The sequence below is a fragment of the Heteronotia binoei genome, chromosome 6, assembly GCF_032191835.1.
Source record: "Heteronotia binoei isolate CCM8104 ecotype False Entrance Well chromosome 6, APGP_CSIRO_Hbin_v1, whole genome shotgun sequence".
In the NCBI taxonomy this organism is placed as follows: Eukaryota; Metazoa; Chordata; class Lepidosauria; order Squamata; family Gekkonidae; genus Heteronotia; species Heteronotia binoei.
Genome location: NC_083228.1, coordinates 146,225,752 through 146,296,470, shown reverse-complemented (window position 1 = coordinate 146,296,470; position 70,719 = coordinate 146,225,752). Strand labels below are relative to the sequence as shown.

Below are 70,719 nucleotides of genomic sequence, written 5' to 3'. Positions count from 1 at the left end.
AGATAGAACAGTGAGCTTTTCATGATTTTCTGTTGCTGAGGTGTAGAAACTGCACTGTTTAGTGGTGTCTCCGTTTTACATCCTTCATAAATCTTTCTATGTTTTAGAAGTTTTAGGAAAAGAGAAATCAGAATCTTGCCCCTTCCAGAGTCTTTCTGAGGATCTCTATTCTGGGCCAGCCTGAGCTCAGCATGAAATCCTCAGTGGAGGAGGACTCCTCAGGAGAAGGGGAGTCACGCATGGCTGGCTCTGAGTCCGCAGAAGCAGGAAACAGGCTGATGAGCTGCAGGCTGATGAAGACTCACCACCACCAGCTGACCCAGAGCCACCACCCAGCCCTGATGCAGCAGCTGAGGCTGAAGTAATTAAGAGAGGCTGAGGGACTTGGGAATCTTCAGTCTGCAGGAGAGGAGGTTGAGGGGGGACATGATTGCTCTCGTGAAGTATTTCAAGGGCTGTCATTTAGAGCAAGGTGGGGAGCTGTTCATGTTGGCAGCAGAGGAAAGGACTTGTAATAACAGGTTTAAATGAAGAGAGGGAACGTACATGCTGGATATTAGGGGAACTTTTTAACAGCAAGAGTTGTTCAACAGTGGAATTGGTGGAAGCCTGCATGTTGTGGAAGCAACAAGTCATCCTCTTAGATTTTGTGACCACAACACCTGACCTTTTCTGTGTTTGATCTTGGACTTTGACTTCAGCTTTGTGACTCTCAAGCTTGTGCAGGACCCTTGGACCTCCAGGCTACACACTCTGGTTTACCCCTTCTGGTAACGACCCTTCGGCTTGTGCACTTTTGGTTTGTGGACTTCTGAGACTAATTTCTGGAATCTGTGTGAGCACCTGAACATGTCTGGCTTGCTGGCTCTCATCCCCATCCTTGCCTCTGGCCAGGACACCATCTCTGGTTAGGGGTGATGGCCACAATACTGGCCTCAGTTGCCCCTGGCAAGTATCTGGAGAGGCCTCAAAATGATGCATTGCTGTGCAATAGTTTGATTCATGCATCGGCCCATGTGGAGCAATTCACACCTTTGGCAGCTGTGGAAGATCCTCCTTACCCAGAGAGATTACGCTCAGATAGTTCTCCTGCATGACTTCTCTGTAGAGAGTTTTCTGGCCCGGATCCAGCAGGTCCCATTCTGCTGGGGTGAAACAAACAGACACCTCCTCAAAGGAAAAGGGGCACTGGAAGAAAAAGCAGATTCCCTCATCAGGGATGATGCCAGGCAGAGACTGCTCATTGGAAGGGAGCAGTCTGGGATGGAACGGGATGTATGTCTTGGCTTAGGTCAAAGTAGTGGTATTCAGAGCCTCTCTCACCTGGACCACTGTAGAAACAAAACAAAAACAGCCCTGAGAAAGGAGGGAGAACCCAGGCTGTCCCCTGTCAGTTTATATGACAGTTTCTAACACATGCTAGGAAAGTGAAACTGATCTGCCAGGTAGATCATCTAAGTGACAGGAGGTGGCTGGTTGCCAGAGGTTGCATCAGCCTGAAGCACAGTCAGCATGACTCAGCAGGAAGCTGATTGGTTACCTGGCTGGACATTATGTATAAAGGTGCAAAGACACTTTGCTATGTGTGGGTTAAGGAAGTTGGAGAGCAGCGGAGCATTCTGTCAGATTGGAGAGTGAGAGGTGTGTAAATAAACTGTATATAGTGGTTTTACAACTACTGTGTGCAACCTTCATTCTTGCGTCACTAAAGACCACCCTCTTAAGCTCTAGGCGCATCAACATCCCCTGCTCATTTCCCCTACCTGGACTGGAGGTAAAGCAACTGTTTCCACACCTCTGGAATGACTCAACAGCGTCTCTCCACAGCCTGTTAGGAAGAAAAAGGAGGAAGGGTGTTTGTTGTGACTTCCTCTTCCAGTTGCTTGTTTGTTCCTCGCTTCACACACTCCCTTCCCAGGAGTTGAAAACCTTGCCTTGTGTACACTCCATACATCCTTTTACTAAATTCTGGGAGAGGCAGAAGAGAAGTACCCATGAGCCTCAGGGGGTGAGAAAAGCTGCCAACATATTCCAGGCTTCTGTGAGACCTGAAATGTTCCCTGTGAACTCTGAAGTTCCAAAGGTCACAGCATCCCTGCTGGATCAGACCAAATGACCAGGAATCCCCTTCTCCTGCCAGCTGGCAGTGGGCCCTTCAGCCTAGACTGGGTGTGGAAAAAGTGGGGGGTGGTAATGACATGACTTTACTTGAGCGCTTCTGGAGAATCCAGGGTAGCATCCGTGCCAAGCTTCATCCCAAGGCCCTCCCCGAATCTCCTGGGATGCCAGGCCACATCTGGTCACCCCTCCTGCAGCACCTGATTTCCTACAGTGGCCTGCCAGGTGCCCCTATAAGAGAGGGCCCACAAGCTAAATTTCTGCATGGTTATTTGGCGCTTATTAAATGGTTTTCAGTGCTCAGTGCTGCCCCAGAAGGCAGAGGCTCCCCGTATTCTCCCGGATGAATAGCTCTGCCCAGTTTTGTCTAACTTTACTTCTCTTTTTTTGAGCCACCCTGAGTTCCTCCTATGGAAGGAAGGTGAGATATGAATGTTCTAATTAATGGGAGGAACTGCACTCTATAATTCTTTCTAATCCCCTTTCAGAAGAATGACATTCAGTGGACATTCAGTGATATGTGCAGAAGTACTGAATTCTTTTCCAGACCTGAACTCTCAACCCATCACATTCATGGGGTGCCCCAATTGTAAACAGGCAGAATGAGACCTTACCACAAGAGAGGGCATCTTGGGCACCCTCCTGGGCCTGCGCCCTCTGCCCTTCCTCCAAGGAACCTCGCTCTGCCTCAGGGAATGGAGCTTCTCTCTCCAAGGATGGTCCCCACATCTGAAAGAGCAGCGAGTGAGAAGGGGAAGAGATGGAACGGAGAAGAGACCAAGCAACGGATCCTGCCCCACTCCCAGACTCTGCACTCTTCCATCAGCAGACCCAGTGAGTTGTCTGGAGAGAGCAGAAATTCTCTAGTAGAGGAGGCAGCTGAAGGAGGCTGTTAAATCTCCCATTTGAATGATTAACACTTGGACAAATATCTCTCAGGGAAACTTTAGAATTAACTCCAATATCCTTGCTTGAAGTGGACACAGCTGGAGGAAACCCCCTCACCTGCTCTGCCTGCCTCTTCTCCTCGGCCTGACTCAGGAGGAAGCCTTCGGCCAAGGCCACCGCCTGGGAACTGGTCTCCGGCCCACATTCCCTGACCCAGCGCTGCATTTCCTGGGGCAGGAGGGCTAGGAACCTCTCCAGGATCAGCAGCTCCACCATCTGCTTCTTGGAGTTCCTCTCTGGCTTCAGCCAGTGGCTGCAGAGTCGATGGAGCAGGCTGCAAACCTCTCGGGGCCCATCAGCCTCACGGTACTGGAAATGCTTGAAGTGTTGGCCATGCACCTCTGAGATCTCCGTGACCTGAGAAGGTGTCTCTGGCACAGGGCTTTCCCAGCCTTCACCACCACCCCCAGCTTGGGTGGGAGGGGGGCCTTTGCTTGCAGCTCCTTCTGGGTCCTGCTCTTCCATCTCCCTCCCCTTCACTTGGGTCACCTCCGACTGGACAGAGATGCCTTGAGTCACTTAACTGTAAAGAGATACAGAGACAGTCACATGTCACAAGGAAAGCGAATGAGAATTGCCCTGGTAGATCAGAAGTAAAGTGCTTCTTGCGGTTTGTAGACCTGGTTGAATATAATTTTGTTATATGACATACCAAGCTATTTTAGATCTGCCTGCTTTGTTCTTTAGAATAGTTAAATGTCTCAGTTGGGCTCTTTAAGGATGTTACAAGCCTAGACTCTCATTCCATGGGTTCAGTCTACCCAGTCTACTGGATAGAGATGCCTTTAGTCACCTGACTGTAAAGAGATACAGAGACAGTCACATGTCACAAAAAAGCGAATGAGAATTGCCCTGGTGGATCAGAACTAAAGTGCTTCTTGTGGTTTATAAACATGGTTTAAAATAATTTTGTTGTAGGACATAGCAAGCTATTTTAGAGATGCTTCCTGAGTTCTCTGGGAAAGTTAATGGTCTCTGTTTGGCTGCTAAAGGGCGTTACAAGCTTAGCCTCTCAGTACATGGGTTCAGTCTGTCCAAGGGGCTAATTCTTAAGTTAAACTGAGGCCCCTAAAGGACCAGGGGGACTGGTGACCCCTTAACTGTTGTCTGTATCTCTGCAATAGACCTGAGGTCCTAGGCGAGAGCACCTCTTTCAAAAGCCATGGGGGTCCCCCTTTGAACTGCGGGGTTCACCTGTTAGATCTCCAGCAAACATGTCTTTTGGGGAGGCTGAAAACCAGCTCCTCATGGCTCTTGTCACAACTAGAAGGAGACTCTCAAGGCAGTTGCAGGGGCTACTCACGTAACCACAGGGGCTCAGTTAATTACTCTCAACATTCCACAGTTACGAAGGTACATTTACATATCCATCTCCAATTCTGATATTTACTTCTCTATGATTCTCCCCAGAATTAAATCCAAACAAATGGTGACCAGGTAAACTGAGCTTGCTATCCCTGTTTGGTCCTTGCATCTCTTAAGCATCTTCATTACGTTGTATGCTAGTTTGCTTGTCAGTGGGAAAGGGCCCAAACCAGAGTGACCACTCTGGTTTGGGGTTCAACCCAGGCTGGGCCCAGAATATCCCCCTCTTCATCCTCCCAACCCTCCCCCACCCGCCCACACACCAGGGGGGTCCTGACAGGTGACCCCTCAAGCCTGAAGTGTCAGAAGGACCCAGGCCCATTAAGGCTTCCGTGGAGGAGGGGGGGATCGAACCCGGCTCCCCCAGATAAGAGTCCCTGCATTAACCGCACGACACCCCACTGGCTCTCAGCTGGTCCCGGGCAGTTCAGGTGTGCGGGGAAAGGGGGCGGGGGGGGGGTGCAGCAGAAGACGTGCGGGAGGAAGGGGATGGAGTCTGGGGAATGGCCGGGGGGCCCTCGACGCTCTTGGCCGCAGCAGCATCCAGGGGGCTCCAGGCGCGCCTCCCCCCCCCGTCTCCCTTGGGTGCTGCAAGGCCCCCTTCCCTACCTGGCCGCCTCGCCTTCCCCTCCTCCGGCCCTCGGAGCTGCTGCAGCCTTTGCAACCGGAGGAGGGTCGCAGGAGTCCCGGCTGCTGCTCTCTCCTTCGGCCCCTCCTGCCCCACCGGCGCAGCACCCCAACCCCAGCAGCAGAGCTTGCGCGTCTTCCGTTCCGGCGCTCCCTTTGCAAAGGCCGGGCCCGGGCATGCACGCCTTCCTCCCCTCCCCTTCCTGGATATGAAAGGGGCTCCAGCACCCCCTGGCTCCGGCCTCTGCTCTGCCGGGATTGCAGCTCTCCCGGACGCCTCTCCGTGGGGCGGGACCGCTTTGGGTTGCAGAAGGAAAAAAAATATCCTGCCCCTTTTGCAGGGAGAACTCAGCCTTGCAGCCTTCCTGCCTCGTTGCAGACGCCTGGGAGGGGCCTCCGTGCACCGGGGGCAGAAGGAAGGAGGGTTCTTCTCTTGCAAACGAGGGGGGAGGGTCAGTCTTTGAAATGGGGGGGGGGCATGAGCCCTCTGGGATGCCCCCCCCCCAGCATCACTTCCGTGTCTAGAATCCTAGGCAGGCAGCCCGGCAGCTGTTTTCCCCTTGCATTCTGAGAGCTGCCTTCCACTAAATCAGAGACCCTCCCCCTCCCCCCCGCCGTCCATCCATGCCAGTGTCCACTCAACCTGGCAGGGCCCCCCCAGGACCTCGCGAGTCTTTCACATCACTTCCTCCCCCCAGTCTGGACAGGAGACCTTCTGCACGCCAAGCGGATGCTCTGCCTGGCAGCCACAGCCCCTCCCTCTCCTAATCCCAGGTTTCCTTTCAGCCTGCAGACGGTGCTAGTCCTCAGTGCTCTCAGGCAGCCGCCCAGCCCTGGGGCCCATCACAGCCAGTGTTGTCTGCTCAGACCGGCAGTGGCTCTGCAGGGTCTCAGGCCGAGGTCTTTTGCATCACCCACTGCCTGGTCCTTTTAACTGGAGATCCCAGGGATTGAACCAGGCATGCTCTGCTACCACTGAGCCATGAGCCTCTGGGCCGTGGAAGGAGGAAGGGGCGCTCTGCCTTATGCTGAAGGACCATTCATCTCTCAAGTGCCCATCGTTGTGACTGGCAGCTGCTCTCTTGCATGCACCTGGCCTTTTAAACTGGCGACTGGACTGGGGCTCTTCTGCGGGCAAATCAGATTCTCTGTTGCTGAGCACCCCCCACTCCAGGTTGGGATTTTCTCCCCTTCCCCCAAAGTGATTCCTGTCTATAAGATTGACAAGGCCACCTCATTACTTGACAGAATGGGCCAGAGGGCAACAGGAGCTGACCTCCTGCGTCCTTCACAGGGAAGTCTTTGTGTCTCGGGCTTCCTGGTCTCCCCACTGCCGTTTGGAGCACCGTCTCCTTTCCTCGAAGCCAGGAAGTGGACTGGAAACGTCTCAGCTGATGTGGTGAACAGGATTGGCAAGGGCGGATTTTTATTTTAAAAATTCCTCTCCATGAGTGAGTGTGGGAACATAGACTGGCCTACTTCACAGGGTTGTTCTGGTTGTTTTTTCCGCCAAGCCTCCCAGTGGAGCTCTGATGCTTACAAGCCCAAGCTGCATTGGAGGGGGGGGGCTCTCTTTACCCTTACAGTGGAGCGACAGTCCCTTCCATCATCAGGTAATTGGCCTCAGTAATTCATGCATGGTCTAATCTTTAAGAAAACTCATGTCCAGTGGCAGCTTTCCTTAAATCTGGTTGGGGGCCGCAAAGAGGGCTGCCTGGTCCTAATTTTGCAAACAAACAGGAAATAAGGCTGTACAATCACAAATAAAACACTTTGTGATGTTATAAATTCATAACACTTCAGAGCTAAAATATATTATTTCAGTTCAAATCAAAATTGAATCAATGGGCATAAAATATGCAGAAATTGGATGATCCTTAAGTGTTTCTGCCAGTTCACAGATATAGCTGAATTCAAGGATGTGATGCACCCATAGCCAAAACTGAAGATGTGACGACACGCACCCTCGGTTGATACTTTTGCATGTTTCAAGAGAATCTCTCTTCTTCTGGTCACGGAACAGGAAGGGGCGCTCTGCCTTATGCTGAAGGACCATTCATCTCTCTTGAGTGCCCATCGTTCTGACTGTCAGCCGCTCTCCTGCATGCACCTGGCCTTTTAAACTGGCGACTGGACTGGGGCTCTTCTGCAGGCAAATAAGAGTCTCTGTTGCTGAGCCCCCCCCCCCCCCCGTGGGTTTTCTCTCCCACCCCCAAAGTGATCCCTGTTTACAAGGCTGCCTCATTACTTGACTGAAGGGGCCAGAGGGCAACAGGAGCTGACCTCCTGCGTCCTTTGCAGGGAAGTCTTTGTGTCTGGGGCTTCCTGGTCTCCCCACTGCAGTTCAAAGCAGCATCTCCTTTCCTCCAAGGCAGGAAGTGGGCTTGGAAAGTCTCAGCTGATGTGGTGAACAGGATCCGCAAGGACAGAAAGTTTTTATTTTAAAAAATCCTCTCCATAACTGGGTGTTAAAAATGAAGACTGGCCTACTTCACAGGGTTGTTCTGGTTGTTTTCCCCCCCAAGCCTCCCAGTGGAGCACTGAGATTGACAAGCACAGGTTGCATGGGCGCGGGGGGGGGGGCGCTCTCTTTACCCTTACAGTGGAGTGGCAGTCACTTGAGTCGTAAGGAAATAGGGCTCAGGTAATTCACGTGTGGTCCAATATTTATGGAAGCTGGGAAGGCCCATGTCTCAGGGGCAGCTTTCCTCTAATTCGGGTTTGGGGGCAGAAAAGAGGGCTGCCTGGTCCTAATTTTGTAAACAAAAAGGAATGGAGGCTGAAAAAGCACAAACAAAGCACTGTGCAGTGTTATAAATTCACAACATGGCGCTGAACACTTCAGTGCTGGAATATATTATTTCACTTCAAATCAAAATTGAATCAGAATGTGCTGAATATACATAAATGGGATGGTTTTAGCCACGGCCATCCTATCCAGTCCATACCAATTTTCACCTGAAATTCTTACAGTTCTACCATGATGCTCAACATCCAACTGGAGTAATCCTTGTGTGTTTCTGCCAGTTCGCACATAGAGTGGAATTCAGCAATGTGATGTACTCATTGTCAAAACTGAAAATGTGACAACATGGACCTGAGGTTGACACTTCTGCATGTTTCAAGAGAATCTTTCATCTTCTGGTCACCTTAGTTGATGCAAAACGTAGGCTATGCCAGACAGACCCGATTGGCAAACGGTCCTTCCCTGTCAGCGAGGCCTCAGTGGGTGGCCTCTGATACAGAGACAGTCATATGTCACAAAAAAGCAAATGAGAATTGACCTGGTAGATCAAAAGTAAAGTGCTTCTTGTGCTTTGTAGACCTGGTTTAATATAATTTTGTTATATGACATACCAAGCTGTTTTTGATCTGCCTGCTTTGTTCTTTGGAATAGTTAACTGTCTCAGTTGGGCTGTTTAAGGATTTTACAAGCCTAGACTCTCATTCCATAAGTTCAGTCTGTCCAAGGGGCTGATTCTTAAGTTAAGCTGAGGCCCCAAAAGCACCAGAGGGACTGGGGAGCCCCCTAATCGTTGTCTGCATCTCTTCAATAGACCTGAAGGGTTAGGCAAAAGCACCTCTTTCAAAAGCCATGGGGGTCCCCCTTTGAACTGCGGGGTTCACCTGTTAGATCTCCAGCAAACATTTCTTTTGGGGAGGCTGAAAACCAGCTCCTCATAGCTCTTGTCACAACTAGAAGGAGACTCTCAAGGCAGTTGCAGGGGCTACTCCCGTAACCACAGGGGCTCAGTTAATTACTCTCAACATTCCACAATTAAAAAGACACATTTACATATCCATCTCCAATTCTGATATTTACTTCTCTATGATTCTCCCCAGAATTAAATCCAAACAAATGGTGACCAGGTAAACTGAGCTTGCTATCCCTGTTCAGTCCTTGCATCTCTTAAGCATCTTCATTGTATGCTAGTTTGCTGGCCAGCGACCACTCTAGTTTGGGGTTCAACCCAGGCAGGGCCCAGAATAGCCCCCTCTTCACCTTTCCCCCCACCCACCCACACACCAGGGGGGGGCCTGACAGGTGACCCCTCAACACTGAAGTGTCAGAAGGACCCAGGCCCATTAAGGCTTCCGTGGAGGAGGGGGGGATCGAACCGGCTCTCCCAGATAAGAGTCCCTGCATTAACCGCAGGACGCCCCACTGGCTCTCAGCTGGTCCCGGGCAGTTCAGGTGTGCGGGGAAAGGGGGCGGGGAGGGGGGGTGCAGCAGAAACGTGCGGGAGGAAGAGGATGGAGTCTGGGGAATGGCCGGGGGGCCCTCGACGCTCTTGGTTGCAGCAGCATCCAGGGGGCTCCAGGCGCGCCTCCCCCCCCCCCCGTCTCCCTTGGGTGCTGCAAGGCCCCCTTCCCCACCTGGCCGCCTCGCCTTCCCCTCCTCCGGCCCTCGGAGCTGCTGCTGCTTTTGCAACCGGGGGAGGGTCGCAGGAGGCCCGGCTGCTGCTCTCTCCTTCGGCCTCTCCTGCCCCACCGGCGCAGCACCCCCCCGCCCCCGGCAGCAGAGCTTGCACGTCTTCCGTTCCGGGGGCCCCTTTGCAAAGGCCGGGCCCGGGTATGCAAGCCTTCTTCCCCTTCAGTTCCTGGATTCCGGCTAGGGAAGGGGCTCCAGCGCCCCCTGGGTCTGGCCTCTGTTCTGCCGGGGCTGCAGCTCTCCCAGAAGCCTCTCCGTGGGGCTGGACCGCTTTGGGTTGCAGAAGGAAAAAAAATATCCTGCCCCTTTTGCAGGGAGAGCTCAGCCTTGCAGCCTTCCTGCCTCTTTCCAGACGCCTGGGAGGGGCCTCCTTGCACCAGGGAGAGAAGGAAGGAGGGTTCTTCTCTTGCAAACGAGGGGGGAGGGTCAGTCTTTGAAATGGTGGAGGGGGAGGGGGAATGAGCCCTCTGGGATGCCCCGGCAAGCATCACTTCTGTGGCCAGAATCCTAGGCAGGCAGCCGGGCAGCTGTTTCCCCTTTGCATTCTGGGAACTGCCTTGCACCAAATCAGAGCCCCCCCCCCCCCTCCATCCAGGTCAGTATTGTCCACTCAGACTGGCAGGCCTCTGCGGAACCTCAGGAGTCCTTCACATCACTCCCTCCCCCGGTCTTTGGACAGGAGACCTTCTGCACGCCAAGCAGATGCTCTGGCCCTGAGCCACAGCCCCCGCTCCCTAATCCCAGCTTTCCTTTCAGCCTACAGACGGTGCTAGTCCTCAGTGCTCTCAGGCAGCCGCCCAGCCCTGGGGCCCATCACAGCCAGTGTTGTCTGCTCAGACCGGCAGCGGCTCTGCAGGGTCTCAGGCTGAGGTCTTTCACATCACCCACTGCCTGGTCTGTTTAACTGGAGGTGCCAGGGATTGAACCAGGGACCTTCTGCATGCAGAGCAGATGCTCTTCCACTGAGCCATGAACCTCTGGGCCGTGGAAAGAGGAAGGGGTGCTCTGCGTTATGCTGAAGGACCATTCATCTCTCTAAAATGCCCATCATTCTGATTGGCAGCCGCTCTCTTGCATTTACCTGACCTTTTAAACTGGCCACTGGACTGGGGCTCTTCTGCAGGCAAATCAGAGTCTCTGTTGATGAGCCCCGCCCCCTCCGTTGGATTTTTTTCCCCCCAAGCTCAAAGCAATTCCTATTTATAAGATTAACCAGGCCGCCTCCTCCTTACTCGACCAAAACGGCCAGAGGGCAACAGGAGCTGATCTCCTGCCTCCTTTGCAGGGACGTCTTTCTGTCTTCCTGGTCTCCTCTCTGCAGTTCAAGGCCCCGTCTCCTTTCCTCCAAGGCAGGAAGTGGGCCGGGAAAGTCACAACTGATGTGGTGAACAGGATTGGCAAGGACAAAGTTTTTATTTTAAAATCCTCTCCATAAGTGGGTGTCGAACGTGCAGATTGGCCTACTTCACAGGGTTGTTCTGGTTGTTTTCCCCCCCAAGCCTCCCAGTGGGGCACTGATGGTTACAAGCACAGTCTGCATGGACGGGGGGGGGGGCTCTCTTTCCCCTTACAGTGGAGTGGCAGTCACTTGAGTCGTAAGGAAATAGGGCTCAGGTAATTCACGTGTGGTCCAATCTTTATGGAAGCTGGGAAGGCCCATGTCTCAGGAGCAGCTTTCCTCTAATTTGGGTTGGGGGGCAGAAAAGAGGGCTGCCTGGTCCTAATCTTGTAAACAAAAAGGAATGAAGGCTGAAAAAGCACAAACAAAGCACTGTGCAGTGTTATAAATTCACAACATGGCGCTGAACACCTCAGTGCTGGAATATATTATTTCACTTCAAATCCAAATTGAATCAGTATGTGCTGCATACACATAAATGGGATGGTTTTAGCCACGGCCACCCTATCCAGTCCATACCAATTTTCACCTGAAATTCTTACAGTTCTACCATGATGCTCAACATCCAACTGGAGTAATCCTTGTGTGTTTCTGCCAGTTCGCACATAGAGTGGAACTCAACAATGTGATGTACTCATTGTCAAAACTGAAAATGTGACAACATGGACCTGAGGTTAACACTTTTCCATGTTTCAAGAGAATCTCTCTTCTTCTGGTCACCTTAGTTGATGCAGAACTTAGGTTATGTCAGACAGACCCGATTGGCAAACCGTCCTTTCCTGCCAACGAGGCCTCAGTGGGTGGGGCACAGGTGTGAGGGGAACGGCAGGGGCTTCCCTCAGATGGGCACTCCCCCCCCCCCTGGAGCCTTCCAGCCCCACACACCCCTCCTCCCCCCTTCAGCAGGAAAGGGCCACAAGCAGCTGCAAGCAACCACCAAACCAGGGAGAGCCCCAAATGGCCCCCTCCTCACCTTCCCAAGGACCCCACACACCCCAGGAAGGGCACTGACAGGTGACCGATGAAGCTTCTGAGGCAAATTAAAGCTTCTATTTAAACAAGGTGGGAAGAAACCAAGAGAGGAGGGAAAACAACCGCTCGGGAGGAGCCCTTTTAGCAGACTGAGCAGGGAGACATTATCTCCATGGCAACCCTGGACAGGCCTCCTCCCCGGGCACTGCTTCGCTACCTGCAGCCCAGGCTCCCAGGAGGCAACGGGCTGCCCTGGCTTGGGGGGACAACATGCCTTGAACCAGCCTGCATGCAAGCCAACCAGGTAGGGTTGCCAACTCTGGGTTAGGGGATTCCTGGAGATTTCAGGGGTGGAGCTTGGGGAGGACAGGGGTTTTTTGGAGGGAGGAAGTGTTCAATAATGGGTTCAGTGGGAAAGAATGAGGGCTCCCAGAGTAGCCACTTTTACTCAGTCATTCAGCATAACTATATCCAAGTAAAACTGGCTTGCAAGCCCCAGCTGTGGCCTGATTACATACAGTGAGACCCCACCCTGCTCCCACCCACAGGAAGCCCCCTCTAGGTGGCCCCAGGCAGCCTGGCCAACCCTGGTTCTCGCAGATGGAGACGCTCACGAAGTCCCTAATGCTTCAGGCAAGGACATAAGACCACCTCAAAGTTCTGGGATGGATGGAGGCTCACCCGCTGAAACTTCATCCCCCGCTCACGGTTACTGGCTTTCCTCCCTGGTTTTGGTGTTATGTGTGTTTATATGTTTCTACTACTGATAATTTACTAATAATCACAAAATTAATAGTAATAATAGTAAGTTTTATTTATATCCCGCCCTCCCCGCCGGGATATGTATACACATATTTTATGTGTGTATACATATCCCGGTGGGGAGGGCAGGAAATAAATATTTTATGTGTATACATCACCTCGAATGTAGTTTTAATGCTGAACTGCTTTAACGGTTTGATGTTTGCCACCTTGGAGATATTACTGGGGTGGAAAGATGGCCAAGAAGGGTTGCCATTGCTAAGAATTCTGAAGCCTTGCTCTCACTGCCAATTGTATAATGGCATTGTAAAGCTTGTAGAAGCTTGAAGTGAAACAGGGCATCAAGTACAACCTTCTCACGTTCCATATATGTCTTGCTGCACTGAACTACTTCAGCATCTACTGAGAAGAAGAATTGGAGCTCGGGGCTCTGTTTAAGAACCAACCTTTGCCATAGCCTGGGCTTTTCATTTGAAAATTTGGCATTAATTTGTCGGTTATGAGACTTTTTGATACGGGCATGGTCAGTGTTCTATTTTTGTGATCAATTTCACCTTATTTTGAAATTTTGTTCTATATTTATAAAGCATTTATAAGTTTTGTATTATTATTGAGGCTGGCTTTTCGCGGAGTTATATTTGCCTTTTTCCTGCACCACCTGGAGGTTGGCAGCACTGTCTATATGGGAGGGGAGTCTTGTGTAAGCTGTCCCTTCTGTACCTCATTGTCTGCTCCCTTTTCTAACTTCTCCAGGTTCATCTGAGTAGGGCCTCCACTAGGTGCCACCCTGCCAATGGGCAAAATCAGCAGCTTACCTCACACGTGCCTTCTCTGTTGTGGCCCAGCCTTCTGTAATGGCCTGCCTGGGGAAGATGGGAAGGCTCCCACTCACCTGGCCTTCTGCAAATTAGGCACATCTGGATCATTTCCCACCCTTCTTGTTCATCATGTGGGATGAAGGACCCACTTGCAGGGTTGCCTAGCCTGGGGCAGCTTTTCCTCCCTGCCTTTCCACTTTCTCCATCCAGGCACCCCCCACCCCCAGACAATCTGGCTTCTCAAGGCCCCGTCCTCCAGCTCTCCTGCAAGCAAAGCCAGATCCCACAAGGAGGACGTTGTAGGACTTCAGTGTTTCTCACCTTCTTTCTGTATTCTCCCTAGAAAATGCACACTGTCTTGTCTGCTTCTTAAGCTTTTACTAGCTCTTGTGCACAGAAGCAATAAAAGAACTATTTCCATGACTATTTATTTTCAAATGAAGGAAGAGATTCAAGGTGCCTTTTAAGCGCCAACCTGGCCCAGACAATCAGCTCTCCTGTTCCAGAGGTATACAATTTTGCTGTGGTTGCTCAGACACCTGGTCAGCCAAAAGAAAGCCAGGCAGGAAATCAAAGGGAGTGAAAAATTAGCCCAGAGAAGACAGGGACCATTCAAGCAATGCTTTTTAAAAAATTAAATCTAATCCAATACAAAGGAAGCATAGGGAAAATAAGTAATAAAAATATAAATCTAAATACAAAGATCCAATTTATACAATTCAATGCATAAACAATTTACCAAAACAGTACATAATATGCTAGATATTAAGAACTGAGAGATAGCCTATAATTCATTCTATTCGGAAAAAGAAATTTTCCCAAAGAATTCCAAATCTGCGGCCCAAAGTAAATCCTAATCTATAACCAAATCAGGATCATTTTTGAAGAATGCTTCAGGAGGTTTGCTCCTCTGCCAGGGCTTTTGAATGACAGGCCTCTTGGAAAGGACTAACAGATGTGAGTCCAAATAATCAACAAGAAGGAGCATTCCATGAATAACATGAAAGGATTAGGGTTGTAGAACCAATCAGAAATCTAAAATCACAGCTGAAACATAGGCTTGGTCTTAAGATGACACATTAAATATGATACAAGATTTGCTTCATAGGATCCTAGGTTCACTTTCCTAAACATAGTAGCACAGACCACAGTCCCTAATGTTTCCTCCAAGTTAACTTTGTGAGTCATTTTAGACAGTTGGAGTCTCCTGCCCGGGTAGAAAAGCTCTCTTGATCCACTCAGTTTTGAAAAGTTTCTTGACCTCCTCGGGCAGGCCATTCTGCAACAGGTGTATGGGCAGTTGCTGATTTTGCCCATTTGCAGGCTGGCACCTGCGGAAGACCTCACCCTAGGGTTGCCAAGTCCAATTCAAGAAATATCTGGGGACTTTGGGGGTGGAGCCAGGAGACACTGGGGCCGGAGCCAGGAACAAGGGTGTGACAAGCAGAATTGAACTCCAAGAGAGTTCTGGCCATCACATTTAAAGGGACAGCACACCTTTTTAAATGTCTTCCTTCCATAGGAAATAATGAAGAATAGGGGCACCTTCTTTTGGGGCTCATAGAATTGGACCCCCTGGTCCAATCGTTTTGAAACTTGGGGGGTACTTTGGGAAGAGGCACTAGATACTATATTGAAAATTTGGTGCCTCTACCTCAAAAAACAACTCCCCCAGAGCCCCCGAAACCTCCAGAACAATTCCCCATTATACCCTATGAGAATCGATCACATAGGAAATAATGAAGACGTTTCCCTCTCCCCCCCCCCTTTCTGGCCAGTCTGAAGCAGCGGATCAGCCTCTCAACTCACCATTTGCTGCCAGCTTCTTCACAGAAACACACACAGACACACCATCCTAAATGGAAGCCTTTCAAGTCAAGCCTCTGGAGGTGCAAAAGCACATGGTCCTTTGCAGGCGGGCTCCCTCTCTCCCCCCCTCCCCCGCCAGCCAGCTGATTGGGACCGGAAGCAGCCTGGGAAAACTGAAGAAAGGCTGCTGCGATCGCTGGGTGGGAAGGGCAGGGCAAGGAAAAGTTGCTGAGATCGGGGCTGGGTGGGAAGGGCCGCCATTCCCCCCCGCTTTCCAGAGTTTTGCCTAGCGGGAGAAGAAGGCTTCAAATCGGGAGTCACCAGGCAAAGCGGGGGATTTGGGAAGGCTACCTCACCCAGAGGAGCGGAGCTGTTGTGGGGGCACAGAGGGGGAGAGGCAGTCTGGCGATTACAAGTGTCCGAGGCCAGAAAGGGCTTTCTGGTAATAGCCAACACTTTATTTTGGGCCCAATAACAGTGGAGAGGCTGTACATAGGGAATCCTAGATATGCCCCATATAAGCTCCCATAATACCTGAGCTGTGAGATTTTACCCCAGCTGGAGTTTCTGAATTCACAAAGTCTGATTTACTAGCAAGAAATAATAATCTCTTTAATGAGCTCTGACTTCTCCTTAGCAGTCCTCTGATTCATAAAGTAACGCTTAATCTAGGGTTGCCAACTGCCTGGAGGTAAAAAGTGGTGTCCCTTTAACAGCATGTGGGACAGTGGGATGTGTTTGAGGTCTCCATGTCGATGCGCGTAGAGAGACCAAGAGGGTGATGCTTAGCGACGCAAGAATGAAGGCTGTACACAGTAGCTGTAAAACCACTATATACATTTATTTATACCAACTCACTCTCCTGACTGACAAAACGCTCCGCTGCACTCCAACTCCTTTATCCCACAATCACCACTGTTACTCTGTACATTTATACATGGGACAGCCAATCAGCAACTTGCTGTGTCATGCTGACTCTGCTTGGCTGATGCAATCCTTCTGGCAGCCAGCCACCAGCTGTCAAGTAGATCATCTACTGCCTCTAGATCTACTTTCTGTTTTGCAGCACATGCTATAAGCTGTCTGTTAACACATAATAGTGACACCCCTCCTCAGGTTATAGCGGTGCTGCCATCCATCCATTACACCATTGTTTATACATATTGATTATTTCTTCACCAATATATTGATTACATAGCTTTCCATATATACATTACAGTTCAGTTCAGTTACTTCCATTCTCCTGAACACACACACATTTTTCTTCGCTTGCCAATTAACTTGCAAGCACATTGTTATCAGTTGACACTCTGCCCAGACTGACCATATCTCCTCAGTTGGCTCTCTGCCCAGACTGAGCACTTGCCTTATCTTTTTTTTTTGGCTTGTTTCCCAGACTTGTTCGAAATAGTACCGTGGAGTTTCATGTAGATGGACATTTACATTTCTTCCAGACTTTTTACTGAACACAGCTTTTACACATAGCATGACATTTACAGTTTTGAAATTGTTACATCTCAGCTCAGTTTTTACAAACAATCATTTTCAGTTACAGCTTAATACATACATTCAAACAGTAAGTTTGTTTAACATCACAGCATTGTTTTCAGCACCTATTCATTGTACATTGCACCCTTTAATTCAGTTATTGCTTACAGCCTCTCCTTCAGGCTTTGCTCATGTATCTCCTTCCTCTCCAAGACCCATCTCATTCAACAGTTCCAGCACACTGGGATATGTTTTAGGATGGTTATCGTATACATAAGTATATCCTCCTTCTTCCTTAGTGAAGGAAGTATCCACATGTACCTCTGGTGCACTTACACAGCCCCTTGGCTGTTCATTTGGCAAACTATTTCCCTTGCCCAGATAATTCACATCAGTGTCAGCACCATACCTTTTTGGCGGCACACCCTTATTTTCCCTTGCAGAGACTCTGACCCCAACCGGCTCCCTTTTTACAGCCTCAGAAGTCTCTTGCTGTTGACTGCTGCCTGCTCTGCTGTCACTGTCTTCCTCCTGCTTCAGTGAGCTTTCTGGCTTTTGCCCCTCCTCACTTTCTAGAGACAGTTGCAGTTTATTATCTCCAGGCATTTCATTTGCATGAATCTTAGACCAGTTTTCATCCTCGCAGAACGAGGCAGACCTACTCAGCCTTATCAAATCATTATTGTCCACAAACCTCCAGGATTTCATGCCATTTTGGTACCCTATAAACACAAGCTTTCTGGCTTTGGGACCTCCCTTTCTTCTCTTATCCAGAGGGATGTTCACCCAAGCCTTTAAGCCAAATATTCTGAAGTGATCTAGGGATGGCTTTCTCCCATACAGGACCCTGTAGGGTATATCGTTTATAGCCTCTGTCCATAAACGGTTAGAAATATAACAGGACACCTTTAAGGCTTCCCCCCAGTATGCCTGCCTGAGACCACTATCTTGCAACAAAGCATGGCAAATACTTTGGAGTACACCCCCTCTCCGTTCCACAATCCCATTTTCCCATGGAGAGGAAACATTGGCCACCCTGTGCTCTATGCCTTCTTGCCTCAAATAGTTGGCAAACTCTTTATTCAGGAACTCACCCCCCTGGTCAGTCTGGATTGAGGCAATCTTAGCATTTAACTGTTTCTGCACTCTCTTTGCCCAGTACTTGAAGGTGGCACAGACATCACTTTTGTGTTTAATAGCATATACCCATGCAAACCTGCTGTGGTCATCAACCAAAATTAAGCCAAACCTATTTTTAGAAACACTGGGTGCATACGGCCCCACCAGGTCGGCATGTATTAATTGGAGTGGTCTCTCCGACACACGTACACTCTTTCTGGTCGATGGAACTGCCCTTGATTTGGCTTCTTTACAAACATTGCAATCTAAAAAGGCATTGCATTTGTCAACCTTCACTCCCTCTAATATTTCTAGAGTTTTGTTTATTGTATTGTAGCTGGCGTGACCCAGCCTTCTATGCAGCCTGTGGATGCACCTGTTGTGTGGCTGCCTATTCCACACAGTATGAGCTTTCTCCACATTTTGCATGAGCTCATACACATTGGCTCTTAGAGTGCCTTTAGCCAGCTGTTTACCCTGTTTCAAAATTGCACAGCCCTGCTTATCAAATACTACGGTAAACCCAGCTTTTGCCAGAACAGAGACACTTAACAAGTTAGTTTCTAGCTCTGGCACACATAGCACATTTTCAAACCTGTGTTTGAGTCCCGGAAAATAGATTGCACCTTGGCAAAGAACACTAGATTGTCTCCCATCAGCTAAGCTGACAGTCTTCTGCTCAGCTGGCTTGCAGTCTTGAAGCTCTTCTTCACAGCAGCAGAATATCTGAGTAGCCCCAGAATCCACAATCCAAGGCTGACTCTGCAGTCCCGGACCAGTTCTTACTAGAGTCACCTGGGGAGTCCTTGAAGACTGCTGCCAGCACTTTCTCTGCTGTTGCTGAGGACAAAATCTTTGTAAATGTCCGAGCTGATTACACCGATAGCAGCGCCTCCTCCGCACCTGTAAGGCTTTTTCCTCCTCCTCGGCTTGCCAGCTGGAACCAGCCCCGACAGACCTCGGCTTCTCTTCTTCCTTGGCTCGAGTCTGCTCTCTCTTGATTTCCAGCTGCCTCTGCTCTTCAGCCAGGAGTTTGCCGGTCACATAAGGCAAAGTTAGCTTGTCAGCACCCTGCCCTTCAAATGCTAACACCAGCATGTCATATCTCTCATCCAGAGAGCTCAATAAGATGTACACCTTATCTTCGTCAGCCACGGCCTTCCCTCTTGCTTCAAGGTCTTGGAAACAATTAGACATACCGTCGAGGTGGTCCCTCATCGACTCCCCGGCCAGCATACGTTTCCTGTAGAGCCTCCTCCATAGGGATATCAGCGTGCCTGCTGACTTCTGCATATACACAGCCTTGAGAGCTTCCCAAGCCTCCTTTGCTTTCTGGTGCCCACAGACATGCACCAGCTGGTCGTCTGCAACACTTAGGATGATGTTGGCTAGAGCTTTTTGATCCTTGACGGCCTCTGCCGCTGTGGGATTAGCTGGAGGAGCTGACACACAGTCCCAAAGCCCCTCTTTCTTCAGGAAATGCTCTAACCTCAGCGACCAGGTGTTGTAGTTGGTAGTGGTGAGCTTATCCACCAGCACTGTAGCTGCTGCTGTAGCCATCCTGCTCAGACTCCTCTCAGCCACTGCTGGTCTCACCTCCTAGGCAGCCTCTGGAGCAAGTCAGCGTCCTTCCTCTACCACCTCTCTCTCAGGTCTCAGGTTCTAGGCGCAGCGGAAGCGTGCTGGGCCCATAACCCTGTCGATGCGCGTAGAGAGACCAAGAGGGTGATGCTTAGCGACGCAAGAATGAAGGCTGTACACAGTAGCTGTAAAACCACTATATACATTTATTTACACCAACTCACTCTCCTGACTGACAAAACGCTCCGCTGCACTCCAACTCCTTTATCCCACAATCACCACTGTTACTCTGTACATTTATACATGGGACAGCCAATCAGCAACTTGCTGTGTCATGCTGACTCTGCTTGGCTGATGCAATCCTTCTGGCAGCCAGCCACCAGTTGTCAAGTAGATCATCTACTGCCTCTAGATCTACTTTCTGTTTTGCAGCACATGCTATAAGCTGTCTGTTAACACATAATAGTGACACTCCAGACATGGCTAAATCTCCTGCCATAGTCTGACCATTTTTAACATTTCGTCCTGTTTAGCGTAATATTTCTGTGTACATTCAAGCTTTCTGGAAAAGCTCTTTTGATAGGCTAAGTCGTTACAGTTTCTCCTTGAGTGGATTCTTAAGATGCTGTTGACGATATCCATGCCAAGTGAATTCCTTTGCATTCAAAGAAGTTTTCCCCATGTGGGTTCTCTGGTGCAGCTGCAGAGAGCCACTCCAACTGAATCTCTTTCCACAATCTGAGCTTGTAAAAGATTTCTCCCTGTGTGGATTCTTTGATACAGTTCAAGATAGCCACTCCAGCTTAATTACTTTCCACAGTCTCAGCATTCAAAAGGTTTCTCCCGTGTGGGTCCTCTGATGCCGTTGAAAATTGCAACTCAGACTGAATCTCTTCCCACACTCTGAGCATTCAAAAGGTTTCTCCCCTGTGTGCGTTCTCTGATGCTGTTTTAGAGTGCCTCTGTCACTAATTTTTTTTCCTACAATCTGAACATTTAAAAGATTTCTCCCCTGTGTGGGTCCTCTGATGCCGTTGAAAATGGCCACTCCGACTGAATCTCTTTCCACACTCTGAGCATTCAAAAGGTTTCTCCCCTGTATGGGTTCTCTGATGCTTTTGAAGATCACCACTGTGACTGAATCTCTTTCCACACTCTGAGCATTCAAAAGGTTTCTCCCGTGTGGGTTCTCTGATGCAGTTGAAGATGGTAACTCTGACTGAATCTTTTCCCACACTCTGAGCATTCAAAAGGTTTCTCCCCTGTGTGAGTTCTCTGATGCCGTTGAAGATGGCCGCTCCGACTGAATCTCTTTCCACACTCTGAGCATTCAAAAGGTTTCTCCCCTGTGTGGGTTCTCTGATGCAGTTGAAGATGGTAACTCTGACTGAATCTTTTCCCACACTCTGAGCATTCAAAAGGTTTCTCCCCTGTGTGGGTTCTCTGATGCAGTTTTAGAGTACTACTGTAACTGAATCTCTTCCCACACTCTGAGCATTCAAAAGGTTTCTCCCCTGTGTGGGTTCTCTGATGCTTTTGAAGATTACCACTGTGACTGAATCTCTTTCCACACTCTGAGCATTCAAAAGGTTTCTCCCCTGTGTGGGTTCTCTGATGCAGTTGAAGATGGTCACTCTGACTGAATCTTTTCCCATGGTTTGAACGTTCAAAAGGTTTCTCCCCTGTGTGCGTTCTCTGATGTTGTTTTAGAGTGCCTCTGTCACTAATTTTTTTTCCACACTCTGAGCATTCAAAAGGTTTCTCCCCTGTGTGGGTTCTCTGATGCAGTTTTAGAGTACTACTGCAACTGAATCTCTTCCCACACTCTGAGCATTCAAAAGGTTTCTCCCCTGTGTGGGTTCTCTGATGCTTTTGAAGATTACCACTGTGACTGAATCTCTTTCCACACTCTGAGCATTCAAAAGGTTTCTCCCCTGTGTGGGTTCTCTGATGCAGTTTTAGAGTACTACTGCAACTGAATCTCTTCCCACACTCTGAGCATTCAAAAGGTTTCTCCCCTGTGTGGGTTCTCTGATGCAGTCTTAGAGCACTACTGTGAGTGAATCTCTTTCCACACTCTGAGCATTCAAAAGGTTTCTCCCCTGTATGCGTTCTCTGATGCAGTTGAAGAAGGCTACGCCGACTAAATCTCTTTCCACACTCTGAGCATTCAAAAGGTTTCTCCCCTGTATGCGTTCTCTGATGCAGTTGAAGAAGGCTACGCCGACTGAATCTCTTTCCACACTCTGAGCATTCAAAAGGTTTCTCCCCTGTGTGCGTTCTCTGATGCAGTTGAAGAACGCTACGCTGACTCAATCTCTTTCCACACTCTGAGCATTCAAAAGGGTTCTCCCCTGTGTGGGTTCTCTGATGCAGTCTTAGAGCACTACTGTGAGTGAATCTCTTTCCACACTCTAAGCATTTAAAAGGTTTCTCCCCTGTGTGAGTTCTGTGATGCTGTTGAAGATAGCTACTGCGACTGAATCTTTTCCCACACTCTGAGCATTCAAAAGGTTTCTCCCCTGTGTGGGTTCTCTGATGCAGATTTAGAGTACTACTGCGACCGAATCTCTTTCCACACTCTGAGCATTCAAAAGGTTTCTCCCCTGTGTGAGTTCTCCGATGTTGTTGAAGACAGCCACTCTGACTGAATCTCTTTCCACACTCTGAGCATTCAAAAGGATTCTCCCCTGTGTAGGTTCTCTGATGCTTTTGAAGATCGCCACTGTGACTGAATCTCTTTCCACACTCTGAGCATTCAAAAGGTTTCTCCCCTGTGTGAGTTCTCCGATGCTGTTGAAGACAGCTACTCTGACTGAATCTCTTCCCACACCCTGAGCATTCAAAAGGTTTCTCCCCTGTGTGGGTTCTCTGATGCTTTTTAAGATCACTACTGTGACTGAATCTCTTTCCACACTCTGAGCATTCAAAAGGTTTCTCCCCTGTATGGGTTCTCTGATGCAGTTTTAGAGTACTACTGTCCGTGAATCTCTTCCCACACTCTGAGCATTCAAAAGGTTTCTCCCCTGTGTGGATTCTCTGATGCTTTTGAAGATCACCACTGTGACTGAATCTCTTCCCACACTCTGAGCATTCAAAAGGTTTCTCCCCTGTGTGAGTTCTCTGATGCCGTTGAAGATGGCTACTCCGACTGAATCTCTTTCCACACTCTGAGCATTCAAAAGGTTTCTCCCCTGTGTGAGTTCTCTGATGCTCTTGAAGATGGCCACTGTTACTGAATCTCTTCCCACACTCTGAGCATTCAAAAGGTTTCTCCCCTGTGTGAGTTCTCTGATGCTGTTGAAGATGGCTACTCCGACTGAATCTCTTTCCACAGTCCAAACATTCAAAAGGTTTCTCCCTTGTTTGGGTTCTCTGATGCAGTTTTAGAGTGCTACTGTGACTGAATCTTTTTCCATGGTTTGAACATTCAAAATGTTTCTTTCCTCTTTGTACTCTTTGGTGCACAAGGAGCTGTGATCTATTTCTGAAGTACTTGCTACGCTGAGTGGATGTACATGTCTTAACTATTCTCTTTTTTGGAAAATGTACATTAAACCTTTTTCCTTCTCTCTTCTCATCCATACTGCTGCTTTTCTTTCTGTTAGGTCTGCCTCGATTTCTACTGTTTTCTATCAAATCTTGAACTCGATCTGGCAGCTGCTGCTCAAATTCCTCGCCCTCCTCATTTCTCTGATCATCCCCTGCTGGAATAAAGAGAGAGATCCCTTTAACAAATGGGAGGGCAGATAAGGTCCAAAAACATCTCTGTGACTGCAGCCTCCTCCAGCTTCCCTGATCTTAACCACCTTCCCACTTCTCCAGAATGTCTAGCATAAGAACATAAGAGAAGCCATGTTAGATCAGGCCAATGGCCCATCCAGTCCAACATTCTGTGTCGCACAGCGGCCAAATATATATATATATATATATATATATATATATATATATATATATATATATATATATATGTGTGTGTGTGTGTGTGTATATGTATATATATATATATATACACACACATACACACACTGTGGCTAATAGCCACTGATGGACCTCTGCTCCATATTTTTAGCTAACCCCCTCTTGAAGGTGGCCATGCTTGTGGCCGCCACCACCTCCTGTTGCAGTGAATTCCACATGTTAATCAGCCTTAGCATTTAAGGATGCCTCATCCCCTCAAGAGCCACGGCTGAGCTTGCAATGCCGATTCCCTCCCACACACACACACTCCAGCCTCATCTAGCCAGAAGCCACGCAGGGTTCCTGAATGCCATGAATTTCCAGCAACACAGAAAGATTTATTGAAGATGGTGCTTGGCAACTGAAAAGAATAAGAAGTGATTTAAAAATATCAAAGCAGACAGTATAAGCCAGCACTCTTGCTTCTATTGCTCTGAGGCAGACTTCCAGGTTAATTCAGATCCGAACCTTGGCTGGCTGGCGGGGAATCCCAGGGGAAGTGGAGACTCATCCAGCAGTGCCTCTTGCTGCAATCCATAAAACACCCCAGGGAACGAGGCAAAAGTGTGGGATTTTATCAGAAAGGACCAGGAACCCCAAGAGCTGATCAAAGGGCTTTTTCCGGATGACTCACTGCAGCAATGAACACCCTGCTGTTTCACACAGCAGCACGGGAAAGAAAGCTTTGAGATCAAACTCCTGTAGCTAGAAGGGAGGGGCCCTGTGAACACAGCACTGGATTCTCCCCCAGCCAGCGGTGCTGTAATGCTGAGTGAAACAGAGAAACCTATTTGCACAGCCTGAAATAGCACGCTGGAGGATGAAAAGCTTATTATAGAGCTCTTGCTCAGAAGGAGTTCTTAACCCTCCAAATTTCAGTCCCCTGGCGGCCTCACTCCCTCCTTACCCAGTGGGCTGCATGATTGTACCAAATCTTGATCAGAAAGAACTGAATCAAAAAAACCCCATGGCTACTCCTTGCCTGTTCCCTGGACATGACCGTGCAGGATACTCACTTTCAGCCAGCTCATTTGGGAAGGAAATCTGTTCTTGGGATCCCCTTGAGAAACTCTCCAGTCTTCCTTCGGATGTGAGGATGTTGTCTTTCTCCACCAAAGCCTCTCTTATACTTCTGTCTTCTTTGGTGGGGGGAGTATGGGGGGGAGAGAAAAATCATTCTTATCAGAGCCGGATATACATATTTTTGAGCACAAAAATATGGTTTTAAAAACGGAATACTTTTTTCTATCAGGATTACTTTGAGAAAGAGATCAGATCAGAGTTTCAAGCGGACACACTGGCAAGGGGGAAATGAGTGAAGTTGCCTCTTCCGACTCTACTGGTGGAACACAGAGAGGGGCAGAGTTTGCCTGGGGAAGAAAATAAAGGGCGAGCACAGACAAAAGCTAAAAGGGAGCCCTGCTTTCCCCCTTCACCCAGGCTCCCCACCCTCTCTCCCTGTGAATGAGGAAGGAGGGTCCTCTCAAGGTTTCTCCTGAGGGACTACATGACCTGTCAGTGCAGCAAATTTATTTCCCTTTGCCTAAGAAACGGGCTGTGCTGCTGCCCCCATTGCCTTGGGGGGAAAACGGATGTATTGAAACTAAAGTAGAGTGGAGTAGAGCAGCAAACTCTAGTAGAGCAGCAGTAGTGGTGGCGGGGAATATCCTTCTATATCCTTCTTAAAATGTGGTGCCCAAAACTGAAAAGAGGAAGCTAGCCAGCAAAAGCAGCCCTGTGCATCCTCCCCCAACATTCCCATCGCAATTACAGAAAACAGAGAGGCCCTAGGCGCCCGCAAGTACATGGCAAGCCATTTGACATTGGCAGCTTCAATTCCAACCAATTGTCCTTCAACTTTACAGGAATCCACGGTCCAGCAGCTGCTGAGGAAATAACGTAGTGTTCCAAATCCCAAGTAGTCTAGTACAGCATATAAATCTTGCGCACAGCAGTCTTGAACACAGTGATGAGGTAGTGTTTTATATCCCCCCGTTTCACTAGAAGCGTTGACCAGCTTTCATACAGAGCATGGCAAGATTCCTATTATTGCACACCATTAAGCTACAAACTCCAAGGTCTTGCCAATTGTGCAGTTGTGAGAGCCTGCAAGCTCTCCCACCCCCCTTCCTCCCCAAGGGAGGAGCCTCAGCCAGTGGAGAAAAGAGAGATTTTGATCTGTAGCTCCTGTGCGATTGAGCAAGCCTGGCAAGGCAAGCTGTGATGCAGAAGGAAGCAAGAGGTGGGGAGAAGGAAGCAGATGACAGCCAGTTGCTCAGGGGACCTTATAGCAGCCCTCGGAGGGCCTGAATCAGCCCCCAGGCCGCATGTTTCACACCCCTGATTTAGGCTATAGTTGGAATACTTATGTAGTAACAAGGAAAGGAAAGGAAAGGAAAGGAAAGGAAAGGAAAGGAAAGGAAAGGAAAGGAAAGGAAAGGAAAGGAAAGGAAAGGAAAGGAAAGGAAAGGAAAGGAAAGGAAAGGAAAGGAAAGGAAAGGAAAGGAAAGGAAAGGAAAGGAAAGGTCCCCTGTGCAAGCACCAGTCGTTTCCGACTCTGGGGTGACGTTGCTTTCACAACTAGAGGTACTATCTAATACCAGGTATTTCATGCATAAGACAGAACAGTGAGCTTTTCATGATTTTCTGTTGCTGAGCTTTATAAACCGCACTGTTTAATGATGTCTCGGTTTTACATCCTTCATAAATCTTTCTATGTTTTAGAAGGGCCAGCATTAGGAAAAGAGAAATCAGAATCTAGCCCCTTCCAGAGTCTTTCTGAGGATCTCTGTTCTGGGCCAGCCTGAGCTCAGCATGAAATCCTCAGTGGAGGAGGACTCCTCAGGAGAAAGGGAGTCACACATGGCTGGCTCTGAGTCAGCAGAAGCAGGAAACAGGCTGATGAGCTGCAGGCTGATGAAGACTCACCACCACCAGCTGATCCAGAGCCACCACCCAGCCCTGATGCAGCAGCTGAGGCTGAAGTAATTAAGAGAGGCTGAGGGACTTGGGAATCTTCAGTCTGGAGAAGAGGAGGCTGAGGGGGACATGATTGCTCTCGTGAAGTATTTCAAGGGCTGTCATTTAGAGCAAGGTGGGGAGCAGTTCATGTTGGCAGTAGAGGAAAGGACTTGTGTGGAGAAACGCCATCTTAAGTAATGTTGGTGCTTGGTTAGAGGGGCAGGAAGTTCTTTAGCCTTCCCCTCATTCCCTCCTCCCTTCTGGAGTTAAACCAGCAACTCTATGGGAAAAGCCTCCTAGAGGGACAGGAAGTTCTTTTTGTTTGTTTTTTAATTTGAGTTAGGTGGAAAAAGGTCAGTTCTCGGCTGGCGCTCAGGAAGAGAGCTTGCCAGCCTGTGGGCTCCTGCCTGTGGGACCCCAGGCAGTCATTCACAAGGTAGGGCAAGTTTACACCAGGGACGAGAGGATGCGTTTATATCCACCTTTATTTGTCCCTCTGGTTGCTGTTCAGGTGCTGTGCTAAACTTTTGCATGTAACTGTTTTTTGTTTTTATTTTTTTCTTTCTCTTCTTATTAAACATTTTTACTGTTTGGATGTTGGCAGTCAAACTCTGAACCACATAGATCCCCAACTGCTTTAGACCATGCTGCTTTATGAAGGGGGCCCCGGGGAAGGGGGAAGGCATGCAGTTGGATAAGGTGCCAATCCTCCAGGGGTTCCCCGAAGAAGTGCTGTGGTCTCTGTGATACCCAAGTACAGGGTGGCAGAGGACCTTGAGGCCTGGCCTCAGAGCTGGAGAGGGGATTGGGAGTCCTGTTCCTCTCAATCTGAACCCCTAGACTGAGCAGGTGGTGGCAGCGAGCCCAAGTGGCCGGAGGAGAAATAGCTCCCTCCAGGAGTTGGCGACTCAATAGGGAGCTGACGGGACCGGGTCTGAAGGCAGAATCGGGCCGGTTCCGTCATATTTGGCGGCAGCGGTGGGATCAGAACAAACAGAGAACTTGATTGGCCAGGCATTTCTTTTTATTTGGCATTTTGAATTTGATACGTGCAAGCACCCAGAGGAAGCAACAGAGGTTTTGTTTTATTTTCGGGTCAACTGGAGTAGGGAAAGTTTAGTTTAGTTAGGATGGAGCGTGCCAAGAGACGGGACATCCTGAAGATGACAAAGCCACAGCTCCAGGAAGAGTGTGCAAAGGAAAAGCTGGAGTGTGACAACATGACTGTAGCAGATATGCAAGACCTCCTGTTGGAGCATTATCAGCATGCAGGGGCACCTGCAGAAGTGCACCCCACCCAGTCAGAAGCAACTTTACGGCTACAATTGGAACTGGAGAGAATGCGTATCGAGGCAGACCGAGACCGCAGACGGGAGGAAAGAGAGGAGGAAAGAGAGAGGGATGAAAGACAAGCTGAGATCCGCAGACGGGAGCAGGAAGAGCAACGTCACCATGAGCTTGAGGTGCTACATCTGAAAGCTGAACAAAGCAAAAAGATCAAAGTCACCCCCAAAGACTTTGCAGTGTACAAAGAGGGAGAAGACCCCTCTATATACCTCTCCAACTTTGAGAAGGCAGCCAAACAGTGGGGAATTGCGGAGGAAGACTATATGTCTTACCTCTGTAGCATCCTGACTGGAGAACTTGCAGCCATCTATCACAGCATGCCTATGGAAGATGGGGGGATAACTTTTGCAACCTATAAAGCCACTGTCTTTAAAAGGTTTAGACTGGGGGCAGACCACTTCCGAAAGCAGTTCAGGGGTTTAGCCCCACCAGAATGTAAATCCTATTCTGAATTTGGTGTAAAGCTAGGTGATCTTGGGAAGAGATGGGTAGAGGAAGAAAAAGCCCAGGATTTTAAGGCTTTGTTTCAGTTGTTGATTTTAGACCAGTTCTACTTCAGACTTCCCAAAGAGTTGAAATGCCTGGTAAAAGATAGGAAACCTAAAACCATTACAGAGGCCTCAGAACTGGCGGACGAGCTGGTGCAGAACAGAGAGGGGTTGAATTGGATCCTTTCCCAGTTGGGAAAGGGACAAAAGGGGTCCCTAAGGGGTGGGAAGGAACAACCGTCACCCAAAAGGGAAGGGAAACCTGCCCAGGAAGAGGGTAGGAAATCCCCTGATTTGACTAATCAGGATCGGCCCCAGATTCGAACGTGCTACAACTGTGGCCGACCTGGGCACTTAAGGTCGGCCTGCCCAGAGCTGCAAGCTGAAACCCCCAGACCCACAACAAAAGCACCAGTCACTCCAAAGGTGAAGGAGGAGTATGTGGCCCTGGTAAGCCATGAATGTCTTTTCACCAGAATGGAGCCTGCAGAGGCCTGGAGTGATTTTGTTGAACCAGTAAGGCTTAAGGACTGGTTGGTTTTGGGATATGCTGACACTGGCTCTTCAGTCACCCTTGTGAGGGCAGATCTGGTGTCAGAAGCTGACATTGTCCCTGATATGGCATTCAGAATCAAGGGGGTTCTGGGACCACCCGCCAAGATTCCTGTGGCCCGGATGCCAGTGGAATGGCAAGGATCAGCAGGTCTTATGGAGGTTGGGGTAATGAAGGAACAGACAGTTCCAGTGTTACTGGGCCGGGATTTGTTGGTTGGCCAGTACACTATCAATGCTGTAACCCGCAGCCAAACCCTCAGAGGAAAGTGGGAGGAGGGAGGCAACTTTAGGGAAGCCACCTCGGCACCAAGCAGGGAGGGGGACATAGCCCAGGTTACTGAGGACGAAGAGAGGTCAGTCACCCAGGAGGGGGAGGACCAGCCTGTCTCAAGCCCTGAAGGAGGGTGTGCCCAATGGGAAGAGGGGTGCCAATTCACCAAAGGGCAGCAGGATGCTGTGGAGCCTTCCAGGCAGGAAGGAGTTCAGTTGGTTGAGGGGGCGGAGAACCCAAATCAAACTTTGGCTGAGTGTCCTGGGAATAGTGGGACTATGGGTGGCTTGGAGGAGCTGAGGGCAGAGAGTCTAGGAGAACCAGAAACTTTCCTGTCAGAGATCCAAAGTGACCCTAGTCTGGAACCGCTGCGTAAGGTAGCAAGGGCCCAGGAAGTGGAGTTCTCAGAAACTCTGACTGAACAAGTGGTATGGAAGCAGGGTCGCTTATATAGGCTCTGGTTGCCACCTGGTAGACGAGTGACTTGGGAAGCAGTTCAACAGCTTGTGGTTCCCAGGAAATACAGGCTGAAGCTCTTGGAGCTGCCACATGACATTCCATCTGCTGGACACTTAAGGATTAACAAGACCAGACAGAGGCTTTTGTTAAATTTTTACTGGCCGAAGCTGGCTCAGGATGTGAGGGACTACTGCAAGTCGTGTCCAACCTGCCAAAAGGTGGGCAAAAGTGAGTGCAAAGCACGAGCTCCTTTGCAGTCCCTTCCTATCATGGGAGAGGCATTCCAAAGGGTAGGAATCGACATTGTGGGCCCATTCCCAAAACCTACTCAGAGAGGCAAACGGTTTATATTAACTATTGTGGACCACGCAACCAGATACCCAGAAGCAGTGCCTCTAGTCTCCACTGATGCTCCAGTAGTAGAAGAAGCCCTGATCAAGGTGTTCTGTCAACTGGGGTTTCCTGCTGAAATTCTGACAGACAGGGGGCGTAACTTTCTGTCAGAACTAATGGTGTGGTTGTGGAAATGCTGTGAAGGGAGACATCTGAAAACCACAGCCTACCATCCTCAGTCAAATGGGTTAACTGAGAGGTTTAATGGGACTTTGAAAGGAATGCTAAGAGCCTATGTTGATACTCATCCCCAAGACTGGGATGAAAAACTGCCACAATTATTAATTGCTTATAGAGAGGTACCCCAGGAATCCACCGGGTTCTCTCCTTTTGAACTTATGTTTGGCAGAAGGGTCAGGGGACCTCTAGACCTGGTCAAGGAGAGATGGGAGGAGAAAATCCCAAAAGCTAAGATGTCAGTAGTGGACTATGTGTTGTCTTTCAGGGAACGACTGAAAGAGATGATGTATCTGGTGAGGGAGAACCTACTCAAAGATCCGGACTTTGATAAACGGTTTTTTGTTGCCACCGAAGCCTCAGACCATGGGATTGGGGCTGTTTTGATGCAGGACTGGGATGAGACCAAACATCCTGTAGCTTACCTGAGCAGGAAGCTCATTCCTCGAGAAAAGAACCTGTCTGCAGTACAAAAAGAGTGTCTAGGAGTTGTATGGGCGCCAGACAAACTTCGCCCTTATTTGTGGGGACAAGAGTTCACCCTCCTGACTGACCACTCCTCTCTGCAATGGTTACAGACTATGAAGACCACCAATTCTAAATTGCAGAGATGGTCCTGGAGGATTCAGGAGTACAATATGAAGATTGAGCACGTTGCTGGACGCTACTATGTGATCGCAGACTTTCTATCCAGAAAGGATGGTGACACTTAAGGTGTCAGCCTTCATGTATTGGAGAAATACCTGACTGTTTGTGTAATATTTTGGGTAATGGGTTTCTCCTTGTTTGTTTGGATTCTGCTACGGGGTCACCTCTGTAGGAGGTAACCCCTCCGGCTCAGAATTTAAGGAGGGGGACGTGTGGAGAAATGCCATCTTAAGTAATGTTGGTGCTTGGTTAGAGGGGCAGGAAGTTCTTTAGCCTTCCCCTCATTCCCTCCTCCCTTCTGGAGTTAAACCAGCAACTCTAGGGGGAAAGCCTCCTAGAGGGGCAGGAAGTTCTTTTGGTTTTTTTTATTTGAGTTAGGTGGGAAAAGGTCAGTTCTCGGCTGGCGCTCAGGAAGAGAGGTTGCCAGCCTGTGGGCTCCTGCCTGTGGGACCCCAGGCAGTCATTCACAAGGTAGGGCAAGTTTACACCAGGGACGAGAGGATGCGTTTATATCCACCGTTGTTTGTCCCTCTGGTTGCTGTTCAGGTGCTGTGCTAAACTTTTACATGTAACTGTTTTTGTTTTTATTTTTTTCTTTCTCTTCTTATTAAACATTTTTCCTGTTTTGAATGCTGGCAGTCAAATTCTGTACCACATAGATCCCCAACCGCTTTAGACCACGCTGCTTTATGAAGGGGGCCCCGGGGAAGGGGGAAGACATGCAGTTGGATAAGGTGCCAATCCTCCAGGGGTTCCCCGAAGAAGTGCTGTGGTCTCTGTGATACCCAAGTACAGGGTGGCAGAGGACTTTGAGGCCTGGCCTCAGAGCTGGAAAGGGGGATTGGGAGTCCTGTTCCTTTCAATCTGAACCTCTAGACTGAGCAGGCGGTGGCAGCGAGCCCAAGTGGCCGGAGGAGAAATAGCTCCCTCCAGGAATTGGCGACTCAATAGGGAGCTGACGGGACCGGGTCTGAAGGCAGAATCGGGCCGGTTCCGTCACAACTTGTAATAACAGGTTTAAATTAAGAGAGGGAACGTACATGCTGGATATTAGGGGAAACTTTTTAACAGCAAGAGTTGTTCAACGGTGGAATTGGTGGCAGCCTGCATGTTGTGGAAGCAACACGTCGTCCTCTTAGATTTTGTTACCACAACACCTGACCCTTTCTGTGTTTGATCCTAGTAAGTATCTGGAGAGGCCTCAAAATGATGCATTGCTGTGCAATAGTTTGCTTCATGCATTATCCCATGTGGAGCAATTCACACCTTTGGCACCTGTGGAAGATCCTCCTTACCCAGAGAGATTACGCTCAGATAGTTATCCTGCATGACTTCTCTGTAGAGAGTTTTCTGGCCCGGATCCAGCAGGTCCCATTCTGCTGGGGTGAAACAGACAGACACCTCCTCAAAGGAAAAGGGGCACTGGAAGAAAAAGCAGATTCCCTCATCAGGGATGATGCCAGGCAGAGATTGCACACTGGAAGGGAGCAGTCTGGGATGGAACGGGATGTATGTCTTGGCATAGGTCAAAGTAGTGGTATTCAGAGCCTCTCTCACCTGGACCACTGTAGAAACTGCAGGAAGAAAAACACCCCTGATAAAGAAGGAGGAACCCAGGCTGTCCCCTGCTCATTTCCCCTACCTGGACTGGAGGTAAAGCAGATGTTTCCACACCTCTGGAATGACTCAACAGCATCTCTCCACTGCCTGTTAGGAAGAGAAAGGAGGAAGGGTGTTTGTTGCGACTTCCTTTTCCAGTTGCTTGTTTGTTCCTCGCTTCACACACTCCCTTCCCAGAAGCTGGAAACCTTGCCCCGTGTACACTCAACACATCCTTTTACTAAATTCTGGGAGAAGCAGAAGAGAAGTACCCATGAGCCTCAGGGGGTGATAAATGCTGCCAACATATTCCAGGCTTCTGTGAGACCTGAAATGTGCCCTGTGAACTCTGCAGTTCCAAAGGTCACAGCATCCCTGCTGGATCAGACCAAACGGCCAGGAATCCCCTTCTCCTGCCAGCTGGCAGTGGGCCCTTCAGTCTGGACTGGGGGTGGAAAAAGTGGGGGGTGGAAATGACATGGCTTTACTTGAGCGCTTCTGGAGAATCCAGGGTAGCATCCGTGCCAAGCCTCATCCCAAGGCCCTCCCCGAATCTGCTGGGATGCCAGGCCCATCTGGTCACCCCTCCTGCAGCACCCGATTTCCTACAGTGGCCTGCCAGGCGCCCCTATAAGAGAGGGCCTACAAGCTAAATTTCCGCATGGTTATTTGACTCTTATGAACTGGTTTTCAGTGTTTAGCAAAGCCCCAGAAGGCAGAGGCTCCCCATATTCTCCGGGATGAATAGCTCTGCCCAGGTTTGTCTAATTTTACTTCTCTATTTTGAGCCACCCTGAGTTCCTCCTATGGAAGGAAGGTGAGACATGAATGTTCTAATTAATGGGAGGAACTGCCCTCTATAATTCTTTCTAATCCCTTTCAGAAGAATGACAGTCAGTGGACATTCAGTGATATGTGCAGAAGTACTGAATTCTTTTCCTGACCTGAACTCTCCACCCACCACATTCATGGGGTTCCCCAAGTGTATACAGGCAAAATGAGTCCTTACCCCAAGAGAGGGCATCTTGGGCACCCTCCTGGGCCTGCGCCCTCTGCCCTTCCTCCAAGGAACCTCGTTCTGCCTCAGGGAATGGAGCTTCTCTCTCCAGGGATGGTCCCCACATCTGAAAGAGCAGCGAGTGAGAAGGGGAAGAGATGGAACGGAGAAGAGACCAAGCAACGGATCCTGCCCCACTCCCAGACTCTGCACTCTTCCATCAGCAGACCCAGTGAGACATCTGGAGTGAGATAAGAAATTCTCTAGCAAAGGAGGCTGCTGAAGGAGGCTGTTAAAGCTCCCATTTGGATGATTAACACTTGGGCAAATATATCTCGGGGAAACTTTAGGATAAGGTCTGATATCCTTGCTTCAATTGGATACAGCTGGAGGAAACCCCCTCACCTGCTCTGCCTGCCTCTTCTCCTCGGCCTGACTCAGGAGGAAACCTTCAGCCAAGGCCACCGCCTGGGAACTGGTCTCCGGCCCACATTCCCTGACCCAGCGCTGCATTTCCTGGGGCAGGAGGGCTAGGAACCTCTCCAGGATCAGCAGCTCCACCATCTGCTTCTTGGAGTTCCTCTCTGGCTTCAGCCAGTGGCTGCAGAGTCGATGGAGCCGGCTGCAAACCTCTTGAGGCCCATCAGCCTCACGGTACTGGAACTGCCGGAAGTGTTGGCCATGCACCTCTGAGATCTCTGTGACCTGAGAAGGTGTCTCTGGCACGGGGCTTTCCCAGCCTTCACCACCACCCCCAGCTTGGGTGGGAGGGGGGCCTTTGCTTGCTGTCTTGCCAGCTGCAGCTCCTTCTGGGTCCTGCTCTTCCATCTCCCTCCCCTTCGCTTGGGTCACCTTCGACTGGATAGAGATGTTTTGAGTCACTTGACTGTAAAGAGATACAGAGACAGTCACATGTCACAAAAAAGCAAATGAGAATTGCCCTAGTGGATCAGGACTTAAGTGTTGTATGACACAGCAAGCTATTTTAGAGATGCTCCTGAGTTCTCGGGAAAGTTAATGGTCTCTGTTTGGCTCCTAAAGGGCGTTACAAGCTTAGCCTCTCACTACATGGGTTCAGTCTGTCCAAGGGGCTAATTCTTAAGTTAAACTGGGGCCCCAAAAGGACCAGGGGGACTGGTGACCCCTTAACTGTTGTCTGTATCTCTGCAATAGACCTGAGGTCCTAGGCGAGAGCAGCTTTCAAAAGCCATGGGGGTCCCCCTTTGAACTGTGGGGTTCACCTGTTAGATCTCCAGCAAACACGTCTTTTGGGGATGCTGAAAACCAGCTCCTCATGGCTCTCATCACAACTAGAAGGAGACTCTCAAGGCAGTTGCAGGGGCTACTCACGTAACTACAGGGTCTCAGTTAATTACTCTCAAGATTCCACAGTTACGAAGAGACATTTACATATCCATCTACAATTCTGATATTTACTTCTCTATGATTCTCTCCAGAATTAAATCCAAACAAATGGTGACCAGGTAAACTGAGCTTGCTATCCCTGTTTGGTCCTTGCATCTCTTAAGCATCTTCATTAGAACATAAGAACATGAGAGAAGCCATGTTGGATCAGGCCAATGGCCCATCCAGTCCAACACTCTGTCACACAGTGGCAAAAATTTTTATACATACACACACACTGTGGCTAATAACCACTGATGGACCTCTGCTCCATATTTTTATCTAAAACCCTCTTGAAGGTGGCTATGCTTGTGGCCGCCACCACCTCCTGTGGCAGTGAATTCCACATGTTAATCACCCTTTGGGTGAAGAAGTACTTTCTTTTATCCGTTTTAACCTGGCTGCTCAGCAATTTCATCGAATGCCCACGAGTTCTTGTATTGTGAGAAAGGGAGAAAAGGACTTCTTTCTCTACTTTCTCCATTCCATGCATAATCTTGTAAACCTCTATCATGTCACCCCGCAGTCGACGTTTCTCCAAGCTAAAGAGTCCCAAGCGTTTCAACCTTTCTTCATAGGGAAAGTGTTCCAGCCCTTTAATCATTCTAGTTGCCCTTTTCATAAGAATGACCTTTTTATTAGGTTGTATGCTAGTTTGCTGGTCAGTGGGAAAGTGCCGTAACTAGCCACCGGCCACTCTGGTTTGGGGTTCAACCCAGGCAGGTCCCAGAATAGCCCCCACTTCACCTTCCCAACCCTCCTTCACCCGCCCACACACCGGGGGGGGGGGGGTCCTGACAGGTGACTCCTGAAGCGTCAGAAGGACCCAGGCCCATAAAGGCTTCCCTGGAGAAAGGGGGGATCGAACCCGTCTCTCCCAGATAAGAGTCCTTGCATTAACCGCACGACACCCCACTGGCTCTCAGCTGGTCCCGGGCAGTTCAGGTGTGCGGGGGGGGGGGGGAAGGGGGCGGGGGGGGTGCAGCAGAAGACGTGCGGGAGGAAGGGGATGGAGTCTGGGGAATGGCCGGGGGGCCCTCGATGCTCTTGGCCGCAGCAGCATCCAGGGGGCTCCAGGCGTGGCTCCTCCCCCCCCCCCGTCTCCCTTGGGTGCTGCAAGGCCCCCTTCCCCACCTGGCCGCCTCGCCTTCCCCTCCTCCGGCCCTCGGAGCTGCTGCAGCCTTTGCAACCGGGGGGAGGGTCGCAGGAGGCCCGGCTGCTGCTCTCTCCTTCCGCCCCTCCTGCCCCACCGGCGCAGCCCCCCACCCCCGGCAGCAGAGCTTGCACGTCTTCCGTTCCGGGCCGCTTTGCAAATGCCGGGCCCGGGCATGCAAGCCTTCCTCCCCTCCCCTTCCTGGTTTCCGGGCTAGGGAAGGGGCTCCAGCGCCCCCTGGGTCCGGCCTCTGCTCTGCCGGGATTGCAGCTCTCCCGGACGCCTCTCCGTAGGGCGGGACCGCTTTGTGTGGCAGAACAACAAAATAATCCTGCCCCTTTTGCGGGGAGAGCTCAGCCTTGCAGCCTTCCTGCCTCGTTGCAGAAGGAAGGAGGTTTCTTCTCTTGCAAACGAGGGGGGAGGATCAGTCTTTGAAATGGGGGGGGGGACATGAGCCCTCTGGGATGCCCCCACAAGCATCACATCCCTGCCCAGAATCCTAGGCAGGCAGCCCGGCAGCTGCTTTCCCCTTGCATTCTGGGAGCCGCCTTCCACTAAATCAGAGGCCCCCCCCCTCCGTCCATCCAGACCAGTGTCCACTCAACCTGGCAGGGCCCCCCCAGGACCTCGCTAGTCTTTCATATCACTTCCTCCCCCCAATCTGGACACGCCAAGCGGATGCTCTTCCCTTGAACCACAGCCCCCGCTCCCCAAATCCCAGCTTTCCTTTCAGCCTACAGACGGTGCTAGTCCTCAGTGCTCTCAGGCAGCCGCCCAGCCCTGGGGCCCATCACAGTCAGTGTTGTCTGCTCAGACGGCAGCAGCTCTGTAGGGTCTCAGGCCGAGGTCTTTCACGTCCGTTTAACTGGAGGTGCCAGGATTGAACCAGGTATGCTCTTCTACCACTGAGCCATGAGCCTCTGGGCCGTGGAAGGGGCACTCTGCCTCATGCTGAAGGACCATTCATCTCTCAAGTGCCCATCGTTGTGACTGGCAGCTGCTCTCTTGCATGCACCTGGCCTTTTAAACTGGCGACTGGACTGGGGCTCTTCTGCAGGCAAATCAGATTCTCTGTTGCTGAGCCCCCCCTCCCGGTTGGGATTTTCTCCCCCACCCCCAAAGTGATTCCTGTGTATAAGATTGACAAGGCCACCTCATTACTTGACCGAATGGGCCAGAGGGCAACAGGAGCTGACCTCCTGCGTCCTTCGCAGGGAAGTCTTTGTGTCTGGGGCTTCCTGGTCTCCCCACTGCCGTTCAAAGCCCCGTCTCCTTTCCTCCAAGGCAGGAAGTGGGCAGGGGAAGTCACAGCTGATGTGGTGAACAGGACTGACAAGGACAGAAAGTTTTTATTTTAAAAAATCCTCTCCATAAGTGGGTGTTGAACATGCAGACTGGCCTACTTCACAGGGTTGTTCTGGTTGTTTTTCCACCAAGCCTCCCAGTGGGGCACTGAGACTTACAAGCACACGCTGCATGGGCGGGGGGGGGGCTCTCTTTACCCTTACAGTGGAGCGACAGTCCCTTCCATAAGCAGGTAATTGGCCTCACTAATTCATGCAGGGTCAAATCTTTAAGAATGCAAGGAAGGCCCACGTTCAGTGGCAGCTTTCCTCTTAATTCTGGTTTGGGGGCCACAAAGAGGGCTGCCTGGTCCTAATTTTGCAAACAAACAGAAAATAAGGCTGTACAATCAGAAATAAAACACTTTGTGATGTTATAAATTCACAACACGCTGTTATCAGATTTTAACCCCCAATTCACAATTGTGTTAAATTTATGGCGGCAGCTAGGAGAATTCGTGAGGATTATGTAAAGAAGGGGTCCTGAACTGATGGTATCTCTTCATTAGACCTGAAGGGTTAGGCAAGAGCACCTCTTTCAAAAGCCACGGGGCCTTTGAACAGCGGGGTTCACCTGGTAGATCTCCAGCAAACTGCCTTGAGGAGACTCCCGTAACCACAGGGGCTCAGTTAATTACTCTCAACATTCCACAGTTACGAAGATACATTTACATATCCATCTCCAATTCTGGTATTTCAATCTCTATGATTCTCCCCAGAATTAAATCCAAACAAATGGTGACCAGGTAAACTGAGCTTGCTATCCCTGTTTGGTCCTTGCATCTCTTAAGCATCTTCATTAGGTTGTATGCTAGTTTGCTGGTCAGTGGGAAAGGGCCGTAACTAACTGCCAGCGACCACTCTGGTTTGGGGTTCAATCCAGGCACGGCCCAGAATAGCGCCCTCTTCACCTTCCCAACCCCCCCTCACCCGTCCACACACCACGGGGGGACCTGACAGAAGGACCCAGGCCCATAAAGGCTTCCCTGGAGAAGGGGGGGATCGAACCCGGCTCTCCCAGATCAGAGTCCCTGCATTAACCGCACGACACCCCACTGGCTCTCAGCTGGTCCCGGGCAGTTCAGGTGTGCGGGGAAAGGGGGCGGGGGGGGGGTGCAGCAGAAGACGTGCGGGAGGAAGAGGATGGAGTCTGGGGAATGGCAAAGGGCCCTTCTTGATCCTCTTGGCGGCGGCGGCAGCAGCATCCAGGGGGCTCCAGGCGCGCCTCCTCTCCCCCCCCCCCCCCGTCTCCCTTGGGTGCTGCAAGGCCCCCTTCCCTACCTGGCCGCCTCGCCTTCCCCTCTCCGGCCCTCGTGGCGCTCGGAGCTGCTGCTGCTTTTGCAACCGGGGGAGGGTCGCAGGAGGCCCGGCTGCTGCTCTTCCCTTCGGCCCCTCCTGCCCCACCGCCGCAGCCCCCCACCCCCGGCAGCAGAGCTTGCACGTCTCCCGTTGGGGGGGGGGGCCTTTGCAAAGGCCGGGCCTGGGCATGCACGCCTTCCTCCCCTCCCCTTCCCGGATTCCGGGCTAGGAAAGGGGCTCCAGCGCCCCCTGGGTCCGGCCTCTGCTCTGCCAGGGCTGCAGCTCTCCCGGACGCCTCTCCGTGGGGCGGGACCGCTTTGGGTTGCAGAACAACAACAAAATAATCCTGCCCCTTTTGCGGGGAGAGCTCAGCCTTGCAGCCTTCCTGCCTCGTTGCAGACGCCTGGGAGGGGCCTCCTTGCACCGGGGGCAGAAGGAAGGAGGGTTCTTCTCTTGCAAACGAGGGGGGAGGGTCAGTCTTTGAAATGGTGGAGGGGGGGCACATGAGCCCTCTGGGATGCCCCCGCAAGCATCACATCCCTGCCCAGAATCCTAGGCAGGCAGCACAGCAGCTGTTTCCCCCTTGCATTCTGGAAGCTGCCTTCCACTAAATCAGAGCCCAGAGCCCCCCCCCCCACATCCATCCAGGCCAGTGTCCACTCAACCTGGCAGGCCCCCCCAGGACCTCACGAGTCTTTCACATCACTTTCTCCCCCCAGTCTGGACAGGAGACATTCTGCACGCCAAGCAGATGCTCTGCCTGGCAGCCACAGCCCCCCCTCTCCTAATCCCAGCTTTCCTTTCAGCCTACAGAGGGTGCTAGTCCTCAGTGCTCTCAGGCAGCCGCCCAGCCCTGGGGCCCATTACAGCCAGTGTTGTCTGCTCAGACCAGTAGCAGCTCTGCAGGGTCTCAGGCCGAGGTCTTTTGCATCACCCACTGCCTGGTCTGTTTAACTGGAGGTGCCAGGATTGAACCAGGCATGCTCTGCTACCACTGAGCCATGAACCTCTGGGCTGTGGAAGGAGGAAGGGGCGCTCTGCCTCATGCTGAAGGACCCTTCAGCTCTCAAGAGTGTCCATCATTCTAACCAGCAGCCGCTGTCTTGCATGTACCTGGCCTTTTAAACTGGCGACTGGACTGGGGCTCTTCTGCAGGCAAATCAGATTCTCTGTTGCTGAGCCCCCCCTCCCCCAAAGTGATTCCTGTCTATAAGATTGACAAGACCACCTCATTACTTGACCGAATGGGCCAGAGGGCAACAGGAGCTGACCTCCTGCGTCCTTCACAGGGAAGTCTTTGATGCTGGGGCTTCCTGGTCTCCCCACTGCCGTTCAAAGCCCCGTCTCCTTTCCTCCAAGGCAGGAAGTGGGCAGGGGAAGTCACAGCTGATGTGGTGAACAGGACTGGCAAGGACAGAAACATTTTATTTTAAAACATCCTCTCCATAAGTGGGTGTTGAACATGCAGACTGGCCTACTTCACAGGGTTGTTCTGGTTGTTTTTTTCCGCCAAGCCTCCCAGTGCAGCACTGAGACTTACAAGCACAAGCTGCATTGGAGGGGGGGGGGGGAGCTCTCTTTTCCCTTACAGTAGAGCGACAGTCCCTTCCATCATCACGTAATTGGCCTCAGTAATTCACGCATGGTCAAATCTTTAAGCAAGCTAGGAAGGCCCATGTCCAGTGGCAGCTTGGAGAAACGTCGACTGCGGGGTGACATGATAGAGGTTTACAAGATAATACATAGGATGGAGAAAGTAGAGAAAGAAGTCCTTTTCTCCCTTTCTCACAATACAAGAACTCGTGGGCATTCGATGAAATTGCTGAGCAGAAAGGTTAAAACAGATAAAAGGAAGTACTTCTTCACCCAAAGGGTGATTAACATATGGAATTCACTGCCACAAGAGGTGGTGGCGGCCACAAGCATAGCCACCTTCAAGAGGGGTTTAGATAAAAATATGGAGCAGAGGTACATCAGTGGCTATTAGCCACAGTGTGTGTGTATGTATAAAAATTTTTGCCACTGTGTGACGCAGAGTGTTGGACTGGATGGGCCATTGGCCTGATCCAACATGGCTTCTCTTACGTTCTTACGTTCTCTCTTCTTCTGGTCACGGAACAGGAAGGGGCGCTCTGCCTTATGCTGAAGGACCATTCATCTCTCAAGAGTGCCCATCGTTCTGACTCGCAGCCGCTCTCTTGCATGTACCTGGCCTTTTAAACTGGCGATTGGACTGGGGCTCTTCTGCCCGCAAATTAGAGTCTCTGTTTCTGAGCCCCCCCCCCAGTAGGTTTTCTCCCCCACTCCCAAAGCTATCCCTATTTACAAGGCTGCCTCATTGACCAAATAGGCCAGAGGGCAACAGTTGCTGACCTCCTGCGTCCTTCACAGGGAAGTCTTTGTGTCTTCTATGTATGTGAGTGTTGGAACATGCAGACTGGCCTACTTCACAGGGGTGTTCTAGTTTTTTTTTTAACAAGCCTCCCCGTGGGGCACTGATGCTTACAAGCACAGGCTGAATTGGGGGGGGGGGGCTCTCTTTACCCTTACAGTGGAGTGGCAGTCAACTGAGTCATAAGGAAATAAGGCTCAGGTAATTCACATGTGCTCCAGTTTTATGGAAGCTGGGAAGGCCCATGTCTCAGGGGCAGCTTTCCTCTAATTCGGATTTGGGGGCAGAAAAGAGGGCTGCCTGGTCCTAATTTTGTAAACAAAAAGGAATGGAGGCTGAAAAAGCACAAACAAAACACTGTGCAGTGTTATAAATTCACAACATGGCACTAAACACTTCACTGCTGGAATATATTATTTCACTTCAAATTAAAATTGAATCAGTATGTGCTGAATACACATAAATGGGATGGTTTTAGCCACGGCCACCCTATTCAGTTCAAACCAATTTTCACCTGAAATTCTTACAGTTCTACCATGATGCTCAACATCCAACTGGAGTAATCCTTATGTGTTTCTGCCAGTTTGCACATAGAGTGGAATTCAACAATTTGATGCACTCATTGTCAAAACTGAAAATGTGACATGGACCTGAGGTTGACACTTTTGCATGTTTCAAGAGAATCTCTCCTCTTCTGGTCACCTTAGTTGATGCAAAACTTAGGTTATGTCAGACAGACCCGATTGGCAAACCGTCCTTTACTGCCAACGAGGCCTCAGTGGGTGGGGCACAGGTGTGAGGGGAACGGCAGGGGCTTCCCTCAGATGGGCACCCCCCCTCCAGGAGCCTTTCAGCCCCACACACCCCTCCTCTCCCCTTCAGCAGGAAAGCGCCACAAGCAGCTGGAAGCAACCACCAAAACAGGGAGAGCCCCAAATAGCCCCCTCCTCACCTTCCCAAGCACCTCCCACACCCCAGAAGGGCACTGACAGGCGACCCATCAAGCTTTTGAGGCAAATTCAAGTTTCTCTTAAATAAGGTGGGAAGAAACCAAGAGAGAGGAGGGAAAACAACCGCTCCGGAGGAGCATTTTTAGCAGACTGAGCAGGGAGACATTATCTCCATGGCAACCCTGGACAGGCCTCCTCCCCGGGCACTGCTTTGATACCTGCAGCCCAGGCTCCCAGGATGCAACGGGCTTCCCTGGCTTGGGGGGACAACATGCCTTGAACCAGCCTGCATGCAAGTCAACCAGGTAGGGTTGCCAACTCTGGGTTAGGGGATTCCTGGAGATTTCAGGGGTGGAGTTTGAGGAGGACGGTTTTTTTGGGGGGGGAGGAAGTGTTCAATACTGGGTTCAGTGGGAAAGAACGAGGGCTCCCAGAGTAGCAGCTTTTACTCAGTCATTCAGCATAACTATATCCAAGAAAAACTGGCTTGCAAGCCCCAGGATGTGGCCTGGTTACATACAGTGAGACCCCACCCTGCTCCCACCCACAGGAAGCCCCCTCTAGGTGGCCCCAGGCAGCCTGGCCAACCCTGGTTCTCACAGATGGAGACGCTCACCATGTCCCTAATGCTTCAGGCAAGGACATAAGACCACCTCAGAAGTTCTGGGATGGATGGAGGCTCACCTGCTGAAACATCATCCCCCGCTCAGTTAAGAACATAAGAGAAGCCATGTTGGATCAGGCCAATGGCCCATCTAGTCCAACACTCTGTGTCACACAGTGGCCAAATACACACACACACAGTGGCTAATAGCAACTGATGGACCTCTGCTCCATATTTTTATCTAACCCCCTTTTGAAGCTGGCTATGCTTGTAGCTGCCACCACCTCCTGTTACTGGCTTTCCTCCCTGGTTTTGGTGTTATGTGTGTTTATGTTTTTACTACTGAATCTTTACAAAATTATCTTATGTGTATACATCACCTTGAATGTAGTTTTAATGCTGAACTGCTTTAACGGATTGATGTTTGCCACCTTGGAGATATTGCGGGGGTGGAAAGATGGCCAAGAAAGGTTGCCATTGCTAAGAATTCTGAAGCTTTGCAAATTGTATAATGGCACAGTAAAGCTTGTAGAACAGTGAAACAGGGCATCAAGTGCAACCCTGTCACGTTCCATATATGCCTTGCTGCACTGAACTACTTCAACATCTACTGAGAAGAATTGGAGCTCGGGGCTCTGTTTAAGAACCAACCTTTGCCATAGCCTGGACTTTTCATTTGAAAATTTGGCATTAATTTGTTGGTTATGAGATTTTGACTTTGGTCAGTGTTCTATTTTTGTTATTGATTTCACCTTATTTTGAAATTTTGTTCTATATTTATAAAGCACTTATAAGTTTTGTATTATTATTGAGGCTGTTTTTTTGTGGAGGTATATTTGCCTTTTTCCTGCACCACCTGGAGGTTGGCAACCCTGACTATATGGGAGGGGAGTCTTGCGTAAGCTGTCCCTTCTGTGCCTCATTGTCTGCTCCCTTTTCTCACCTCTCCAGGGTCATCTGAGTGGGGCCTCCACTATGTTCTACCCTGCCAATGGGCAAAATCCAACAACTCACCACACACGTGCCTTCTCTGTTGTGGCCCCGCTTTCTGCAATGGCCTGCCTGGGGAAGACGGGAAGACTCCCACTCACCTGGCTTTCTGCAAATTATGCACATCTGGATCATTTCCCACCCTCCTTGTTCATCATTTTCCTCTCTGCCCTTCCACTCTTTCTCCATCCAGGCACACCCCAGTCTGGCTTCTCAAGCCCCTGTCCTCCAGCTCTCCTACAAGCAACGCCAGATCCCAAAAGGAGGACGTTTGGAGAGTGTTTCTCTCCTCCTTGTATCTTCTCTAGGAACTGCACACTGTCTTGTCTGCGTCTTAAGCTTTTACCAGCTGCTGGGCACAGAAGCAAATAAAAGAACTATTTCCATGACTATTTGTTTTCAAATGAAGGAAGAGATTCAAGGTGCCTTTTAAGCACCAACCTGGTCCAGAAAATCTGCTCTCAGGTTCCTCAGCAGTCTTCTGATTCATAAAGAAACACTTAATCTAGGGTTGCCAACTGCATGCGGGACAGTGGGATGTGTTTGAGGTCTTCAAACATGGTTAAATTAGCTGCCATAGTCTGACCATTTTTAACATTTCGTCCTTTTTAGCGTAAAATTTCTGTTTACATTCAAGCTTTCTAGAAAAGCTCTTTTGATAGGCTAAGCCGTTACACAGTATTCCTTGTGTGGATTCTTAAGATGCTGTCGAAGATATCTATGCCAACTGAATCTCTTTCCACACTCGGAGCATTCAAAGAAGTTTTCCCCGTGTGGGTTCTCTGGTGAAGCTTAAGAGACCCACTCCAACTGAGTATCTTTCCACAATCTGAGCATGAAAAAGATTTCTCCCCGTGTGGATTCTTTGATGCAGTTCAAGATGGCCACTCCGACTTAATCATTTCCCACACACTCAACATTCAAAAGATTTCTCCCCTGTGTGCGTTCTCACATGCAGTTCTAGAGTGCCACTTTGACTGAATCTCATTCCACACTCTGAGCATTTAAAAGGTTTCTCCCCTGTGTGGGTACTCTGATGCAGCTGAAGATAGCTACTATGACTGAATCTCTTTCCACACTCTGAGCGTTCAAAAGGTTTCTCCCCTGTGTGGTTTCTCAGATGTAGTTTTAGAGTGCAACCGTGACTGAATTTCATCCCACACTCTGAGCATTTAAAAGGTTTCTCCCCCGTGTGGGTTCTCTGATGTAGTTTTACAGTGCCACTGAGACCAAATCTCTTCCCACACTCTGAACATTCAAAAAGTTTCTCCTCTGCGTGGGTTCTCTGATGCAGTTGAAGATCGCCACTTTGACTGAATCTTTTCCCACACTCTGAGCATTCAAAAGGTTTCTCCCCTGTGTGGGTTCTCTGATGCAGTTGAAGATAGCTATTATGACTGAATCTCTTTCCACACTCTGAGCATTCAAAAGGTTTCTACCCTGTGTGGGTTCTCTGATGTAGCTTTAGAGTGCCACTGAGACCAAATCTCTTCCCACACTCTGAACATTCAAATGGTTTCTCCCCTGTGTGGGTTCTCAGATGCAGTTGAAGGTGGCTAGTATGACTGAATCTCTTTCCACACTCTCAACATTCAAATGGTTTCTCCCGTGTGGGTTCTCTGATGCCGTTGAAGATGGCCACTCTGACTGAATCTCTTTCCACACTGTGAACATTCAAAAGGTTTCTCTCCTGTGTGCGTTCTCTGATGACATTGAAGATGGCTACTCCGACTGAATCTCTTTCCACACTCTGAGCAATCAAAAGGTTTCTTCCCTGTGTGGGCTCTTTGATGCAGTTTTAGATCGCCACTGACACTAAATTTCTTTCCACATTCTGAACATTCAAAAGGTTTCTGCCCTGTGTGGGTTCTCTTGTGCAGTTTTAGAGTACAACTGTGACCATATCTCTTCCCACACTCTGAACATTCAAAAGGCTTCTCCCCTGTGTGGGTTCTCTGATGCAGTTGAAGATGGCCACTCTGTCTGAATCTCTTTCCACACTCTGAGCATTCAAAAGGTTTCTCCCCTGTGTGGGTTCTCTGATGCAGTTGAAGTTGGCGACTAGTACTGAATCTCTTTCCACACTCTGAGCATTCAAAAGGTTTCTCCCCTGTGTGGGTTCTCTGATGTACTTTTAGATTGCCACTGAAACCAAATCTCCTCCCACATTCTGAACATTCAAAAAGTTTCTCCCCTGTGTGGATTCTCTGATGCCGTTGAAGATTGCCACTCTGACGGAATCTCTTTCCACACTCTGAGCATTCGAAAGGTTTCTCCCCTGTGTGAGTTCTCTGATGCCGTTGAAGATGGCAAGTGAGACTGAATCTCTTCCCACACTCTGAGCATTCAAAAGGTTTCTCCCCTGTGTGGGTTCTCTGATGCAGTTGAAGATAGCTACTCTGACTGAATCTCTTTCCACACTCTGAGCATTCAAAAGGTTTCTCCCCTGTGTGGGTTCTCTGATGCTGTTTTAGAGTGCCACTGAGACCGAATCTCTTTCCACACTCTGAGCATTCAAAAGGTTTCTCCCCTGTGTGGCTTCTCTGATGCAGTTGAAGATGGCCACTCTGACGGAATCTCTTTCCACACTTTGAACATTCAAAAGGTTTCTCCCCTGTGTGAGTTCTGTGATGCAGTTGAAGATTGGCACTCTGATGGAATCTCTTTCCACACTGTGAACATTCAAAAGGCTTCTCCTCTGTATGGGTTCTCTGATGCAGTTGAAGATTGCCACTCTGACGGAATCTCTTTCCACACTCTGAGCATTCGAAAGGTTTCTCCCCTGAGTGAGTTCTCTGATGCCTTTGAAGATGGCAAGTGAGACTGAATCTCTTCCCACACTCTGAGCATTCAAAAGGTTTCTCCCCTGTGTGGGTTCTCTGATGCAGTTGAAGATAGCTACTCTGACTGAATCTCTTTCCACACTCTGAGCATTCAAAAGGTTTCTCCCCTGTGTGGGTTCTCTGATGCCGTTTTAGAGTGCCACTGAGACCGAATCTCTTTCCACACTCTGAGCATTCAAAAGGTTTCTCCCCTGTGTGGATTCTCTGATGCAGTTGAAGATGGCCACTCTGACGGAATCTCTTTCCACACTTTGAACATTCAAAAGGTTTCTCCCCTGTGTGAGTTCTGTGATGCAGTTGAAGATTGGCACTCTGATGGAATCTCTTTCCACACTGTGAACATTCAAAAGGTTTCTCCTCTGTATGGGTTCTCTGATGCAGTTGAAGAGTGCCAGTGTGACTGAATCTTTTTCCATGCTTTGAACATTCAAAAGTTTTCTTGCCTCTGTGTACTCTTTGGTGCACAAGGAGCTGTGATCTATTTTTGAAGTACTTGCTACACTGAGTGGATGTACATGTCTTAATTATTCTCTTCTTTGGAAAATGTACATTAAGCCTTTTTCCTTTTCTCTTCTCATCCATACAGCTGCCTTTCTTTCTCTTAGGTCTTCCTTGATTTTGACTGTTTTCTTCCAAGTCTTGAACTCCATCTGGCAACTGCTGCTCAAATTCCTCGCCCTCCTGATTTCTCTGATCATCCTCTGCTAGAATAAAGAGAGAGATCTCTGTAACACCTGGGAGGGCAGGTAAGGTCCAAGAACTTCTTTGTGACTGCAGACGGAAATGGCTCTTCAACCTCCTCCAGCTTCCCTGATCTTAACCACCTCCCCCTTTTCCCCTGAATGTCTAGCATTTAAGAATATCTCATCCCCTCAAGAGCCACCGCGGAGCTTGCAATGCCAATTCCCTCCCACACACACTTCAGCCTCATCTAGCCAAAAGCCATGCAGGGTTCCTGAATGCCATGAATTTCCATGGTTCCTAAATGCCATGATTGATTGATGATGGTGCTCGGTAACTGAAAAGAATAACAAGTGATTTAAAAATATCAAAGGAGAAAGTATAAGCTATCATTCTTACTTCTATTGCTCTCAGGCAGACTTACAGGTTAATTCAGATTCTAGCCTTGGCTGGCTGGCTGGCTGGCTATCCCAGGGGAAGTGGAGACTCATCCAGTAGTGCCTCTTGCTGCAATCCAGGAACCCCCCCCCCCCCCCAGGCAACAAGGCAAAAGTGTGGGATTTTATCAGAAAGGACCAGGAACTCCCAGAGCAGATCTAAGGGCTTTTCCCAGATGACTTATTGAAAAAATGAACACGCTGCTGTTCCACACGGCAGCACAGGAAAGAAAGCTTTTAGACCAAACTCCTGTAGTTAGAAGGGAGGGGCCCTGTGAACACAGCACTGGATTCTCACCCAGCCAGCGGTGCTGTAATGCTGAGTGAAACAGAGAAACCTATTTGCACAACCTGAAATAGCACACTGGAGGACTAGAAGATCATAGAGCTCTTGCTCAGAAGGAGTTCCTAACTCTCCAAATCTCAGTCCCCAGAAGGCCTCACTCCCTCTTACTCAGCGGGCTGCATGACTGTACCAAACTAAATCTTGATCAGAGAGAAGAGAATCAGAAAACCCCATGGCTACTCCTTGCCTGTTCCCTGAACATAACCATCTCAGCCAGCTCATTTGGGAAGGAAACCTGTTCTTGGGATCCCCTTGAGAAACTCTCCAGCCTTTCTTGGGATGTGAGGACGTTGTCTTTCTCCACCAAAGCCTCTCTAACACTTCTGTCTTCTTTGGGGGGAAGGATGGGGGGGGGAGAGAAATCTACATATTTTTGAGGGGTGGGGTGGGGCAAAAGTAAAAAATTGCACCCCTTAAATTTTTCCTTTATGTATATGATCAATGTTTTTGATATAGATACATAATAAACAACTCCAGAGGCGCTGGCCACTGGACAGATGAGGGGGGAGGAAAACAAGACCAAAGGCTTAAACTAAATTTTAGGAGACAAATGACGTGTCCTAAGTTGGCTGCTTACTAAGAAGCACAAAATATGCTTTTAAAAACGGAATACTTTTTTCTATCAGCATTACTGTGAGAAGGAGATCAGATCAGAGTTTCAAGCGGACACACTGGCAAGGGGGAAATGAGTGAAGTTGCCTCTTCCGACTCTACTGGTGGAACACAGAGAAGGGCAGAGTTTGCCAGGGGAAGAAAATAAAGGGCGAGCACAGACAAAAGCTAAAAGGGAGCCCAGCTCCCCCCCTTCACCCAGGCTCCCCACCCACACTCCCTCTGAATGAGGAAGGAGGGGACCTCTCAAGGCTTCTCCTGAGGCACCACTTGACCTGTCAGTGCAGCAGATTTATTCCCCTTCGCCTAAGGAACGGGCTGTGCTGCTGCCCCCATTGCCTTGGGGGGAAAACGGATGTATTGAAGCTAAAGTAGAGTGGAGTAGAGCAGCAAACTCTAGTAGAGCAGCAGTAGTGGTGGCGGGGAATATCCTTCTATATCCTTCTTAAAACGTGGTGCCCAAAACTGAAAAGAGGAAGCTAGCCAGCAAAAGCAGCCCTGTGCATCCTCCCCCAACATTCCCATCGCAATTACAGAAAACAGAGAGGCCCCAGGCGCCCGCAAGTACATGGCAAGCCCTTTGACATCGGCAGCTTCAGTTCCAACCAATAGTCCTTCAACTTTACAGGAATCCACGGTCCAGAAGCTCCTGAGGAAACCACATAGTGTTCCAAATCCCAAGTAGTCTAGTATAGCAGATAAATCTTGCACACAGCAGTCTTGAACGCAGTGATGAGGTAGTTTTTTATATCCCCCCATTTCACTAGAAGCGTTGACCAGATTTCATACAGAGCATGGCAAGATTCCGATATTATTGCACACCATTAAGCTACAAACTCCAAGGTCTTGCCAATTGTGCAGTTGAGAGAGCCTGGCAAACTAAGCTCTCCCTCCCCAAGGTAGGAGCCTCAGACAGTGGAGAAAATTGTGGCTTTGATCTGTAGCTACTGTGCAACTGAGCAAGCCTGGCAAGGCAAGCTGTGATGCAGAAGGAAGCAAGAGATGGGGAGAAGGAAGCAGATTACAGCCAGTTGCTCAGGGGACCTTATAGCAGCCCTCGGAGGGCCTGAATCAGCCCCCAGGCCGCATGTTTCACACCCCTGATTTAGGCTATAGTCGGAATACTTATGTAGTAACAAGGAAAGGAAAGGTCCCCTGTGCAAGCACCAGTCGTTTCCGACTGGGGTGACGTTGCTTTCACAACTAGAGGTACTATCTAATACCAGGTATTTCATGTGTAAGATAGAACAGTGAGGTTTTCAGGATTTTCTGTTGCTGAGCTGTAGAAACTGCACTGTTTAGTGGTGTCTCGGTTTTACATCCTTCATTAATCTTTCTATGTTTTAGAAGGGCCGGCATTAGGAAAAGAGAAATCAGAATCTAGCCCCTTCCAGAGCCTTTCTGAGGATCTCTGTTCTGGGCCAGCCTGAGCTCAGCATGAAATCCTCAGTGGAGGAGGACTCCTCAGGAGAAGGGGAGTCACGCATGGCTGGCTCTGAGTCAGCAGAAGCAGGAAACAGGCTGATGAGCTGCAGGCTGATGAAGACTCACCACCAGCAGCTGATCCAGAGCCACCACCCAGCCCTGATGCAGCAGGGGAGGGTCACGTGATTAAGAAAGGCCGAGGGAATTGGGAATCTTCAGTGTGGAGAAAAGAAGGTTGAGGGGGGACATGATTGCTCTCTTGAAGTATTTCAAGGGCTGTCACTTAAAGCAAGGTGGGGAGCTGTTCCTGTTGGCAGCAGAGGAAAGGACTTGTAATAATAGGCTTAAATTAAGGGAGGGAATGTACATGCTGGATATTAGGGGAAACTTTTTAACAGCAAGAGTTGTTCAACGGTGTAATTGGTGGGAGCCTGCATGTTGTGGAAGCAACAAGTCATCCTCTTAGACAACACTGGCCTCCGTTGCCCCCGGACAAGTATTTGAAGAGGCCTCAAAATGATGCATTGCTGTGCAATAGTATGACTCATGCATCATCCCATGCAGAACAATTCACACCTTTGGCACTTGTGGAAGATCCTCCTTACCCAGAGAGATTACACTCCAATAGTTTTCCCGCATGACTTCCCTGTAGAGAGTTTTCTGGCCCGGATCCAGCAGGTCCCATTCTGCTGGGGTGAAACAGACAGACACGTCCTCAAAGGAAAAGGGGCACTGGAAGAAAAAGCAGATTCCATCATCAGAGATGATGCCAGGCAGAGACTGCTCATTGGAAGGGAGCAGTCTGGGATGGAACGGGATGTATGTCTTGGCACAGGTTGAGGGAGTGGTATTAAGAGCCTCTCTCACCTGGACCACTCTAGAAACTGCAGGAGTAAGAGACCCCCTGATAAAGTAGGAGGGAACACAGGCTGACCCCTGCTCATTTCCCCTACCTGGACTGGAGGTAAAGCAGCTGTTTCCACACCTCTGGAAAGATGATGGCTCAGCAGAACTTCTCCAGTGCCTGTTAGGAAGAGAAAGGAGGAAGGGTGTTTGTTGTGACTTCCTCTTCCACTTGCTTGTTTGTTCCTCCCTTCGCACACTCCCTTCCCAGGAGTTGGAAACCTTGCCCTGTGTACACTCAACACAACGTTTTACTAAATTGTAGGAGAGACAGAAGAGAAGCACCCATGAGCCTCAGGGGGTGATAAAAGCTGCCAACATATTCCAGGCTTCTGTGAGACCTGAAATGTTCCCTGTGAATTCTGGAGTTCCAAAGGTCACAGCATCCCTGCTGGATCATACCAAACACCCAGGAATCCCCTTCTCCTGCCAACTAGGCTCTTGAGTCTGGACTGGGGGTGGAAGTGACGTCACATGACATGTCACCCTCACATTCAGCCCAAAATCGAGACTCATTTGAGCGCTTCTAGAGAATCCAGGGTAGTATCAGAGCCAAGCTTCACCCCAAGGCCCTTCCCCAAATCTCTGGGGTTTCAGGAAACAGCCGGTCATCCCTCCTCCAGCGGCCTGCCAAGTGCCCCTATAAGAGAGGGTCCACAAGCTAAATTTCCACATGGTTATTTGGCTCTTATGAAATGGTTTTCAGTGCTCAGTGCTGCCCCAGAAGGCAGAGGCTCCCCGTATTCTCCCGCATTAATAGCTCTGCTCACATTTGTCTAACTTTTCTCTTTCGAGCCACCCTGAGTTCCTCCTATGGAAGGAAGGTGAGACTTCAATGTTCTAATTAATGGGAGGAACTGCCCTCTATAATTCTGTCTAATCCCCTTTCAGAAGAATCACAGTCAGTGAACATTTAGTGATACGTTCAGAAGTATTGAATTCTTTTCCTGACCTGAACTCTCCACCCACCACATTCAGGGAGTGCCCCAAGTGTAAACAGGCAGAATGAGACCTTACCCCAAGAGAGGGCATCTTGGGCACCCTCCTGGGCCTGCGCCCTCTGCCCTTCCTCCAAGAAACCTTGTTCTGCCTCAGGGAATGGAGCTTCTCTCTCCATGGACGGTCCCCACATCTGAAAGAGCAGCGAGTGAGAAGGGGAAGAAATAGAACGGAGAAGAGACCAAGCAAGGGATCCTGCCCCACTCCCAGACTCTGCACTCTTCCATCAGCAGACCCAGTTGTCTGGAAGGAGAAGAAATTTTCTAGCAGAGGAGGCTGCTGAAGGAGGCTGTTCATCTCCCATTTGAATGATTAACACTTGGGCAAATATCTTTCAGGGAAACTTTAGAATTAGCTCCAATATCCTTGCTTGAATTGGACCCAGCTGGAGGAAACCCCCTCACCTGCTCTGCCTGCCTCTCCTCCTCGGCCTGACTCAGGAGGAAGCCTTCAGCCAGGGCCACCGCCTGGGAACTGGTCTCCGGCCCACATTCCCTGACCCAGCGCTGCATTTCTTGGGGCAGGAGGGCTAGGAACCTCTGCAGGATCACCAGGTCCACCATCTGCTTCTTGGAGTTCCTCTCTGGCTTCAGCCAGTGGCTGCAGAGTCGATGGAGCCGGCTGCAAACCTCTTGGGGCCCATCAGCCTCACGGTACTGGAACTGCTGGAAGTGTTGGCCATGCACCTCTGAGATCTCCGTGACCTGAGAAGGTGTCTCTGGCACGGGGCTTTCCCAGCCTTCACCACCACCCCCAGCTTGGGTGGGAGGGGGGCCTTTGCTTGCTGTCTTGCCAGCTGCAGCTCCTTCTGGGTCCTGCTCTTCCATCTCCCTCCCCTTCTCTTGGGTCACCTCCGACTGGATAGAGATGCCTTGAGTCACTTGACTGTAAAGAGATACAGAGACAGTCACATGTCACAAGGAAAGCGAATGAGAATCGACCTGTTAGATCAGAACTAAAGTGCTTCTTGTGGTTTGTAGACCTGGTTTAATATAATTTTGTAATATGACATACCAAGCTATTTTAGATAAGCTTCCTTGGTTCTTTGCAAATCTTAACTGTCTCTGTTGGGCTCTTTAAGGATGTTACAAGCTTAGCCTCTCATTCCATAAGGTCAGTCTGTCCAAGGGGCTGATTCTTAAGTTAAGCTGAGGCCCCAAAAGCACCAGAGGGACTGGGGAGCCCCCTAATCGTTGTCTGCATCTCTTCAATGGACCTGAAGGGTTAGGCAAAAGCACCTCTTTCAAAAGCCATGGGGGTCCCCCTTTGAACTGTGGGGTTCACCTGGTTAGATCTCCAGCAAACATGTCTTTTGGGGAGGCTGAAAACCAGCTCCTCATGGCTCTCGTCACACCTAGACGGAAACTCTCAAGGCAGTTTGCAGGACTGGGTATCATGATAATGCAACCACAGGGGCTCAGTTAATTACTCTCAACATTCCAGTTAAGAAGATACATTTACATATCCATCTCCAATTCTGATATTTACTTCTCTATGATTCTCCCCAGGATTAAATCCAAACAAATGGTGACCAGGTAAACTGAGCTTGCTATTCCTGTTTGGTCCTTGCATCTCTTAAGCATCTTCATTACTTTGTATGCTAGTTTGCTGGTCAGTGGGAAAGGGCCGAAACTAACTGCCAGCGACCACTCTGGTTTGGGGTTCAACCCAGGCAGGGCCCAGAATAACCCCCCTTTTCACCTTCCCAAGCCCCCCTGCCCACACACCACGGGGGGCACTGACGGGTGACCCCTGAAGTGTCAGAAAGGCTTCCGTGGAGGAGGGGGGGGGATCGAACCCGGCTCCCCCAGATAAGAGTCCCTGCATTCACCGCACGACACCCCACTGGCTCTCAGCTGGTCCCGGGCAGTTCAGGTGTGCGGGGAAGGGGGGCGGGGGGGGGTGCAGCAGAAGACGTGCGGGAGGAAGGGGATGGAGTCCGGGGAATGGCCGGGGGGCCCTCGGCGCTCTTGGCCGCAGCAGCATCCAGGGGGCTCCAGGTGCTCCTCCCCCCCCCCGTCTCCCTTGGGTGCTGCAAGGCCCCTTCCCTACCTGGCCGCCTCGCCTTCCCCTCTCCGGCCCTCGTGGCGCTCGGAGCTGCTGCTGCTTTTGCAACCGGGGGGAGGGTCGCAGGAGGCCCGGCTGCTGCTCTCTCCTTCGGCCCCTCCTGCCCCACCGCCGCAGCAGCCCCCCAGCCCCGGCAGCAGAGTTTGCACGTCTTCCATTCCGGGGGCCCCTTTGCAAAGGCCGGGCCCGGCATGCAAGCCTTCCTTCCGTTCCGGAGAAGTGCTTTGGAAGGGGCTCCTGCGCCCCCAGGCTCCGGCCTCTGCTCAGCCGGGATTGCAGCTCTTCCACACGCCTGGCCGCCTCGCCTTCCCCTCCTCCGGCCCTCGTGGCGCTCAGAGCTGCTGCTGCTTTTGCAACCGGGGGGAGGGTCGCAGGAGGCCTCTGTTGCTCTCTCCTTCGGCCCCTCCTGCCCCACCGGCGCAGCACCCCACCCCCGGCAGCAGAGCTTGCACGTCTTCCGTTCCGGGGCTCCCTTTGCAAAGGCCGGGCCTGGGCATGCAAACCTCCTTCCCTTCCCTTCTGGAGCAGCGGTGCTTTGGAAGGGGCTCCAGCGCCCCCTGGGCCCGGCCTCTGCTCTGCCGGGATTGCAGCTCTTCCACACGCCTGGACGCCTCTGGGTTGCAGAACAAGAGAAAAATATCCCGCCCCTTTTGCAGGGAGAGCTCAGCCTTGCAGCCTTCATGCCTTTGGGGGCTGGTCCCAGACGCCTGGGAGGGGCCTCCTTGCACCGGGGGCAGAAGGAAGGAGAGTTTTTCCTCTTACAAACAAGGGAAGGATTAATCCTTGAAACCCACATGAGGGGGGGGGGTGTCATCAGCACTTTGGGCTGCCCAGCAAGCATAACTTTTGTGCCCAGAATCCTAGAGAGGCAGCCTGGCATCTGTTTCCCTGGCATTCAGGAAGACACCTTCACTTCCTGTGGTACCCACCTGTGATGCTGCCTTTCCCTAAATCAGACCCCTCCCCTTGGTCCATCCAGGGCAGTATTGCCCACTCAGACTGGCAGGGCCTCTGCAGGACCTCAGGAGTCCTTCACATCATTCACTCCCCAGGAGGGTCTTTGAACGGGAGGTTGGACAGGAGACCTTGGTTCTGCATGCCAAGCGGATGCTCTGCCCCTGAGCCACAGCCCCCGCTCCCCTAATCCCAGCTTTCCTTTCAGCCTGCAGACGGTGCTAGTCCTCAGTGCTCTCAGGCGGCCGCCCAGGCAGTGTTGTCTGCTCAGACCAGCAGCAGCTCTGCAGGGTCTCAGGCTGAGGTCTTTCACATCACCCACTGCCTGGTCTGTTTAACAGGAGATGCCAGAGATTGAACCGGGGACCTTCTGCATGCAGAACAGATGCTCTTCCACTGAGCCATGAACCTCTGGGCCGTGGACAGAGGAAGGGGTGCTCTGCGTTATGCTGAAGGACCATTCATCTCTCTAAAATGCCCATCATTCTGAGTGGCAGCCTCTCTCCTGCATTTACCTGACCTTTTAAACTGGCCACTGGACTGGGGCTCTTCTGCAAGCATATCAGAGTCTCTGTTGATGAGCCCCGCCCCCTCCGTTGGATTTTTTCCCCCACCCCCAAAGCAATTCCTATTTATAAGATTAACCAGGCCGCCTCCTTACTCGACCAGAAGGGCCAGAGGGCAACAGGAGCTGATATCCTGCCTCCTTCGCAGGGACGTCTTTGTGTCTTCCTGGTCTCCCCTCTGCAGTTCAAGGCCCCGTCTCCTTTCCTCCAAGGCAGGAAGTGGGCCGGGAAAGTCACAGCTGATGTGGTGAACAGGATCGGCAAGGACAGAAAGTTTTTATTTTAAAACATCCTCTCCATAAGTGGGTGTTGAATATGTAGACTGGCCTACTTCACAGGGTTGTTCTGGTTGTTTCCCCCCCCCAAGCCTCCCAGTGGGGCACTGAGACTTACAAGCACAGGTTGCATGGGCGAAGGGGGGTGGGCTTTCTTTCCCCTTACAGTGGAGTGGCAGTCACCTGAGTCCTAAGGAAATAGGGCTCAGGTAATTCACGTGTGGTCCAATCTTTATGGAAGCTAGGAAGGCCCATGTCTCAGGGGCAGCTTTCTGCCTTAATTTGGGTTTGGGGGCAGAAAAGAGGGCTGCCTGGTCTTAATTTTGTAAACAAGGCTGAAAAAGCACAAACAAAACACTGTGCAGTGTTATAAATTCACAACATGGCGCTGAACACCTCAGTGCTGGAATATATTATTTCACTTCATATCAAAATCGAATCAGTATGTGCTGAATACACATAAATGGGATGGTTTCAGCCACGACCACCCTATCCAGTCCATACCAATTTTCACCTGAAATTCTTACAGTTCTCCCATGATGCTCAACATCCAACTGGAGTAATCCTTGTGTGTTTCTGCCAGTTCGCACATAGAGTGGAATTCAGCAACGTGATGTACTCATTGTCAAAACTGAAAATGTGACAACATGGACCTGAGGTTGACACTTTTGCATGTTTCAAGAGAATCTCTCTTCTTCTGGTCACCTTAGTTGATTGCCTGGTCCGTTTAACTGGAGATCCCAGGGATTGAACCAGACATGCTCTACTACCACTGAGCCATGAACCTCTGGGCCGTAGAAGGAGGAAGGGGCGCTCTGCCTTATGCTGAAGGATCATTCATCTCTCAATAGTGCGCATTGTTGTGACTGACAGCCGCTCTCTTGCATGTACCTGACCTTTTAAACTGGTTCTTCTGCAGGCAAATCAGAGTCTATGTTGCTGAGCCCCGCACCCCCAGTTGGGGTTTTCTCCCCCCCTCCGCCAAAGTGATCCCTATTTACAAGGCTGCCTCATTACTTGACCGAATGGGCCAGAGGGCAACAGGCGCTGACCTCCTGCGTCCTTCGCAGGGAAGTCTTTGTGTCTTCTATGTATGTGAGTGTTGGAACATGCAGACTGGTCTACCTCACAGGGGTGTTCTGGTTGTTTTTTTCGCCAAGCCTCCCAGTGGTGCACTGATGCTTACAAGCACAGGCTGCACTGGAGGGGGGGGGGGCTCTCTTTACCCTTGCAGTGGAGCCACAGTCCCTTCCATCAGCAGGTAATTGGCCTCAGTAATTCATGCATGGTCAAATCTTTAAGAAAACTAGGAAGGCCCATGTCCAGTGGGCTTTCCTCCTTGATTCTGGTTTGGGGGCCGCAAAAAGGGCTGCCTGGTCCTAATTTTGCAAACAAACAGGAAATAAGGCTGTACAATCACAAATAAAACACTTTGTGATGTTATAAATTCATAACACGGTGCTAAACACTTCAGAACTAAAATATAGTATTTCACTTCAAATCAAAATTGAATCAATGGGCATAAAATATGCAGAAATTGGATGATCCTTAAGTGTTTCTGCAAGTTCACAGATATACGGTAGTTGAATTCAAGGATGTGATGCACCCATTGCCAAAACTGAAGATGTGACTATAATGTACCACGACGGGAGACGAGAGTAGGGCAACATGCTTTATTGCTAATACATTATAAGATGGAGACTGGTAACACGCGGGCCGGGTCCCGCTTAAATACAACTCCCGGTACAGCTTCCTGGACAGGCCAGCCCAATCCTGGCCTGTTGAACTTCCCGCCACAGCTGGTGATTGGCGGGGGTTTCGCGCCTGGGGCAACCCAGTCGCCTCTTCGCATGGGCGCGTGTGGCTTGGTATTGTGTTGTTGCGTTATTACGTTGTATCGTAATGGCGATACACTACAGTGACGATATCCACCCTTGGACTTTTGCATGTTTCAAGAGAATCTCTCTTCTTCTGGTCACAGAAACAAGAAGGGGGGCTCTGCCTTATGCTGAAGGACCATTCATCTCTCAAGAGTGCCCATCATTCTGATTGGCAGCCGCTCTCTTGCAGGTACCTGGCCTTTTAAACTGGCCACTGGACTGGATGTTCTTCTGCAGGCGAATCAGTCTCTCTGTTGCTGAGCCCCCCCCCCCCGAAGTTGGGTTTTCTCCCCCACCCCTAAAGTGATCCCTATTTCCAAGGCTGCCTCATTACTTGACCGAATGGGCCAGAGGGCAACGGGAGCTGACCTCCTGTGTCCTTCGCAGGGAAGCCTTTGTGTCTTGGGTTTCCTGGTCTCCCCACTGCAGTTTGAAGCCCCGTCTCCTTTCCTCCATGGCAGGAAGTGGGCTGGGAAAGTCTCAGCTGATGAGGTTAATAGGACTGGCAAGGGTGGAATTTTTTATTTAAAAAAAAAGCTATGTATGTGGGTGCTGGAACATACAGACTGGCCTACTTCACAGGGGTGTTTTAGTTTTTTTTTTGCAAGCCTCCCAGTGGGGCACTGATGCTTACAAGCACAGGCTGCATGGCGGGGGTGGGGGGGCTCTCTTTCCCCTTACAGTGGAGTGGCAGTCACCTGAGTCGTAAGGAAATAGGGCTCAGGTAATTCACGTGTGCTCCAGTTTTATGGAAGCTGGGAAGGCCCATGTCTCAGGGGCAGCTTTCCTCTAATTTGGGTTTGGGGGTAGAAAAGAGGGCTGCCTGGTCCTAATTTTGTAAACAAAAAGGAATGAAGGCTGAAAAAGCACAAACAAAACACTGTGCAGTGTTATAAATTCACAACATGGGGCTGAACACTTCAGTGCTGGAATATATTATTTCACTTCAAATCAAAATCGAATCAGTATGTGCTGAATACACATAAATGGGGTGGTTTCAGCCACGGCCACCCTATCCAGTCCATACCAATTTTCACCTGAAATTCCTACAGTTCTACCATGATGCTCAACATCCAACTGGAGTAATCCTTATGTGTTTCTGCCAGTTTGCACATAGAGTGGAATTCAGCAATGTGATGCACTCATCGTCAAAACTGAGAATGTGACAACATGGACCTGAGGTTGACACTTTTGCATGTTTCACGAGAATCTCTCTTCTTTTGGTCTCCTTAGTTGATTCAAAAGTTAGGTGTTGGAATGAACCCTACAACACACGTGTTCAGGAGGAAATGCTTAGCTTGCAAAGCAAGTGGTCTTTATTTTATAGGGTTCAGGTCTCCACTTAAGTCATAGCAACAAAAAGATTCTCACAGGAAGCATGCAAAATATTCTGCTTAGTTTACAGAAATCTACCATACCTTAGCAGGTTCCCAAAATACCTTGTCTCAATGTGATGGATGTGAGAGTGTCTGTGTTTTCCAGACATTACAGGGTCTTGAGTAAGTGAGCTCATGATACTCCCACGCCTCTCGGGCTCACAGCAGCAAGACCCCATTTCAGCTAGAAAGTTCTACATCCCACTCTTTCCCCCCCCTTTATTATGTGGCTGCTTACAGAGGGCAGCAAAATAACAATTTGATCTTGACATTCCCAGGAAAAATTTGAATTGGCATTACAATAGGATAACGAAGGAGTGGAGAAATGGAGAGGGGGCAAAGATAAGCCACTGGTAGAAAACAAACAATGATGGACTTATGCTTTCATACTGGCACATCTTAGTATTTAATTTTTGTCTGTCCAGAAAAGATGCATGTGTAAGGGGAGAAGGGTTATTTCAGAGGCATACTTTTGGCTAGGCAGGCCAGCTTTCCGCTACAGAGCTGTTTAAGTCTCCATCATGGGGATGGGTATGCAGTCTAGCGGGAGAGGGCCCTCCATGTCTTTAGAAACTAGGCTACCCCCTCTGGCAGGAGAGGGCCCACCAGGTCTCTTTTGAAAACAGGCTACCCTCTTTATACAATAGCACTCTGGTGTCAGTTCTCCCCCTTCTTGCATTGTACAGTTCCTGGAGAGTGTAGGCCAAATTGCATGATGTGCTCTCATTTAGGATTCAAACAACCAAGGTTAAAACACAGCTGAGACAAAAGGGGAATGGGAATGTCAATTACCAAAAAGTAAGCTCTATATGTATGAGGGAAAGCTATGTGTCTTGATATTGACAATTCTTTATCAATAAACATTATTAGTTATGATGCAAGAACACAAGATAAATGTCTTAAGAACATAAGAGAAGCCATGTTGGATCAGGCCAACGGCCCATCAAGTCCAACACTCTGTGTCACACAGTGGCCAAAAATTTTATATACACACATACACTGTGGCTAATAGCCACTGATGGACCTGTGCTCCATATTTTTATCTAAACCCTTCTTGAAGGTGGCTATACTTGTGGCCGCCACCACCTCCTGTGGCAGTCTTAACTTCTAGGCACATAAGCAATAATGAGGGACATATGCAAGTGATAAACTGAAGTGTTATAAACTGAATCAATTCATGTGCCTTTATGGCAAGCAACATATTGTAGCCTAGGTGATCAAGATACACACATTCAGACATAAGTGAGAGCATGGCCAGAAACCATCTCTCTCTCTCTCTCTCTCTCTCGGCTTGGCTTCATGAACGAAGGTTTAAGAAAGGTGCTGTAGTCCACGTCTGTTGCAGGCTCGCTGGTGGCTGACAAGACCAATGCGGGACAGGCAGGTCCGGCCACAGTGGCTACAGGGAAAAGTCTGATTTGGGGTTGGTGCTGTAGCAGTACGATTCTTCCTCGATCTTTTGTCCTCAAACCAGCTATGCGTGCGTTCTCAAAGGAAGAGACAGCTTGGTGGATGGTATGCCTCCATGCTTTGCGATCTGAGGCTAGGTCAGACCACTGGTGATGGTTAACGCAACAGGTACCAAGGGAGTACAAGGAGTCCTTGTACCTCTTCTTTGGTGCCCCTCGTATTAACATGAATAAAAGCAGTGCCAGAAATGGGCAGTCCATACTGGCTCATTATTACAATATAAAAATCATTTCACTGTTCATTTCTTGTTTCCCTCCCCCCTTAGTCTAACAAAAGGTCTTCTTTCTTGAGTTCATGGAGTTTGTGTGCTTTATGCATGACAATCATTTTGTGATTAGCTGAGGCAACCAGCCTTTTGCTAGGCAAAGGAAGTTTCCTGGAAATACGTTTTCTCCATAACTCAGTTTGGATGGGGTTTTGGGGGAGGCCCTTCTTCCAACATCAATGAGGCATGACCAAGCAAATTTTAGGACATCGGGGTAGATATGGAAGAGCCTGGAAAACATACTTGGAGAAACAAACAAACAAAATAACTATAATAAATTTATCAAAGATTTCAGGTTTTCATGGCTGGTAACATTAGGGTTTGTAGAATCTTTCGGGCTCAAGTGCCGTGTTCTACTGGAGAAAGTTTTTCTTCCAGACGTTTCGTTCTCAGCTGCGGAGAACATCCTCAGTGGCGTTGCAGCCGGAGCAGGCGCTCTGACCTTCTTGGCTGCTGTGCATTCAGTGAGGCCAGGGCTGCTGGAGAGCTGCTATTTCTAGGCCGGAGGGGATGTGGTGAAAGGGCAAATAATACATTTTTCTTTCTTTTTAAAGCTTTTCTTGGCTGTCCACAAATTGCCATAACTTGAACTCAACCCTGTTGAGATAGTGTTGCACATATTAGATAAATTACCACACTTGTTTTGGACTGGAGGCTTCCTTCTCCTCACATGGAGTTTTAGTTTGACAAGGTCTCTATCCTTCCAATATTAAAAGGAAAATTTTATACATCATACATTATACAGAACACAAATCCACAATATAAACCTATACATCACTTCTTATGATTCAGGCTAGTGCACATCCATATAGAAAGCATGCACCTAGAGATTTATGAGAGGCTTTTTACCTTGTTGCAACAGATATGAATTTTATAAAAGAAAACATGAAATTGTGCACAATGTTGGAGCTCCAAGAAGAGACTATCAGAGTTGGAATTATCCCTGGATTATAAAAATGGTCACAAAAAAGGGGAAAAAAAACTTTTGCTATAGCTTTGGAACATATGACATTGTCAAAAATAAAAAAAACTTCAAAAACAAACAAAACAAAACTGAGGCCTCAATAAAACAATGCCAGCTTTAACATACATGTATGTGAGGGATCAGATCCAAAATGATTAGAGAACTGGATCAGAGAATTTAAACCACTGGAAATCAGTGGGTTGATCAAGTCCCACTGAACCCCATTTTCCTCTGTGCCAGCTCATCCCAATTTGTTCTGTGGGTCTCACATAGGTGTGAGAGTGGGTTTCAACAAACAACAAAATCCTAAAAGCAAAATAATAATTAATCCTTAAACAAACAATTCTTAACAGACATACCAGCAATTCTTAAAACTATCACAATGAATATGCATTTAAACTTGACTTGCAGCTCCAGATTTCCTGCACAGGATATTGAAAGAAAAGATGAGCAACCTTAATCAAACCATGAAAAAATCCTAGAAATCAAATTATGGTTAATACCTGGTCAAAAACACAAAACAATTATTAAGCATGCAATATATATATAAGGAGAAAACCTAGTAAGGAGCTTGCACAGCCAAGGAGATGTGTGGGGCAGTGCAAAGGTAGAATTTAGAACTGAAGCATAAAGCAGGGTGCTAAAACATGCACCTTGATGAAGAATGGTTGAAATAATGGAAAGGCTAAAACTTAAAATAGCAAATGGAAATGTGTTATCCAGTAGCAAGCTTGGCCAGGACTGCAGACTGGATTGAAACACAAACTGGAGTTCTATCATGGTAAGAACATAAAATATAGAAAGCATTTTCCAAACAACACATGAAATTGTTAAGCAGTCAGGCTAAAATAGATAAAAAGAAGTACTTCTTCACCCGAAGGGTGATTAACATGTGGTCTTCACTGCCACAGGAGGTGGTGGCAGCTACAAGCATAGCCAGCCCCAAAAGGGGACCGGACAAAAACATAGAGCAGAGGTCCATCCGCTGCCACTAGCCACAGTATATATATACATATATATGTGCATGTGTGTATGCATAGAAGAAGACATTGGATATATATTCTGCCCTCCCTCACAACAGATACCCTGTGAGGTGGGAGGGGCTGAGAGAGCACTGACAGAAACTGCTCTTAACCAGAACAACCTCTGAGAGGGCTATGACTGCCCAAGGTCACTCCAGCAGTTGTAAGTGGAGGAGTGGGGAACCAAACCTGGCTCTTTCATATAAGAGTTCACACACTAAATCATTACACCAAACAGGCTCTCTTATGTTAGTTTGTAAACCATGCAAGTTAACAGCATAATTAGGAAGATGATTATTAGAGTTCACAAGGTGCCGAGTCTTGATCAAAAGCAACAAAAACTGGTTGTTTCGGCATTTTGGTATAAATAGCAATGACAGAAAGAGAAAAAAAATTAAATAGGGAAGTAACACTTTTTAAAATCTATCAGCATGTATATTGCCCTGAGCAAGCACACCAGGAAGATTAGAAAAGCTTTCACTATTAAAAAAATACAGCCAATCAAATTAGGGTTAAGTAAAGTGAGTCTTTAACACTTTCTGCCCAGCAAACTGGGTACTCATTTGACCAACCTCAGAAAAATGGAAGGCTGAGTAACCTTGAGGCAGCTATCTGAATCCAGCTTCCACCAGGATCAAACTCAGGGTGTAAGCAGAGCTCAGGACTGCAGTACTGTAGCTTTAGCACTCTGCACCACGGGGATCTTTTTAAATCCAAATTAGCATTTTCCTTGGGCAATTTCATCATCAATTTTCCTGCTGCATCAGGATTATCAATCTGTCTGCTGCCTGCTGCCTGAAGATAGTTGAGAAGGTTTAAATAGAGCTCTTGTGGCTTTTGACAGACCGTTGCGAAACCATGGGCTGCCTTCTCTTTTGTAGATACCTTAGTAAAGTCCTGTAAAGCACATTTAGGCACAACAGCGAGGTTTGTATAAGCCCTATTAGAGTCGTGCCCTTGAACATCAGCCACATTTTCCCCTGTCAAATGTACAGGGCAAATAGACAACATTTCTGCCAATTCTGGGACATCTTCCAATTTAGCCTGATGAAGCTCCTTCTCTAAAACTTCACAGACCATGCGTCCTGGGGCGTTACATGGTGGGCCCCCGGGTGGATCTGTTGGTGGAGGAGGGAGAAGAGGAGGGGCAGGGGGCACTAGTTGGACACCAGTGCCTTTTAGGGAACAATCTTTGGAGAGCTGGCTTGGGTTAGAAATGGGCCTAGATTTCTCTACTGCATATCTACATTTATGCTAGATTTGCAGCAGTTCAATAGAAGCTTGGGGCTCTGTGTGCAAAGGTCTTCCCTATCTTCTCCCAGTCCTGAAGTTTAAGGGAACCTCTCTTCTGATACCAGGGGCATTGCTTACTGATCTCTTGTAACAGAGTCTTAAGTTGGCCAGAAGTCACTAATAGAATCAATTATTATTATTGTTAATTAATTATTGATTATTTTACCAATCAATTAGCGATTGACTTAATATTTAGACTTTAAAAAAAAATTTTTTTAACTTATTAATTAGGATGGGGGTGGGAGGGATTATTTATTAATAAGTTTAGGAACTAATGAATTTATATGATTTCAAACTAATTGGTTGTAAGGTAGATTGGGAGGGTTAACTAAATTAATTAATTTAAGACATGAGTAGTGGATTTACTAGCTGGGAACCGGAGGGGCTATGGTGAGGAGGGTAAATTGAACGGCAGGTGCAAACAAATCGGGGAGTGACACCGGTGGGTTTACCTTGGGTTCATCTTGGGTTGGTGCAGATGCTCGGCCAGGGGATCCCAGTGCTCCTGGGGAGGGGAAGATATGACGGTGGGAATAGACAGAAATATAAGGGAAGGAGACAGAGACAAAATGGTGCTCGGCCGCCTTCCAGTCTACTTCCCATCCCAACGGTAGCAGGTAGTGGGTCTAAGAGGAAATGCTCGCCTCTGTCATTGGTGTTATGTAATGCCAGGTCCATAAATAATAAGACCGCAACCCTTAAGGAGTTTCTGCTACGACAGAACATGGACCTGGCTTGCGTGACCGAGACCTGGGTGAGGGACGGGGAGACAGTAGCTCTCTCCCAGATGACCCCCCCAGGATACTCGGTCTTTCACCAATCACGGATGAGCGGGCGGGGGGGGAGGGGTAGCATCACTCATACGGGAGGATTACTCCTTTCGGGCTCTCCCGGATCCAAAGATTGATGGGATTGAATGCACCGGTCTGGCATGGGATGTCGGAGAGGGGTTGGCAGTTTGGCTGGTGTACCGTCCGCCCAACGCACCAGCTAACGCCTTACCATCACTATTGGAGGCAGTGGCGGGCTGGGCGTTGGAGTACCCGAGGCTTATGATCCTGGGTGACTTCAACGTCCATGCCGACGACACGGCCTCCACTCAGGCGATGGACCTAGTGTCGTCCATGGCGACACTGGGACTCTCTCAATTTGTCACGACTCCCACGCATCAGGCCGGGCACACATTAGACCTGATCTTTGCAGTCGGGATCTTGGTGAACGATATCGCCGTAGAAGCGGTACCATGGTCGGATCACCTAGCCCTTAAGGCCCGTGTGGGGATGCCGCCCCAACCCTGTATGGGCGGAGAGCCTATTTTGGCTCGCCCTCGGGGCCTGATGGACCCGGAACGGTTCCAAACGGCCCTGAGGGATCCCTGGCCCACTGGCAATTCCCTCGATGACCTGGTGGAAATATGGCAGGGCCAGCTGTCCAGGGCTATCGACGAAATTGCACCCCGGCGCCCTCGCATGAAGCTGGCTCCATGGTACACCTTGGAGTTGCGCCAGCTGAAACAAGGGCTCAGACGACTAGAGAGGCAGTGGAGGCATACTCGGGACGAAGCAACGAGAACATCCTATAGAACGTTTATGAAGTCTTATGAGGTGGCAGTCAAGGCTGCAAAGAAAGATTACTTTGCAACCAAGATTGCATCTGCAAATTCGCGCCCAGCACAATTATTTAGAATAATTGGGGATCTTACAATGTTGCCACAAGGCAAACCAAATGTTAGAGAATTAGAAATAGGCTGTGAGGCATTTGCGAAATATTTTGCAGATAAAATCTCGCTGCTCCGCCAAGACCTGCCTACCACATTAGATACAGTGAGTGAAATTGAGGCTCCGTGCCTGTCTTCGGGTTTAGTGCTGGACCACTTCGACCCACTCAGCCTGGAGGAAGTCGACAGAATCCTCTCTGCTGCTCGCCCGACAACATGTGATCTGGACCCTTGCCCCTCTTGGCTGATTAAATCTTGCCAAGGGGAGCTTAGATGTCCTTTACGGGACATCATAAATAGATCCTTTTTAGAGGGGCATTTCCCAACACCTCTGAAAGAGGCTTTGGTCCGCCCTCTCCTGAAAAAAGCAACAGCAGACCCGGCCGAATTGGCGAACTACCGGCCGGTGTCCAATTTACCATTTTTAGGTAAAATTATTGAGAGGGCCGTGGCGCAGCAGCTACAGGGGTTTCTGGATGACGCTTCTGTCCTAGACCCATGTCAGAAGGTTTCCGGCCGGGCCATGGGACGGAGACGGTGCTGGTCGCCTTAGTGGATGACCTCCAACGGCAACTGGATCGGGGCAGCGTTGCGGTACTGATGTTGTTAGACCTGTCGGCTGCATTTGATACAGTCGACCATCGGTTACTGACGCGCCGCCTCGCCGACATTGGGGTTGAGGGGTCGGCCTTGCAGTGGCTTTCCTCCTTTCTCCTGGGTCGGGGACAGAGGGTGGCTATCGGGAGCGAGCGGTCCCGGAGGCGCACACTGGATTGTGGGGTGCCTCAGGGAGCAGTTCTCTCCCCGATGTTGTTTAACATCTATATGCGCCCCCTTGCCCAGATTGCCCGGCGGTTTGGGCTGGGTTGCCATCAATATGCAGATGACACCCAGCTCTATCTACTAATGGATGGATGGCCCGACTCCGCTCCAGGGAACCTCGACCGGGCATTACAGGCTGTTGCGACATGGCTCAGGCTGAGTGGGCTGAAGTTGAACCCAGCGAAGACAGAGGTCCTATGCGTGGGTCGCGGCGCTCTGGGAAGGGAAATAGCTCTCCCGGCCTTCGATGGTGCGCCATTGAAAGCAGCGCACCAGGTAAAGAGTCTGGGTGTTCTACTGGAGCCTTCACTATCGATGGAGGCCCAGATAGCAGCCACTGCCAAGTCAGCATTCTTCCACCTGAAGCGGGCAAGGCAGTTGGCCCCTTTCCTTGAGCGCCGGGACCTCGCAACAGTGATCCACGCAACGGTCACCTCAAGACTAGACTACTGTAATGCCCTCTACTTGGGGCTACCTCTGTGCCGGACCCGGAGATTGCAGCTAGTGCAGAACGCGGCGGCCAGGCTGTTGTTGGGACTCCCGAAACGGGAACATATACAGCCGGGGCTACGTGAACTGCACTGGCAGCCGATTATATACCGGGTCCAGTACAAAGTGTTGGTCGTTACCTTTAAAGCCTTACATGGCCGAGGACCTGCTTACCTGAGGGACCGTCTTTCCCCATACGAACCCCAGAGAGCACTGAGGTCAACCGGGAAAAACCTAATGACTGCCCCTGGGCCGAAGGAAATTAAATATCAGAGTACTAGAGCACGGGCCTTTTCGATCGCGGCCCCTACCCTATGGAACCGACTCCCTGAGGAGGTGCAGGCCCTGCGGAACCTTGAACAGTTCCGCAGGGCCTGCAAGACCACCCTTTTCAAATTAGCATACTCGGACTGCTAGGAAAAACGGTAAACAAGGGTCCGCCAATGCGGTCTAAAGATCTATACCGCACCACAACTGTATTTATTGGACTGGTTTTAAGTTAATATTTTAATGTTTTATTGTTCTATATTGTAATTTTAAGGTTTTATTTGTTATTGTATGTTTAGAATCTTGTTAGCCGCCCTGAGCCTGCCATGGTGGGGGAGGGTGGGATATAAATGAAATAAATAAACAAACAAATAAATAAATAAATAAGTCACAGACCCGCCAGACTTTTGGATCAAAAACTTTAACTCACCTAAATGTTTCTGCTCAGCCTGAGAAAACTGTCCACCCATTACTTACCAAATGAAAGGGGTCGTTTGAAAACGACGGAGTGCGCACTTGGGGCCTGTCTAGGCGTTTGATAAGTAGAGCTGAGCTGCTGGGCTGTGCCAGGTGATTTCTGAAAGCAGGAGCCCTCCCTTGTCCCGGGAGTTGAGCGGTGCCTGCTTCGGTGAGCTGTACTTGCTTCAGTAAGAAGTCCCTGCTTCGAGGCGCCGCATGTCGGAATGAACCCCACAACACGCGGGTTCAGGAGGAAATGCTTAGCTTGCAAAGCAAGCGGTCTTTATTTTATAGGGTTCAGGTCTCAGCTTAAGTCATAGCAACAAAAAGATTCTCACAGGAAGCATGCAAAATATTCTGCTTAGTTTACAGAAATCTACCATAGTTTAGCAGGTTCCCAAAATATCTTGTCTCAATGTGATGGATGTGAGAGCGTCTGTGTTTTCCAGACATTACAGGGTCTTGAGTAAGTGAGCTCATGATACTCCCACGCCTCTCGGGGTCACAGCAGCAAGACCCCATTTCAGCTAGATAGTTCTACACTTAGGTTATGCCAGACAGACCCCATTGGCAAACGGTCCTTCCCTGGCAGCGAGGCCTCCTTGGGTGGGGCACAGGTATGAGGGGAACAGCAGGGGCTTCCCTCAGATGGGCACCCCCCTCCAGGAGCCTTCCAGCCCCACACACCCCTCCTCCCCCCTTCAGCAGGAAAGGGCCACAAGCAGCTGCAAGCAACCACCAAACCAGGGAGAGCCCCAAATAGCCCCCTCTTCACCTTCCCAAGCACCCCCCACACCCCAGGAAGGGCACTGACAGGTGACCCATCAAGCTTTTGAGGCAAATTAAAGCTTCTATTTAAACGCAGTGGGAAGAAGCCAACAGAGAGAGGAGGGAAAACAACCGCTCGGGAGGAGCCGTTTTAGCAGACTGAGCAGGGAGACATCATTTCCATGGCAACCCTAGAGCGGCCTCCTCCCCGGGCACTGCTTCGCTACCTGCAGCCCAGGCTCCCAGGATGCAACGGGCTTCCCTGGCTTGGGGGGACAACATGCCTTGAACCAGCCTGCATGCAAGTCAACCAGGTAGGGTTGCCAACTCTGGGTTAGGGGATTCCTGGAGATTTTAGGGTGGAGCTTTAGGGTTTTTTGGGGGAGGAAGTGTTCAATGCTGGGTTCAGTAGGGAAGAACGAGGGCTCCCAGAGTAGCAACTTTTACTCAGTCATTCAGCATAACTATATCCAAGTAAAACTGGCATGCAAGCCCCAGGCTGTGGCCTGATCACATACAGTGAGACCCCACCCTGCTCCCACCCACAGGAAGCCCCCTCTAGGTGGCCCCAGGCAGCCTGGTCAACCCTGGTTCTCACGGATGGAGAAGCTCACGAAGTCCCTAATGCTTTAGGCAAGGACATAAGACCACCTCAGAAGTTCTGGGATGGATGGAGGCTCCCCCCCTGAAACTTCATCCCCCGCTCACGGTTACTGGCTTTCCTCCCTGGTTTTGGTGGTATGTGTGTTTATGTTTTTACTACTGAATTTTTACAAAATTATCTTATGTGTATACATCAGGGGTGGCCAACGGTAGCTCTCCAGATGTTTTTTGCCTACAACTCCCATCAGCCCCAGCCAGTATGGCCAATGGCTGGAGCTGATGGGAGTTGTAGACAAAAAAACATCTGGAGAGCTACTGTTGGCCACCCCTGGTATACATCACCTCGTAGTTTTAATGCTGAACTGCTTTATGTCATGGGTACTGGGGACCCTGCAGAAGAAGCTGAGCCTGCAGAAGAAACTGTGCCCCTGCCACCTGCACCAGTGCCCCTGCCTCCTGCTGGAGAAGATCCAAGCCCCCCTGCCTCGCCCTCTCGGGTGGCTCGTGTGCTTGACCACCTTCGTCAGGACCTCAGGGATCGGAGGAGGGCGGCACGCTCACGAGCAAGACGCTCCCTGAGCCCTGAGTTTTGAAAGGATTCTGGCCCTTCTAGGAGTGAGGATGCTTGAGTATCAGCAGGATCCTGGCTGCCTCTCTGAGCCAGCAATTAGCCCAAATGGGCAACAGACAGCAGAGGGCTATATAGCTGTGGGCTTTGGGAGGAGGCTTTGTGGAAGCAACTAGTCACTTACCTGACGTTCTAGCAGCCACTTCGGCTTTTGACTTTGGCTTCTGGACCCCCTGACTTCGGCTTCTGAACCTCTGACTTGCGATACCTGGACTGTGATTCGGTTTTGGCGCCTTGGACCCTCTTTGCTCACCAGCTACAGACCTTGGACTGCCCCTGGACTTTGCCTGACCCGGCCCCAGCCCGTGACAGATTGCTTCCACCACCACAAACACCCATTCCACAGGATGGATGCTGAAGCAAGTGGAATCGCAGGACTATTGGCTGCCCTCCAAACCCAGGTACAGCAGCTGACACAGGCAGTAGTGCACTTGCAGCAACAACCTGCGGCCAGTGCTCCAGCCAAGTGCCCAGTTCCCCCACCTGACAGATTTGGGGGTGTCGTGGAAGAATTTCCTGCTTTCCTGGAGCAGTGTCGGCTGTACTTTGAACTAAGAGCACGGGACTTCCCCAATGACAAAACAAAGGTGTGTTTCATCATTAGTCTGTTAAAGGGGCAGGCGGCCAAGTGGGCCACACCCCTACTGGTTGGGTCCTCTCCCCTACTGACTGATTACCAGGGGTTCGAGGCCCACCTTTCTGCTGCCTTCTCAAACCCAGTCCAAGCAGCCACAGCCAACCGGAAAATCAGGGCCCTGAAACAAGGCAAATCCTCGGTGGCTCAGTACGCCACTGAATTCAAGCTCCTGGCCCAAGACTTGGCGTGGAATGAGGCTGCCCAGATGGACCAGTTTACCGAGGGGTTGACAGAGGCAGTCCTGGACGAACTGGCCAGGGTGGAGCAGCCACCCACGCTCCAAGAACTTATCACTAGGGTGACCATAATGTCTGAAGGCCAGCCAGGGACACCTTTGGGGGGAGGAAGGTAGGGGTGTGCGCGCGCGAAGCGCGTGCGCCGCCGGAAACAGGAAGTGACGTCACTTCCGGTGATGTCATGCCACCGCCGGGAACAGGAAGTGACGTCACTTCCTGTGACATCATTTCCCCCGCGCCACCTGCCAGAAACAGGAAGTGACGTCACTTCCGGTGATGTCATGCCA

General features: G+C 49.8%; 2 protein-coding genes and 1 pseudogene across 2 annotated transcripts; all 3 read right to left on the bottom strand.

The window, feature by feature from the left end:
* The window catches only part of LOC132574398 (zinc finger protein 420-like), a 12,214-nt pseudogene extending 6,977 nt beyond the window's left edge, over nt 1-5,237 (bottom strand).
* Nucleotides 5,238-20,487: 15,250 nt separating this feature from the next.
* Nucleotides 20,488-32,107, bottom strand: LOC132574397 (oocyte zinc finger protein XlCOF6-like; the record flags this gene model as incomplete). Its single annotated transcript, XM_060242761.1, has 3 exons — nt 20,488-22,813; nt 22,991-23,145; nt 31,993-32,107. Coding segments are annotated over 3 exons (2,481 nt in total), but the record flags the coding sequence as incomplete, so codon positions are not given.
* Nucleotides 32,108-44,953: 12,846 nt separating this feature from the next.
* LOC132574396 (oocyte zinc finger protein XlCOF6-like) lies at nt 44,954-53,899 on the bottom strand. The gene is made up of 4 exons (XM_060242759.1): nt 53,727-53,899; nt 51,756-51,807; nt 50,349-50,504; nt 44,954-46,772 (listed from the first exon to the last, which is right to left on the bottom strand). The coding sequence occupies exons 1-4, from the start codon at nt 53,897-53,899 to the stop codon at nt 45,021-45,023; spliced, it is 2,133 nt and encodes a 710-aa protein (XP_060098742.1). The 3' UTR covers nt 44,954-45,020.
* Nucleotides 53,900-70,719: the final 16,820 nt, after the last annotated feature.

What these genes read in the sequence shown, in the direction of transcription:
- LOC132574396 (XM_060242759.1), bottom strand. Translation starts at nt 53,899, where the DNA reads ATGGAAGACGTGCAAACTCTGCTGCCGGGGCTGGGGGGCTGCTGCGGC. An exon ending in GGGGAAGGCGAGGCGGCCAG is followed by an intron (nt 51,808 to 53,726) that starts GTAGGGAAGGGG and finishes CTGCTCTTTCAG; the next exon opens with ATGTGGGGACCGTCCATGGA. An exon ending in ATCTTCCACAAGTGCCAAAG is followed by an intron (nt 46,773 to 50,348) that starts GTGTGAATTGTT and finishes ACATCCACTCAG; the next exon opens with TGTAGCAAGTACTTCAAAAA.